We start from the raw sequence: 72089 nt of genomic DNA on the forward strand, positions 1-72089 counted from the left end.
ATCTTAGCAACAGCAGCAAGTATCAGCTAACCTTGTCCCATGGAGCCTTGCCAATGTGCACACTCACCCTGACCATGACCATCAGACAGACTGTGATGATGATAATGGGGTTCCTCTGCACCGAGCTGGCCCGTGTCGTCTATGCCCCGAAGACGACCGAGTCTAACCTGTGCAAACATCTTATCTCGTTATCGATGGCTGGGAAGTTCAGACACGGAAAGGACGAGGATGAGAACACAAACGCGTTTGAAGCATCCTACGGCACCTTGATAAAGCTGACTGGACCAGCCTTCGGCAACCCTGGTATGAGAGGCGTCAACTACCAAGATCTGGATTCTATGGAGTGGTTGCAAGCCCACGACAACCGTCTCCCTGATTACATCCACAGGTCTCTGAATAAGATAGGGGACACAAAAAAAGAGGTCCGAAGGATCATGAAGGAGAAGAACATGTCGTACAACAGGGTTGTGTTTATTGGCGAGATGGGCGCCATGAAATTTGCCACTGTCTTTGCAAACGAGGAATACATGATCCACGCGCCCATGATGGTCATGTCCAGCATGAGGGTATTCTCGAACAACAGCAACAACAACAGCTACGGCTCTGTCAAGCTGTGTAGACAGGGTAGCTACTACCCTGTCAAGGTGTTCAACAATAGGTGCATCGATACAACCCTGTACAGTTCCCAGGGAGGTGGAAACGTCAACTGTGGCAGGGAGAACAAAAGTACGATCGACGAAATGGTGGAGAGGATCAAGAGAGGGGTGTCCTGCGTGTTGCCCAGGATAGATGTAAACCGTATCAAGATGATGACGCCTGAGCTGAATGAAAAGGAGTTTGGCCTACTGGTGTCAGCTGTTAAGAATAACAACATCGAAGTGATTGGACAGGAGTCATGTTCCTACTCCTCTTCTGCGTCCTGTTCTACACCATCAGAAGGGAGCAGCCATGTTTCACCCGGCCACTGGCCCGGTATGAAACGACCTACAGAGGAACTCAGCGACGGGAGCCCCGAGAAGAAGAAGGCCAAGGTGGAAAACGAACTCACAATATATGACACGGAGGTGGACTTTGGCTTTGACGACTCTGACTGATGATTGCTTTTGCTGTACCTCACATATACAGAGTGACTCTTTGTATGTATTTTGTATACCCCATATGTGGTTTACTGCTTGTCTGTGTGTAGCCTATATGTGTAGAGCTTTGTAGTCTTGTAGTTATGAAATAAAACCTTTCAATGCAATAAAACTTTTAAACAGACACATTGTGTGATGGTAAAGTTCTTTATTACACATATACAACAACCAAGGGTGACGGCGGAACATGACACGAACCCGGCCTCTATGAATGTATGAAATGTATCATGTTTAGGTGCAACATTTCAACTAAAACCATCATCTGCCTGTATGCACAGCCGAGCGTGTGTAAGTCTTCTCTCACGGTGAAAATGAATCGATTCTCCATGCTGCCGATTGTACTGCCCAAGTCGACCTTGTGTACTCTCGGTACCCTCATTTTACTCCTGCAGTCGATTCTAGCGAACTCCTCCGTGGCTCTGTGGTAATCTGACTCACCACAGTGAGTGAGATCCAGCTCCCCGTGGTCAAGCCGAGCGCTGATTAGCGGATTGAGTATCCCACTGACTGTGATGAGTCTTTGAGAGTTGGAATTAGAGTTCTCCTGAGGACATGAGAGCTTGGTAAACTTGCAAATAAGAGTCTCACCCTTGTGCTGCGAGATCCTGGTTACATTGGGTGGGTCAAAGGAACACATTCCATATATGTTCATAAAGTCATAGGAGGATGAGGATGTGCTCATGTTTTCCACGTGCTCTCTCACCAGACCCTTTATATCTGACAGCGCTTTATTCCTCAGTTCACAGTAAAGCCGTCTGTACTCGTCATCAATAGGTCCCAGGGACACAGACTCTTTCCCTTCGCTATTCAATCTGGGCCTCTTTTCGACCGAAGGACCTTCGCGTCCAGACAGCCCTCTCTGGTCCCTCGAGTCCTCCCAAGAAGGTAGTTTCCCGTAGCACGCTTTAATGGCAGTTGCTACGAAAAAGAGTTCAGGGATTCCTTTGCATGACCCTACAGGCAAATGCCCCGGTCCGCACGTGGACATAATAAGGTACGATATCTTTATTGGGTACCTAATGGATGAGATTGAGTGTACTACCGTTACTGATGGCCAGCTCTCCAGTGAAGCCTTAATAGAGTGTCTGGTGAAGCACCGAGAGCTGATCTCAGGCCCTAACGTTTGGTCTCCTAGAACTCGAGCCTATGTTCACTTTGATCAGTACAGGCACGGAGAATTCGCAGTTCTAAAACCTAGCGGCTCGACGGTGGTTCAGCTACTGGAAAAGCTACTACCCGTGTACTGCAGGTTGTGCTTCTTGTCCGAGTGTCATGACCGAGCGAAGGCTGCGGCTCATGCTTTACTGGCTCGTCTGACAGTATCAAGGGACTTGAGGGGTGAGGTTGGTGAATTTGAAAACAGAACCCTGGTCTACCTGATAGATAGTCTCTCGGTGACACCTCCCTCGGAATGGGGAGAGGTCTGTCAGTCATCTGACGTATCAGCTGAGACCAAGATCGCAGTTGAGCTCCTCTGGTCACATTTGGTGCTAGTGTACGCTGGCAAACGCAAGCTCCTGCTGTGTAATCTTGAACTATTCTTCATCAGACCCCAAGACTCCCTTCATTTGTGTCCCAGCGAGCTTAGGGCTGCCCTATTTGTGCACGGTAAACATGACCCATTCTCTCAGAACAGGGAACGATGTCGTCGACAACGGCTGTCGTGCACAAGAAAGTGTCCCGTTCTTCCACCCTGCTCATACCCAAAGTGTAGATGGGGCACCCGTAGATCCAGAGCCACTGCTGTCAACCTCCTATACGAGTCTCGCGTGTCCCGCCTTTGCTGGCTGGGAGCCTTGTGGATCCTCGACATGGAGTGCAACAAAGGCACCCTTCACTGGCTTTACAAAGCAGAACCGAACAGACTGTAGTCCGAATGTCATAACTCGACCCGAGGCAATGTCCCACTACAGCTACGTAGCCTGTCCAGAGAGAACAAATGACACGCTCAGGACTGAAGGGAGCTGCCTGGTAGAGTTGGACAACAACGTGCTCCTCCACGTACTGCACGTAAACACGGTGGGCAATCAGAAGTTCAACGCGACCATTGTCTCCAAACATCTCAGAAGGTACGCTCAGATACAGTCCAACACCACTAAAACCAAGCTGCTGAGCAGACTGAGGTTCGTGTCAGACAAGAAGAGGCTCTGCTCCCAACACGGCTATAAAAACACCCGCATAGAGTTCTCGTCCAACCCCAGCCGCAGCGCCAACTACACCTCCAACGCCAAGTACCTGCTACAGCCCTACTTCAGAGGGGTGTTCGAGACCATAGCCTTATCCCAGGGAACCTGCATGGTGTCAACTAAGCCGTTCACGATTAGCAACGAGAACCTGACCTGCTACATATACGGAGTAGCCAACCCTTTAACCGTGGTGATCCTCATGAAGAACACAAAGAAGCATTTCCACACACCCTTCTTCTTCTCCTCAGTCAACGTGGCTGGTGAGGAAACCAGACATCAGCTATTCTCGTCCATGTCTATCAACTCGCAAAAGGTGAGGGACGTAGCCAAAGAACTCCCTACGGCACTGGCTAAAGTGGCAACGTTGGTCGAGATACACATCCATCTCAACAGGCTGTGCTGCGAGCTGGCTCAGGAGCGGCGCGGCATGCTGACATCTCAGGAAAAGATGTGTCTGGTTTACCTCACGGAGACATACTTCATAGAAGTGACAGACCGCAGTCACCCCAAATACTGGCCTGCATACAGAGAGGTGGTGAGAGGCGCATTCGTTGAAAGGTACCGTAGCAAGCTGTCTTCGTTTCAGGATAAGGTTCTAACAAATTACCATATGAAGAACCCCGAGTTTATCAACTTGGTCTCCTGGCTCCTCGACAATCCCAGTTCTCTGAATGACAAAATCATAGTCGCACACGAGGCGTACCTGAGAGAGGAGGGTAAAGTGAACGCTAGGGTGGAGCTGATCGCAGCCGTCGACGGTCACCTCACCCGAAACCCCAAATGCTGCCGACCTCGCGGACTCCCCAGCTTCAAGGACATTGATTTCACAAACCTGGGATACAGTCAACAGACCATACAACTCGCTTTAACTAAATCGCTCTGCACCTCAACAAAGCGCCCATTCTCTAAGGTCAGGAAAGTAATCGAGCCATCCACGACGAGCTAATAACAAGAGACACATACTTAACAAAGGACTTGTGAGATGTATAGAGTACAGGGCTCTCTCCGTCAGCAACATCATCCATGGCAAGTGACAACCCAAACGTAGGCTACCGGGTAGCGCCATCGGCTGCTTCTAGATCGTCCATTCTAAGGGTATGGCATATAGTGAACGCACACTTTGAATCCCTACTGACAAGAGCGGAAGGGTCTACCACCAAGAGCAGGGCTGAGATCAACATACAGTGTCAAGTGAAGGAGCTGCGAGACCTAATGGGAACGTGTAGCAGGCGCCTGAAGACCATAGAGTCATACATATCGGAACTGCAGAAACAGGACACCGGTGCCCAGAACAACTGCCAGCTGCGTCAAAGGACGTCCTCAGACCTGACAGGAGAATGGCATTTTCTGTACATGGAAGACAATAGTGTTTTCGGCTACATGCAGTTGGTTCCAGAAACGGTCTCGGTCACTAGCGAACCCGGTCACGGAAAAGTATCTACCTTTGTGAAGCGGGCCGAATTCACTATCCCAGCTGCAGTGATGAGAGAGGCGAATGAGACCCTGTGTCATGACGATGCCAGTCAAGCTGACCGCAGTTGCGAGTACGCACGGTGTCCCTGTTGTCAGATAACTTTCAAGTTTTCTGAATTCTGGAAGCACGCCTTGTTTGAGATAGCGGAGAGAGGTAACAGAGTGCCAGCCTGGCAATCCTTGGACAGATCAGATACGCCTAGGTGGATAGTGGACCGAGATGCTGGTTGGAGCAACCCTATTTACAGACCCAGAGGTTTACATAGTACTTGCGAGATCGGACAGAGTTTCGCTGAGCTAAACCTCAACCACTTCCTTTCCGATTCCGATTTCTCTCGAGCGCTCGACAGCACATTTGACTTTCTGGCTTTACAGTTGAGAACCTGAAACATGTTATCCTACTCATATCATCCTAGCGCTATGCTCTTTCCCGCACCTGCTCCTCCTCAACCTCCTATGCCTCAGCAGCAGCAGTCGACCGTTCACGATTCCGATGGTAGATTTCTGGAAACCATACGAGAAGATTTAGTGACCCTAGACTACCTGATTGGAGTTGCGTTGCTAGACAAAGAGTATGCTTTTGTGCAATACAGGCCCACAGAGAAACACAAACAGTGCGCAGGGCTAAGGATCGACCCTGTTCAGCAAATCAACACGTTCATTCAGGTGCTGCGAGACAGGTCCATACCAGTAGAGACATTGCTATATACGCTCATTCCGTCAGCTAAAAAGTCTTTCTGGATACGCGTGTCACTAGCAGACCTGACAGAGCTCAGCTTGGAACCTCTCTGGATGATAAAGGGGAAAGTTCACCTGTGTCCGAAACAGCAGTGGGTCACGATTACAATTGAGGACCAGTCGCTCCAGCCCTGTGTCCTTAGCCCTCAGTCTCAGCTGCTCTTGTCACACCACAACAGAAATGGAACGGAGCAATTACTAAGATTGGCCAATGAAGGTCTAACATGTCGGCATCAGGATGAGAGCCCGGATGAAGATTATGATGACCACATGTCAAATAGTGAGCAACACAAAACATGTGGCAAGGGCAAGGAGGACAGAGCTCCGGTTACACTAAAGCGCAAAGCGTGTAAAGGCAAGGAGGATACGATGACCGCCACCGTGATGTTACATAAGAAACGCAAACGAATGGTGGGCGGTTGTAAAGTGAGCACAGACTCTGAACCCGATGTGCGAGGCGAGACAAAAGACAAAGAACGATGCAGTACAACACATGTAGGACACAGAACCTTTAATCGTGGCATGCAAACCAGAATGAAATCAAGACAACATCAACAGGTGAAAAGAGGAATGAACACTATGTACAATAGAACAATGAGATCCCGTTTCCTCTACAATAATTCAAACCCAGTCACCCTGAACCAGGGCTCCCGAGATCAATCGCATCAATGTCCTTCGTCTGTCCCTCAAGTGCACACGGAGCAACAAGCCTCGGTGGCTAGCGGTATCACCCCGCACCACGGCACGTTCTATGTTGCAGCTTCCTCCCCTGATCACCTAGGGCACAAGAGTCCTGATGGGTCTATGAGTCATTGTGTCTCTGCTGCAGTGGAGCAGCGTCTCGGTGACCCCGACTCAGCTTCTGTTGTGATCCCTTCTGTGGACATCTTGCCAGTTGTAAACCAAAGGTCTCCTTTGCGATCTCAGCCGCTGGAGCCTCAAAGGAACCCGGCTGCTCAGCTACGTGGGACTGAGGAGCTAAGGAGTCGGCGCTGCTCGCTGATGTAGCCGAGAGCAACCCACTCATGCACTCGGCCGCAATATCCCCTTGGTCCTTTTCATCTTCACATTTCACATCGGAAGGCCTGAGACCCAGCTTGTTTGCCAAAAGTAACCCATACGCGGTCGGGTGCAGCGAGTCCCGGGTGAGCATAATGTCATTGACTGTGAGGGAAGAGTCTGGCTTTCTCCCAGATAGGCTGTCTGCGAATGTTACACCGGACGTGTTCAGGAGTGTCACCAGCATACAGTGGAGAACATGCACCGGTGACCCGGATTGTAGCTCTCTCACTGTATCCCTGCTGTTGTACTGGATTGTATTGTGTCTCCTGTTGAACTGACTGAATCCGGACAGAGCGCTCCTCCAGAAAGTGGTCCACATGCTCAAGGTCTCTTCCAAATGGGACACGCTGACAGAAGAGGGGTAGTTGCAAACGAGTTTAACGTCCGATCCGAGCTCTGTGACGGGCTCATTGGATTTAGTCTCATTGCCCTGGCTGATGGTATGTTCCAGCTGCCTTGTGACCCTCTCGGCCATCTGCAACAGCCCCGGGTCTTTACAATCACGCTTGAGCCGTTCCAATGCCAGGTGAGGGTGCCTGGTCACTTCACCCAGAAACTGCCTTACCAGCAGAACCTCTTTGCCTTCTGAGATCATTGACGCCATCATTTTACTGAGGCTGTGCGAGACGCTTGCGGACTTGTGCTCGGAAACCGTAGTCCCGACCCCGGATCTCAGAAACACATCTGGTAGATCGGTCGTGTTCAGACCAAACATGTCGAGCTGCTGGTCGCTGGCCAGGAAGCGGGACAGGTTGTCAAGTAACGGTTTGCCAAATGAGTTGCCCGCGGCTGAAATCCCTACACGCTGCTGCTCCCCACGCGATGAAAGCATCACGTCAGCCAGATGCGTCAAGGAGGACCGGTCTACGCTTGTGCTGGTATACATGTGTCTGCTGGAGGCCATTGTCAGCCCCTGTATGATCTTGTGAAAGAGAGTAGCCCAGCTCTTCACCGTTTGATGAGCGCTCTTGGCCAAAGAGGACAGATTGGAACCCCCTGACCAGCAACTATCCCACATTGAGATGTGTCTGTACAGGACCCCGTCCACCGTGGTCGTAACGAAGTCCGTCTCCGTGTCGTAGAAGGCCAGACAAGTCGAGGCCTTGCACTCGGGTATGACTGGGCACCGGCCGTGTTCGAAGGTCTTCATCACACCCCATAGGGCCACGGTTGCCATTTTTAGCTCTGTTTCCTTGATCGGATCTCGCTTGAGCGTGATGTCCCGTTTGACCCAATCTCTGATGATCTTACAAACCACGGAGACCTGTGTCTCAGGGACCGAATAGCTCATCAGCAGTTTCAGAGTGTCAGCAAGGTGGTCGAGCGGCACGTCCAACAACGAAGGCAAAGCCCTCTCGTGAGCCTCTCGTTCCTGTACGGCTTCGGCAGCGGCATCGGGGGGGCTGAGACCATCTTTTACAGTCCTGAAGCAAGGTGCTCTCTGCTTGCGTCTACCCTTGCCCATGTGCTCGCCTATGGCTACGCTACCAGGTCTACACTTGTTCTCGGTTCTCCTCGGTTTACTTCGAGTATAGGTATCATCATCATCATCATCATCATCATCATCATGCTTCCTGTACTTGTCCCTGTGGACTGCGGGGTGTGACGACACTAAGTTGGTTACGGTAGCTTTACCCGATAACCCCAGGCCAAGAGCTCTGAGTTTCTTCCAGGGCAAGAACATGCAGGGCACAAAGCCAGCCAATACAGTCCAGCGAATCATGTTCCTCAGGGTGGTCTTGATGTGTTCACACACGTGGTTGGAGGAGTAGTAGTTGATGAGGTATCGCACCAAGCAAGTAGAGCTCTCGTTGTTGCTGCCCAATACGTTGTAAAGCAGCAGCTCCACCGAGAGAGCCGGGCTGAACGTGTTGACAATCTCCTCTATTGCTATGGCCAGCTGTGGATCCTCACTTACGTAGGTCCATGAGTCCACGTCCCGATGGATAGGGATCAACCCGTAACGCTCGTAGTCTACGTTGTCAGACTGACCCCTTTCACGATGACTAAGCTCACGTGTTCTAAACACATCTAATCCGTAGGAGCTCCCTCTGTCTTTCAAAGCAGCTTCAGCAAGCTCCTTCTCGCAACGGAACATACGTTCCCTGGACACGCTCGCGGTGGCTCTCGTCATCTCCCTTCTCGGTCCTATCAAGCAGGGAGGGCATAGGTTCTGTACTGTCAAGCGTTTCATGTCTGGTTAACGATACCAACGTGCTTTCTCGTATACTTACAAAGTCCGTAGCTTATGAACCGAGCCTCCAGCATGTTCTGGATGCTGTTTAGAGCCTTATGTTGTCTGTGTAGCAACAGACAGAACCTGCTGGGTAACCTAAACCGAAGTGAGGGTTATTACCACTACTACCAGGACGATGACAGCGAAGACAGTGACGATGTCGACAGTGACGAGGACAGTGATACCAAGGTCCAGGCACGTGTGGTTAAGCTCTCCAATCTGAAACGCAAAGCCATCGACGTCACCACAGACGTGATTGTTGCTGAAAACCTTCTGAGACGACACGGTGACGATTCGAGTTTACTAATGTACCACGACAAGTGCACCGAAGAGATGTATAGAGCTCTCGGTAAGCTCCCAGGCACGTCACACGGAGCTCAGGTTAAGAGGCCTTATAAGTCGCAGCGCAAAGGTGTGCGTTACACTCGAGACATTGTCTAACCACAAAAACATCTTAACAATTGACTCTGTCTGTCTCTGAGGATGGTATTGAGATCAACTACAACTCTACTATAGCACAAACAAATTTACTGTCAGTCAATCGACTAGAACCCCAAGAGGTTGCCTGCATCATGAGTGTGGTAACCATGGACCCGAGCAGCTATACGCTGAAACCACTGGCGACCGTTGTGCGTTTGGTGAAAGCGCCAACCTTCCTGGTCTCGCCAAACAACACATTCGCTGAGTACATGACGGATAACATAGTCAGAGCCTCGGCCACCAACAGTTCCATCTCTGCTGATGCCACCGTTGTGATATCTCAGGCTCACATGGGAGTTACCCTGTTCAGACAACAGAGAGAAACGAGTCGCCTACTCGCTGGCTTTGTATACAAGATGCTGGTACCGGACGAAGTAGTTCCCACAGGTATGAGGTTCTGCAGGCGATACAGGATCACGGACCAACGCGAGGCTCAGCAGGGCACCTACGACACAATTAGCAACGGAGTGCAGACTAGAGAGTACAGCCAAGTGTTCCAACATCGGTCCAAGGTGGTCACGATGCAATTCGGAAGCCTCCTGAGCGTTACAGTGCCTTCGATGGCAATGGATCTGATCAGAAGAGAGTTAGACAGGGTCAGCACTTCCTGGGAGCTAACTAGAACCATTGAGGTGCTCAGATATTGCTCTGCTCAACCAACCTTGACAGACAGAATCGCGCAAAGGACAAAGACCTCCGGTCGTGCTGAGAAATTGGACTCTATCTTGGTGATGGCGGAGCTCATGTGCGGCATGATCAACATACAGCCCGACTCTTTCGTTTGCGCCCTGGAAAACGCTCGGAGGATACTGGGGAGCGATAAGGCCGAAGTCATGATCATGGGCGACACGCTGTTCCGCGTCATCTCCCAGAGAAGCTCCAATAGCATAATACAGTCTCAGATTGTCAGCGAGGACACCAAGATCACCCCCGAGTTCTCTGTGTACACCATGGCCAACGAGACCGGTAGAGCAGGGGTAGGCTACGAGTTCACCATGAAACAGGTCACCCAGCACGACATTGGTGACAAGGACCTACCCTTTACCAACGAATCGTGTTTCCAGGACAGCTCAATCGACATGAAGGTAAACTACATTCGAGTCGGAGGAGGCCCCACTGATAAGATACCCATCGTGCAGGTGGACGGAGTACAGATGGAACACGGTGCCAACAGAGACACGTCCACTGAACACAAGGCCTTCTGTAACTCAGAAGGTTTCAAATGGGAGTACTTCACGGTCGGCTGCATGGCGCCAGCTATGAATCAGATCAACCCATCACATGTGCTCTCTACCACAGAATCGGACGACATCAACTACAAGCAGCTTGCTCAGCGATCACCCTGCGCCTCATACCTCCACCAGTATGACGGAGCGGTGGCCTGTGTCACTCTTCGTAGCCTACACCCCGTGGGTAACCCGAAAGAGCTGTTCAGTGAAGCTCGTCGTATCAGACTGCAAACCGATGTCAACTCTTTGATGAGAGCCGATCCCAACTCCATTTCTGTAGAAAACCTGGCCAGCCTCGGGTACAGTAGAGACTGGTACAGTAAGATAGGAAACCCTGCGTCCATACTTGAGTTCGACACACGCAACATGGTGGTACCTCGCCCATCTGACAATTGTGACAGGAACAGACAAGTCGTGCCAGAGCGCTGGGTTGTTAGGCCTCGGGTGGCTCTGTTCAACTCTTCGCCGATGAACAGCATCGACGACGAAATTGCTCAGATCGGCAGCGAGTTACTCACTCACTTCGGAGATACAGAGCACGCCAAACATGTGCGAGATAACTTGTTATTCCTTGAACAGGCGCTCCATTACGGACAGGGTTTAGAGTCAACGATTACCTTGAGAAGGGCTATCCTGGCTGAAGAAGACGTTACCCATTTCCAAACTGCAGACTGGACCAAGGGAAGACTTTTCTGGTCTTGGTTAACCGACCCGATCTGCGCAGTTTACATACGGCAGGCCCTCGCTGGAAAGGAGACATTATTGACCATTACCCCTGAGGAACGTACCGTATTGTTACAAATTGAGGGATTGATGAACAGCCTAATCTCACTGTTTAAGGGCATAGTTGGGAGCAGGCGCAACTCTGTGATAGCCTCCATGCCTGTGTTCTTCACTGTAACTGGCAACAGGGATTATGGCTACCCAACTACCTTCACCTTGGATGATGTGGACTATTGTAATCTCATGTACTGGATCATCCTCCCAGTCCTAGGTGCTAGAGTGTACCGCCATGGGTCTAGTAGTGATACCGGTGTTGACACTGTCCTCACCGCTATCCTGTACAGAGAGCACGACCTCAATCTAACCAACGAGCTGAATCTGCCAAACGAGAGAGCTCTCACGGTGATGCGTTTGAATGGACACTGCGCTTTCTCCAAGGTAACACTACAGGAGGGCTGGTGTGATGTCAGTGAACAGTTTGAGCCTACCGCATTGACACACAAGCGGTGTACCGATGCCGGATTTAGCGATACGTCCCTGGTCACGTACATGTGGGCCATCAGACTGCAAAAGCTTGCGGGTATTAGCAACATCCTAGCCAAGGTGTTGATGGGGATGCATTACAGCACCTTGTTGACTCACAATGTCATAGTGGATCACTACGACACCAAGTACTACTCGGGCATGTCCTACCTACTGTTCAGGGGTGTTCGTTTCACGGGATGTGGTGTCTCCCTCATGCAACAGAAGTCCGCTCTATACACACTGGGCACGGAGATCGTCTGCAAACCCACGTCTCACAATACGCACCAGGTGCACACCGTCAACCAATACTGTGAGTCTGTCGTTATACCAGAGACCCTAGACTCTCCCGGGGTGTACATCCCCAACTTGTACATGAAGGACGTACGAGGAGGAGACGTGCACATAAACACGGGCGGTCCCTTCGACATGGTGGTCGCAGATGCATTCAACGGCTTTTGTCCAGAGTCAGACTGCTCGAGTGGTTACCGGAGACCTTACATTTTCACCACGGGCCGATCGGAAAGACTCAACGGCTCCGTTACTAGGGACACTATGATGCGAGCAGAAGCGTACACTTGTATGCCAACTCTACTCCAGCCTTTCAGTTCAGCTCTCAGGGTTAGAAAGAAGCACGCCAGCAGACACCGCAACCAAGAGGAGAGTAATCATAAGCTATTCTGCAACACACTTCACATGGTGGAGTTTGAGAAGGGTGTACTGGATCCCATTGGGGATCCCTTCAAGGATACCGTGGAGAGAGTGAACGGAGATAAGCGTACCACAGACATAATGCAGCCAATGCTCGGGGTGGCCTTCTGCGGTACTTACAGTATAGGGCTGACATCTGACAAGAAGCTCATGTGCTCCGGTGACGTGAACCGGGAAACACTGGTTGATAGGCTAGCTCCTAGAATTAGCGGAACGGGTATATTTGCCTGCAACCCCATCCCGACCACCTCCCTCTTAATCAACCCCATATTTAACAGGATATTCGAGAGCACCCGGTACTCTCGACGCCTCCAGTGTTGACCGGATCCTGGCAGTACCATGGAAAGCCACGGTCCATTGTGACAAGGATGCGCAGTAGTGGTCTTTCCCGCAACATAGCCCGGGGATTGTGCGCATTGGCCGATTTCGTACTGTCATGCGGAGTAAATTTCTTCACCTCTCTGTACATGGACCCCATGGAACAAGAGAATAAGCTAACCCTGATTAGGAAGAAAGAAGAGGCCGCTGTTGACAGATCAATAAACACTGTTTCGAGGTCCATAGCAAGCTTAGATGTCAACATAGCCCTGCTCAAAGAATCCATGACTTCAGCGATAGGGGAACAGAAGGAGTACAACAAGTTCAAGAAAGAACTGATTTCCACACAGATGGAGAGGGCAGACCTCCGTTATCTACTAGGAGCGCTCCGGGGAAGGCTGGATGTACGGAGGTTAATTGGTGCAGTAAAGACTCTCTCTGACAATGTGGGGCTGCAACTCAACGCCTCGGCCTACATCAACAGGCAGGTGTTAACCCTGGCTGTTCAAAGGGATCTGGACGATATGAGAGAACCAGTCACTAGAGTGAGCGTTCAGGATGCATACCGTGAATACAGTAGAACAAAAGCTATAACAGCAGGAGATGTAGTATAAGCACATGTTGTGACATTGTGACAGTTAAGAAAGACTTCCCTGTGCTGCCATGTTCAGTATACTTTGAATGTTTTGTACATAACCTGTTAGAAATATTAACCATTAAACGAACAAACATATCTGCCTATAGTACAATGTCTCTGTTCTACATGGATATGTCCAAGTGAGTCATCTTTCGTGTATACACAACCAACACATATGCATGTACAAACATATTTTATTTCAAGTGAATAGACATATTTTATTTCAAGTGAATAGACATATTTTATTTCAAGTGAATAGACATATTTTATTTCAAGTGAATAGACATATTTTATTTCAAGTGAATAGACATATTGTATTTCAAGTGAATAGACATATACAGGTCAGTGGTAAAAAGAATAGACAGAATAGGTTTAACATGGTATAGACATTAACCTATTGTAAAAAAAAATAGGTCCTCTATATATCACAAAATCTAGGAACCACATCAGATGTAATTTCATTAGTCAAGGGACCCTTGTCAACCAACACATAAAAGGTCATGTTTCACCACATGGCCACACATTTAGATTGCTTTAACAAAATGTAATATACCCACATATACAAAAAAAAGCATTGCTGTACATTAAAAGATATTGTTCCTCGGTGGTGGTACACACGTGAGTGAGATCAATGTCATTACAACCGCTGTTGTGGTAGGAGCTAAACTCCTCAACAATACCTATATAAGTATCTACGGAATTACCATCGGAGGGGCGTGTGATATGCAATATACCACATGTACAAACAGCATTGCTGTACTTTAAAGGAAACTATAAACCTCTGTGGTGGTAGACACGCGAGTGAGACCAATGTCATTACAACTGCTGTTGTGGTAGGAGCTAAACTCCTCAACAATATCTACATAATTACCTTCGGAAGTACCATCTGAGGGGCACGTGAACATGGTATTGGCATACCTGACATTGAAACTGTAATTTCGGTCATCTTTGGCCCTATGCTGGGAGAACTGAGGTGTTACCTTTTCCATCCCTAGGCGTGAAGCCAGGAAAGCTATGACATGGACCAAAGTAGGACCTTCACTAGGTTTACAATCTAACACCACGTTAAGCCGCCTGTTTGGTGGGGACCCGTACTGAGCTGTAAACCACCTACACAGATAGAATACCATTCGTCTAAACTCTATGCTTGAGGTATAGTTCTTCAGTGTGCTGTCAACCAGTGTGGATACCTTAGGCTGCCCTCTCCTGGGCATTGAAGTGTACCACATAGTTAAAATGATCTGTTTCTTCAGAACAAAACAGCACCAATGAAACTTGTAGGACCCTAGTGGCACATTGAACAATCTTGGCAAGGAGTCATCGGGCCCGATCATGTTCGCCGTTTTGGGAAGGGTCCGGGTTCCCACCACGACGTGATCCCAGAAACCAGGTATATGAGGGATGCAGACATATCTGCAGGCCACCTCTTCTGGCATTGCTTCGTTTACCCAGTACTTGAAGGACATGGTGTCCTTTACTGTGACAAGTTGGTTGAACACTGTGTGGAAAGACAACAGTGTCAGTTAAGCTACATTATAGGGCTAGTCATAGTAGTAGTATAAAAAGTTGACATAGAGAGATCTAGAAATAGTAATATACCTACCGGGTCTCAGGGTGTCCATGTCAGGTGATTGCTCCTTATTCATTAACAGCTGCACATGGACATTGACTTCATTGTCTGTTTTGAACACATCACCTTTGTTGAGTTCCAGATCCCAGGCTCCTAAATGCTCCAGAGCAGGGCAATTGGCAAGGGTGCTGGCTGTGGTGCTTACAGGGGCCCTTGTGGATGACATATTGTGTCGGCTACAACCACCATGTTCACTGTAACACAGTGTGCATAATACACAGCCACAAGCACATTGTATGGGCCTGTTCAGCTGAATCAAGTAGGTGTTACATATGACCGCTCGGTTGAAGGTCCTTGTACACGTGGAGCATATAATCAACTGTTTCATCAAAGGGGTTATCATCGCAATTGACAACACTTGATCTCCATCGCTGTCAAGGTTCTGTAGACTGGGATCAGGCACTAGTTCTTCATAGGTGACAGCTGCTTCAGATTGTGGTGGTGTGGGGAATAATGACCTTTGCGACTGTAAAGCTGTTACTGGCTTGAGCTTGTACACATCCAACCCATGTATATCAACAGTCGGCTGTGGAGTGTAAGGTACTTGAGATATTGGTTGTTCGGGATCTAGGACCACGGCATCCTCCTGCCGTGGTGTAGACACTTGGGGATCGTGGTCCTGATGTACCTCAACCAGATGGGGATCCAGCTGCAGTGCCGATTGTTGTTTAAATATATAATCACAACATGCCCTATCAAGAGCAAACATGGAGTTGCCTGGGTACCCTGGGTAGGGCATGTCACCAATACAGTCATCATTGACTGAGACATCTTTAGGTTGGGTTACCACATTACAAATGGAGCTTGATGAGTGTGGTATAATAGAGGAACTGGGGTCAGTTGTAGCAGAAACTATTACACCGGGACAAGGGTTAACGTTCCACTGTGGCCTACTGAAATGTGGCTCAGAATCATAGAAGTGAGACATGTCACACTCTGGAAAAGCGTTTACATATTCCACATCGCTCAGCATATCATCCAGAGCGCTCTCGTTCTCGGTAGCCCTGTAACAGAAGAAAGAAAGACATAAGACATAAGTCACATCTCTACCCAAAGCCAATAAATTCAATTTCCACAATAACACAACGTGTGTGATTCCAGGTAAACGTACGTACGTGACACATGTGATGATATCCAGGGCAGCATCAACCTCATCATCCGATCTATCACACCTGTATCCCTTTGCAATGCTATCCAGGGCAGATTCGGTCCCCTTTGAGTTAGCACACACGGACCTGGTTAGGTCCTCTGTGGCAGAGACTGCATCTTCAGCCCTATCTTGATACCCAGGCACAGCTAATAGAATTCCATTGTCAACTCTACATTCAGGCACATTGCAAGACATTTCACATGGTTCACCCAAACGTTGGGACCCTGGCTCAGCTGTAGACTGGGGGTTGGGTATAGTGTAGGCTGTCTCCGGTGTCTGAATCTCAGCAACAGTGTCTGTCTCCCGTGTCTGAATATCAGCAACAGACTCTGTCTCCGGTGTCTGAATTTCAGCAGCAGACCCTGTCTCCTGTGTCTGAATTTCATCAGCAGACCCTGTCTCCGGTGTCTGATTTTCAGCAACAGTGTCTGGCTCCGGTGTCTGAATTTCAGCAACAGTGTCTGTCTCCCGTGTCTGAATATCAGCAGAAGACTCTGTCTCCGGTGTCTGAATTTCAGCAGCAGACTCTGTCTCCAGTGTCTGAATGTCAGCAGCAGACTCTGTCTCCGGTGTCTGAATCTCAGCAACAGTGTCTAGCTCCGGGGTCTGAGTCTCACCAGTGTCTATCTCTGGTGTCTGAATCTCAGCAGCAGTGTCTGGTTGCTTGGGCTGGGTCTCAGCAGCAGTCTCTGGTTGCTCGGACTGGGTCTCAGCAGCAGAGTCTGGTTGCTTGGGCTGGGTCTCAGCAGCAGTCTCTGGTTGCTTGGACTGGGTCTCAGCAGCAGTCTCTGGTTGCTTGGACTGGGTCTCAGCAGAGGTAGCCTCGGATGGGGCCGACTCAGGCTCTGTGTCATCTGTTTTGGGGGGATTAGGTAGAGTGTATACAGCCCCAGAACACACATCATCCTCTGTATACTGATGCTCTGGGTCATTATATACAGATGGGTCTGAAACAGGGTCCTGTTTGAGTCCAGACACTTTGGTACTTTTTAGTTTGATAGGTACACTATGTTTAATTCGAGAGGATACCTTTTGTATGACATGTTTGGTTACAGAACTCTGACAGCCATCCTTGTCAGCATTGTGATTATGAATTGAGACACTGGAGGAACTTGAGCTGCTGGAGCTCCTGGAGCTACTTGAGCTGCTGCTGGAGCTCCTGGAGCTCCTGGAGCTGCTGCTGGAGCTGCTGCTGGAGCTCCTGGAGCTCCTGGAGCTTCTGGAGCTGTCATCGCCGCTATCTTCTGCAACTGTTTCTGTTGTTACTTTAGCCCTAGATCCACTGCTACAGTGGTCACTTTCAGCATCGCTGTCATCTGCAGTGGGTTCTATAGGTACGTTAGCCTCCTCATTGGTATCTGTGACATTGTTTAGAACCTCAGATGTGATATTGTCTACGGTGTCACTGTTGTGCTGTCTCCTGCTCAACATCCAGGTCCTCTTTCTGTAACTCCCCTTAAGGCTGGACTGAGAACCAGGTCGATTGTAGGACATGTCGAACGCTCTATTCTTAATATTGTCCAGATCCCCACGTTTCTGATATGGGCCAGTGGGCGATCTAGGCATGCTGTTGCGTTGTGAAGCACTCCCCTTGTCATATCTACCAATCCTTGCTCGTGTAACACTGTTACAGGAGACCTCGGGACACACCTTTTGAGCTTTAACGACTTTATTGGGTTCTTTGCTTTGCCTACTGTTGACAGAATTATCGTTCATGTCTCTGCCGTCCCTGGGAGGTTTGGGCCGACTGCCATCCCTGGGAGGTTTGGGCCGACTGCCGTCTCTGGTAGGGTTGGATCGGCTGCCGTCCCTGGGAGGATTGGGCCGGCTGCCGTCCCTGGGAGGTTTGGGCCGACCTCCGTCTCTGGTAGGGTTGGATCGGCTGCCGTCCCTGGGAGGATTGGACCGGCTGCCGTCCCTGGGAGGGTTGGACCGGCTGCCGTCCCTGGGAGGTTTGGACCGGCTGCCGTCCCTGGGAGGTTTGGACCGGCTGCGGTCCCTGAGAGGGTTGGACCGGCTGCCGTCCCTGGGAGGGTTGGACTGGCTGTTGTCATTGTCATGACGTCCGTGTATCTCACCAGTCTTGCGTTGTTTGTTGACAGGGTGACCGTTAAAAGGTTGCAGTATCCAGTCCGGAGGTATACGACGTTTCAGGGACCGACTGGCATCCCTGCGAGGGTTGGACCGGCTGCCGTAACTGGGAGGTTGGGCCCTGCTGCTGCCATTGTGATGACGTTCGTGCATCTCACCATTCTTGAGTTGTTTGTTGACAGAGAGTCCGTTACAGGGTTGCAGTATCCAGTCCGGAGGTATACGACGTTTCGCCTTTGCTGGAGTAGAAGCGTGACAACGGGATTGTGGCTGTCTGTTGTACTGTTTTGGAGGTCTATTGTAAACATTGGTCTTCCGTGACAGTCCTATGTCATGACTAACTTGTTGTAACCTCTGTTTGTCAGGCCTACATCTTACGTTAAAGGGTTGGGGGTGTCTAGGATAAACAGGTACATTGTGTGGAACCAAACGGTCTCTTTGGTATGTGTTGCGGTCCTCTGTATTACAAAGTCTGTCCTTAGCGGCTCTTTCATACCATCTTCTCTGTTGTATGTTGCGCAAGGGAGAGGGTGTTGATTCTCTTATTTCTGTATATTCTTCACCTCCTAGGCCCATATTGTGTTGCTGGTGATACCATTCACCTCTGTTATTGTATGTTGAATAAAGGTCATGTGACATTCAAATCAAATCAAATCAAATTTATTTATATAGCCCTTCGTACATCAGCTGATATCTCAAAGTGCTGTACAGAAACCCAGCCTAAAACCCCAAACAGCAAGCAATGCAGGTGGAGAAGCACAGTGGCTAGGAAAAACTCCCTAGAAAGGCCAATACCTAGGAAGAAACCTAGAGAGGAACCAGGCTATGTGGGGTGGCCAGTCCTCTTCTGGCTGTGCCGGGTGGAGATTATAACAGAACATGGTCAAGATGTTCAATGTTCATAAATGACCAGCATGGTCGAATAATAATAAGGCAGAACAGTTGAAACTAGAGCAGCAGCACAGTCAGGTGGAAGTTGAAACTGGAGCAGCAGCATGGCCAGGTAGACTGGGGACAGCAAGGAGTCATCATGTCAGGTAGTCCTGGGGCATGGTCCTAGGGCTCAGGTCAGTTGAAACTGGAACAACATTGTAACTTGTCTATTGTTTGTAATTGTTATTGTTTCCCAAAGTACTTGACACTAGCACTGAACCATCTTCTGGACCGTCTTCATGGTTCAGCTGCAAAAACAAACACTGGAGTTAGCACTGTCTGTGTAACTGATCTTTATATGTAGCTGAGGCTCCTCCTAGACCAGTCAAGGCTGTTTGAAGTAATCACCAAAATGTGTCATCAAATAAAACCAGATACTTTTCCTGTTTCACAACTGACTTAACGTTTTTGAGATGTCACACAGTGGGTTATGTATCCAACCGCTGCGGTTCTATGGGCTACCGATACCTCCAACCCCTGCTGAATCTTCCGTTCAAATGGTATCCAGATACCCTCAACTCTTCCAATAGCTGTTGGTATGCCCAACCACTGTTCACCTACAATACCAACCAGTGCTGGGTCTTCCAACCGCTGTTATCCTTAGGGTAGTTGAAATGTCACACTCTGGGTTATATATCCAACCACTGCTGTTCTATGGGCTACCGATACCTCCAACCCCTGCTGAATCTTCCATTCCCATGGTATCCAGACACCCTCAACTCTTCCAATAGCTGTTGGTATGCCCAACCACTGTTCACCTACAATACCAACCAGTGCTGGGTCTTCCAACCGCTGTTATCCTTAGGGTAGTTGAAATGTCACACTCTGGGTTATGTATCCAACCACTGCTGTTCTATGGGCTACCGATACCTCCAACCCCTGCTGAATCTTCCATTCCCATGGTATCCAGACACCCTCAACTCTTCCAATAGCTGTTGGTATGCCCAACCACTGTTCACCTACAATACCAACCCGTGCTGGGTCTTCCAACCGCTGTTATCCTTAGGGTAGTTGAAATGTCACACAGTGGGCTATGTATCCAACCACTGCTGAATCTTCCATTCCAATGGTATGCAGATAATCTCAAATCTTCCAATAGCTCTTGATATGTCCAACCACTGTTCCTAAAGAGTCTGATGGTGAATTCCAAACGGAGCTGACACCTCTGCTCACTGCTGAGCTGTCCAACTGCTCTTGTATGGATAAAGCTCAGACTGTCCAAGTGCAGATGACTCACCCATGTATTGTTTTCTCTACAGGGCTCAGGTGTCCACAAAACCTAGATAATTCAACCACTCTTATGTATAAGGGGCTCCAAAATATCCAAACTCGGCTGGATAGACCTATGAATGATATGTGTAGGGAGGGCTCAGACAACTGAACCAGTGTGGTATCCTCTAGTCATTGCAGAACCCTAGCACCACTGTTAGGGCTATGTGCCAAGATCTATGTGAGTGTGATGGAGAGATTAGCTATGTCAGTTACAGATTGTCTATTTGAGAGTCAAGGGTGGGAGGGTTGGTAACTGCTTGCAATTCCACCTATGGCTGTAGCCAACCTAGAGAAGGCAGAAACATAGTCACCTTATAAGGCATGTTGTTTAGCCAGCAGCCTTTCAGTCCGCATGCATACACCTAAAAGCAACTGGCCTGTGAGTATTGGAAAGAGCTTTGTCTACAAGTTACACATTTATATGAAGGTGAGTGATTATGTGGATTCTGCCAAATACATAGTGTCAGGTCTATTTGAAAGAGTATCAGTTATTGATTAAAGGGACCAACAAGGAATGACCTTTATTGTTAGTGGTAAAAAGTGGTTTATCCTAAAGGCTGTATTTCATTCTTCTGTCAGTTGTACTCTGTGTAGCCGTTTGCATGTGTCTATGTATATAGAAAGTGGCACAGTAAGCATTGTTGTCACATAGGTTTATTTTCCAGTATGTAATCAAAGCATAGCAGTGTTAGATATCAGCAGGTTGTAGCGTAATACAGATATGTTGCAATGACAGAGTTTAGAACTACTGCTGTTCAGTTTAGTAAACACAGTTTATAATGGCTAGATATCCTAGCTACCGAGACCAACTATGTAGCTGTTCAACTGGTATGCAAGGCTGTTCTGTTTGGCTTCCCGCAGTGTTTTGTAAATGGTATCCAGGTATCTGACCATGTCATGGTGCACATGTTCCTTGAGCACTTTTGCAAGGTCAGTTGCGTTTCTGATAAGCTCAGCCTTACTCTTTGGTAGGTTCAATGTCCATACAAATCTTTTCAAATTTCCTCTGTCTAGGTCAGACAGTATATTCAACACCTTCTCCATCACAGCACCTTTATGCGTATTGATAACCTTGCCATATGCAGCGAAGATCTGGGGTTGTAGTTGACTTGAGGGGTGAGTGTAGTCACTGCCTTTGACGGGGTTCACCAGGTCATTGCGATGGATTTTTCTGAGCAGGATGTTTAACACTGCCCGGGCTTCCGCTCCATAACGCAATGCGATACCTTCTGCTAACAGGGTTCTATCCGTCACATAATCCAGGTCCACAGCACTGCTGGTCTGTTGATGCGTGACGTCTATCTCGTTCATAAGAAACGTAATTGACTCAATATCATCACGGGTTAACTTGTTCAAAATCTTGCGTATCTCCTTAGGTGACATACCATTATCATCTCGGTTTGAGGATGATGCAGGGTAATTGTCCCATGTTGTCATGAAGGTATTACTAGTAATATCTCCCTTCATTCTGACAGTATCAATCAAGGTCCGGGCTTTATCGTGTGTGCCCGGTATAGACTGGATACGTTCTAACTCTTCATTGTTTATCATCCTTTGTGTAAAGAGAACATCTGCAATATGGTCCAACAACTTCATCTTGCCAGTGGCATCCTCTATGTAGCTTCGTCTTTTTCCGGTTAGGATATTCATGGTTTTCGGGGTAGTCCGTATGTGACACAGGAACAGCTTGTGAACTAGGCAACTACACTTTGGCTCTGCTACGCCTCAGCTTCTGTTAATAATATATCAAGCTTTCTTGTTTACAAGACTGACTGTGGTTGGGTGAGTTTTGCCCTGTTGTATATGTGGTGTACGGTTGGATAATCGAGCCCGCTTTGGACATCATGGGTAATGTTGCCACAATGAGTAATAGGGTGCTGACAAAGGCCAGTTGTATATACCAGCAAGGGTTGGATGACACAGAGGCTGTTCCATATCCAGAGCACCCAAGTGACGTAACATTGCTGTAATATACATTTCGGGTAGCTGCTTAGAGCTTGCTCTTAAGTGTACTTGGGTCAACACACTGTATATATATATATATATATATATATATATATATATATATATATATATATATATATATACACACTATCCTTTCATACCGTAATCCGAGATCCGTGCCAGGTACACCAGAGCACAGAGCACTGGGTTGTGTCAATGTATAGGTAAGAAGGTTATTTTACCAGTATTGTCTCTGTGTAGCAACTTAAGCATTTCTCTCCAATTGTAGTAGAAGGTAGGCTTGTAACTACCCACTGAGCCTTGAAAGTTGACAAGGTAACCTGGATAGGTATCTATGCGCACCTCTGATATACCAACATCAGGGGACAGTTTAACATTGAAGTAATAGACGGGACTGATCGGCTGTGGCTCTAGGTGTAGACGGTCGGAACTGACCATCTGTGAGACGACTGCCGACTGGTTGAAAAGGAGACAGAGGATACAGCAACAAGGTTTGATCTGTTCATACTCTCCGGGGTTTGCTCTGCTCAGCACAAAGTTGTTGTAAGACTCTGGTGAAATGAGTGAGGGTAGCGACTTGGGGGTGGTCGGAACGTTCACCAGCATACCCTTACACGAGGGTCCGTTTGCACACAAAGGCAGTGTATGATCATTTAGCATGCTCAACAACAGGGCTCTGTCGTACACGTTACGAGCCAGAGACCTGCCTGGTATAGCACGCTCTGCTAGTGAGGCTACAAGAGGACGTGGGTTGTTGGCAAGGAGTTGCATCACGGTCAGCACGGGAGTGCAGCTGCAGCACATTGGGTTCCGGTCACTGTCAGACCTGCAGGTGCAAACTTGAGGCGCGAAGCACTCGTGGAATAAGGTTCTGATATCCGACGTTGACAAGTGTCTACTCTGCGATACTTTGTCAAAAACACGCAGTCTTATCAGGTCCCTATAATCAGCAATCTTCTCCTCATCATATGCCACCATAGTGTGACTCTCAGTGTCCTCAATCGGAAGAGCGGAGCTGCACCATAGTTTACGGGTCTCACGTCCGGGGCAGGGATCTAAGCTCCGGGAACACTTTGAACAAGAGGTGCCCTGTTTCCTACATTCAGAGGAGCAGCTGGTGCACATCCAAACGCAGCACACTTTCTCCTTCAGACCTTGAAAGCAGGTGCAGACTGAGCAGATGAACCCTGGTAGGGTTGGACACGTTGTGAAGTGAGGGGTTGTCAAATACCACATCGGGTTGTTTCTGAAGCAGGTCGTGCATACCCTTACGTTACACTGACAACGGAGTTTAATGCCGGCCCTTTGCCTGTCTTTACTGCTTTTAACCAAGGACACTAGACAAACAAGACATTTAGCTCTGGACGCTTTGACATGCTCCTTATTGACGTTGCCAATGTTTCTATACTTTACTGTTGATACTCTCCTGTATAGGTTTGTTGCTTTTCGGACTGAGCTCACTAGTGTCTGTGTACGCTTCTTTCCGCAATCTCTCAGCAGGCCCTCTGGAACATCACCGGAGAATAGGGGGTTGTCTTCTATGGAGCCGGCAGGTCTGTGCTGTCCGCTGTACAAGGCGCTAACGCTGGATCCTGTCCCTGTGATAGGTGACATGATATATGTACCGGGAGCGGAAGGTGTACGGTTGAGTGATCTGACAGAAGACATGGTTAAGCCTTGCCAAGCTCACAAATACAACTTTAGAAACACAATGGAGCTGTTGCTTCGGTATGCGTCAAGGGACAGTCAGTGCTCTTGTGAGTCTTCCTCTTGTGTGTCCGTGGACCAGAGCAAGGACATGTCGGAAGGACGTAACATCTCTCCTTTTGTAGACAATGACCCAGCCAAAGCCCTCAGTAAAAGACCGAGGGGCGGAGGGAGAGGCGGGAACAAGGGGGGGTCCAGGTGCACCGCCAGAACCCTCTGGGCCTACGAAATTGACAACGTAGTGACGGCGTACAGGTGGCTGATGCAAAATCGAAGTTACAAGTACTCAAAGTGCTGTGACGCGGTGATTGTGTATCAGCTGAGGAAGTCTCAAAGTCTCCCTTCGGGTCTGTACGTGTACAGGACCCACCCGCCTCACTTTGGCTGCACAGTGGAGAGGCCCTTGACTGTTGTGGAACAGTTCAACTTTGTCAGTCAATCCGAGCCGTTCATAAGCCGGGAAGGCCTACCCAGTTCCATTACCATAGAGATGTTCCCAGGGCGTGACAACTTTAGCGCCCTTTACGTGATCAACCGCAACCTTGCCATGGCCGTACCCGAGTACGGTAACAGAATGTTCGGAGAGGCTAGAGCCCTGGGGATAATTGAGGGCTGTGCACCGATTACAGCTGTCGCATGCGAGCACCACGAGGTGGCGATGCGGACAGAACGAGTGTGTGTCATTGATCTACGGTGGAAGGGGTTCCACACTAAAACCGCTTGCATCAAGGCCATACCCAGAGTGAGAGGATTGCAAGCCGTAGTGTGGTCCAACCACAACTCCACATGCCAAGACATCGAGTGTAAGGTTCTCACGTGGATATTTGGCCTCTCCAATGAACTACCGAAAGAGGTGCAACTTATAGACTACAAACGTGAAGTGTACGGTGTAAGGTACATACTGATGGACATGGAAACGTTCCCAGGTGTTCTACCACAACCTCCGAGTAGCACAACCTCGTTTTTCATACACACGTACTTTGTGGGCGATTTTACATTGGCCAGAAACACAATCGGCATGGTGTCTGAAGGTAGAAGTAGAATAGGCTCCCCCTGTGAAAACGTCTCAGCGTTTGCATTTTGGTACGAGTTACCCACTTTGGGATACTGTCAACCCACGCCGTTTAGTTGCGGGGTTAGGTACGGGATCACCCCGTCACTAACAGAGGAGTTTAAGAGCTCCCTGCTAGAGTGGGCACTGTCGAAGGATGGAACTAGTTGCTTGGCTATTGCGGTGCAGCATACCCTATACTATCATGCCGGGGAGATGAAATACAAGATGATGTTATCCCACACAGTCATGGACAATGACACCACTCTGCACATGTTCAAACTTTGAACATTCCCATGTACCTACAAAATACCCTGACATACACACATCGTGGCATAAACAGACACACGAGCCACAATATTATATGATATTTACATAACTGTAGGTAGTGTAGGACATGTCAGAGTCCTTTGCAATTTGTGTTCTAACAACAAGGTCTATCATTGGTGTTAAACCCATAATCCCTATCTGCTATTGTTTGTAGTATCCATAATGGATTGCCAGGATGAGGTGGTGAAGTGGAAAACTATAGCGGCAGCTCTTCACCAGGGAGCTCTCGACCACTGTGAACCATTCCAAACTACAGGCGAGGCTATCGGCTACTTGAACTGCCACGGGGGTAAGCAGCAGCAGGCTTCGTGTTCCCCAACCATATCACGTCAACATCATGACTTCTACTACCATCCCGACAATGTACCGGGCCCTGTGGGGCTAAGTAGGTTTTTCTCTGACAAGTTAGGGGATCCTTGCTTACTGTGCAAAAACATTTTGGTGACCGTAGATGCACAACGGCTAAAGTATAACTTAGTCAATACAAATAAAATGCTTTCCCGAGGCTGGACTCCTGGGGAGGACTTGACCCTAAGTCACTTGGAGCACCTGGCTGTTATGCATACCCCTTACTTTGTACTGTTGTTTTTGGACCTTGTGCGCAACAAACGCTACCTGTTCCATGACACCGCTTTTGCTAGACACAGTATCGCTAGCTATGTGTTCAATCACCTCAAAGAAGAAACGAGTACTATGGTCTTCGAACAAGATGCCGATTCATTCAGGTTTTTGAAGCTATGGTGGAAATTTCAAGACAGACGAAGTACCAGGAAACTTAACATGTCTATGCCTTCGTATCTCGAGTTGCACACAGGGATGGCTACATGGAACCCAAGGAATGACCATTTTCTAAACAGAAAACCTGAACCTCTATACACATTCCTGGCGAAGCACTGTCTATGCCACGAGATATTGGAGAGATACCCAAACACCTTATCCAACACTTTAGATCTGTCACCCAGAACAGCTACACTGACTGAGGGACAGGTGTCTACGCACTGTTTGACTCTTCCAATCCCCAGGGTGCACATTGAAGACATTCTACATTCGGCTGTAAGGGTGTGCCGCGCGAAGCCGAATCACTCTGTGCTTAATGACTCTGACTCTGGCCTCCTCCTAAGTGTTCATGCGGAACCCATGCAATGTAGCACCCTACTGGAACCCAGGCTTGATTGTCTACTATTGGAAGATGTGGGGCATGCCACTGCTGCGATATTGCATATCGTGACAACTCTCCAGTTCGAATGGCAGCCCTTGAGCTCTTGGATGGCAAGCGTGAAAGGCAAAAACCTAGACAATGGGCTTGCGTTTATCATCCGCAAGGTCTGCCTAGGAGTAATGGGCTCTCTTAGAGACATGTGTCAGCTAGACAAGAGGCCTCCTAGAAAACTTTATACCGGACCGGAGGGTAGAGAGCCGAAACTGGCTGCAGTGTTCCTTGTCCACAAGCAGACCGGAGACGTGCTATCGTTGTTGCCATTCGTCTCCTTGCCCAGGATGTATAGGTCTTCGAACCACACCAAGGATGAGGACACCTTCCGCATGGCGTGTGCTAGCTTGGCATTGGCTATGTTGTACGCTCACGTCGACTGTGACCAGGTTGTACAGAACAAACAGCAGGAGCTGAAGAAGTACTGGGGCTCGGGAGGGTCATTGTCAAACGCCAAAGAACCAGTGCTCGCAGGACAGTACCTGGTCTCGGCTACAGAGGAGAGACACGGCTGGAGAGAGTGGGCCTTGTCCATTGTGAACATCTGTGATTTCTGCAGGACCGGTCTGGTGAATGACCATACATGGTCTAAACTTGAACCACATGAAGCGGGATTGAGAGACATGAGCAACGTCGATATTCCTCATGTATGGTTAGGGGAAAAATCAAGATCTCACAAAGCTCTAAAGGATAGGCTGATAGCTCTGGGCCTAAGAGAACCCCTTTATGTCAGCGTTATAGAATTGCTGAGGGAAGATGAAGCTGTCCTTGTCAGAGAGTTAAACAAGACCTTTACTACGCCTAAACCAGAGGCCTGCCTGGGATTATGTAGTATGTTGTCCACTGGCAACCCAAGCCCGGTTTGGAACCGTTTGTCATGTAATGACTCTGCTGTGAGCTCCTACGACTGCTCTTACAGTGCTGCAGGAGGCGGACGCAAGGATAAGCGCTCTAACAGCAGGGTTATATCTGGCCTTGCACAAAAGATGCCTCACATTGAGGACTCAGATAATGCTGTAAACCACATACAAATGCTAAGCAGAGAGGTCATCCGGGAACCTGCTGGCTCCTCAAGGTCCCCCGCTCTTCCAACATCTGCCAAAGGGACAGAAGCCATGTACCTTGACGCCTACAATGTCAGACAGTCCGATTGTAATGTAGAGAAGGAGCCTCTGCCAGAGATCTCGACAGACCTACACTTGACTGCAGACACTAGAAGCGAGAATGTGTACTACGAGCAACTGATCCAAGGAGAAACATCTACACACCAGAGTACAAGTGATGACATCGGGGCATTCCTTCTGGAACACCCTCACAGCCTTGCTTCTGAGAGGTTCATCAGTTCAAGGATACAGTCTGACACGGGCTCCCGTTATAGCAACAGGAACCACTTCCACAACAGCACCAATCCTGATTACAGTGCTGGTGATTTAGATGTTGCTTCCTTGCTGTTTGATTGTTTCAGAGGGCAGTATAGTTCTAATCCTCACATACTCAAGAGGACTATACATAACGGATTACGGGCTGCGACCATAGACAATGCCAGTGGACTGACTCTGTCACAGTATCAGGGGCAAAAGCCGCAGATTCCGTGTGATGAGAACGTAGCCCGTGTGTCTCAAAAACCTGCTCCAGGTATGGTACATGTATACCAACAACCTGCGGTACCCCAGATGAATCAGCAGATGAATCAGCAGATGACCCATCAGGGGGAACAGTATATTTACTATGCCAAACCTGGCCCGTCTCGGCTAAAGAAACCTATGGTGGTGGGAGATAGTCTGCAAGTGAATGTTGACAGAGGGCTAACCGATAAAGATCATGTGCATCCGGACATGGACACAGGTTTTGAAGTCGTAGGTGGCCAAATGGATGACTTCATGAAATTGAACTCAAGGTGGAAATCGATTGGGTTTAACAAAGCCACCCTGATGACCATGGGAATTCCACAATACCAGCAGATGGTCTATGTCACATGTGCCGGTATGGAAGAAGCAAGGTCGAAGGATAAAGTGATTAACCTGGCCCCGAAGCATGTCAGCCCCATAACTAATCCTTGTGTAGATCTGACACATCCACCACAGCGCAATGGTTGGGTGACACCGAAAGATCTGCCCCCGGTGGTAGGACAGTTACGCAGTGATCCCAAGTGTCATAAAATAAACTGGAAGCTTGGTGTTGAATCCATTACACCACGCTATAGTAACCTGAGCTTTCCTGTCAACATGAGTTACAGCAGCACGATTCCCCGTAGTACACTGAGCTGTGAGACTCAGATTCAAACGTACCAAACGGTGAATGTAGCGACCCCTCCGAATAAGGGATTTAAACATGTCGAGCTGATTATCAGCGACTACCCAACTCTGACTAAGGATGCTTGCCGCAAACTACTGATGGTTAGAAGTTCAGACACCTTGTACCTGGGAGCAGTCTGTACCATCCAAAACGTAACCGGTCTGTTGGTACACAGGGTGTTTGCCGATGGGAAACTTCTACAAGATATCTTGGATATGCACACCTCTCTCCAGGTGCACCCCTTCGTGAGCAGGACATTCGCCCTGCATATGATGACAGTCCCCTTTACTGACCACTCAGGGGTAGGGGTGTTTGTTGGAGAGGCAGTCGGAGAGTGGAACCTAGGGTGTGTGAATGGAACGAACATTATGACCGAGACGGAAAAGTTCATCCTTGCTTACTATGTACTACAATGCCTCCTACGAGTACAGATCCTAACTCTCCGGGTTCTGGGCTTCACCATGAAGTCTATACAACCTGCGAGGATATGGCGAGGGAGTACTGGATTCAGAGTGGACTTTATTGGGTGCCTAGTCGACACTATATACGTGTGGCAAAATCGGGATCCAATGGGGGGAGACACAGAAGGTTTAGCTACCATTCACAGGACAATGGACCAGCTGGGATTGCTTCACTTTCTACCAGGTAATGTGAAGAATATTTTGGTTGAAAGCTACACAAGTCTCTTTCACACAGAAGGCAGGCAAAAGGGGAAAAGACGGGACATGCCTATTCCAGTCCAGAGGCAGTTTAACCCTGATACTGAGAACCTACTGTATACTGTGTACAACCTGTGTGCATTCACAACCGAGGCGATGTCCGTAGCTAGTACTTGGGAGACAATACTAGGCTCTGGCAAGTACGAAGATATGGACCTACACACTGTGGGAGCAAACGTTCAACCCTACGGGCCGTTCTACATACAGATTCACAACCAGTGTTTCAAATGGAACAAGGTTACTATAGTGGAGCCCGTTCTCGAAAGGGTTCCAGCACTGGCTGTGGTATCACATGTGTTTAAGGGTAACACTCACGTGCCAGAAGGTCGCATAGCTAAAGCTCTACAGCCCAAGAAAATGTTATCCGTGGCTTGCCTAGGTGCCCCGAACCAAGCTTCTAGAGTCTCACACGGCCCATTGCCTGCAGTCTCACAAGGACCATTGCCTGCATTCTCACACGGCCCATTGCCTGCAGTCTCACGAGGACCATTGGCTGCAGTCTCACAAGGACCATTGCCTGCAGTCTCACACGGCCCATTGGCTGCAGTCTCACGAGGACCATTGGCTGCAGTCTCACGAGGACCATTGCCTGCAGTCTCACACGGCCCAATGCCTGCAGTCTCACGAGGACCATTGCCTGCATTCTCACACGGCCCATTGCCTGCAGTCTCACGAGGACCATTGGCTGCAGTCTCACAAGGACCATTGCCTGCAGTCTCACACGGCCCATTGGCTGCAGTCTCACGAGGACCATTGGCTGCAGTCTCACGAGGACCATTGCCTGCAGTCTCACACGGCCCAATGCCTGCAGTCTCACGAGGACCATTGCCTGCAGTCTCACACGGCCCAATGCCTGCAGTCTCACGAGGACCATTGGCTGCAGTCTCACAAGGACCATTGGCTGCAGTCTCACAAGGACCTTTCCCTGTTGCTGTGAATGTACCTTGTAAGGACAACCAAGAGCTTCATGGTGCACAGGAAAGCAGTCCTAGACTAGTGTTAGAAGAACACAGCGTGTATTATAATGTATACTGAGATGTATAGAGAGTAGCTTATGGTTTCAATGTGTGTTCCTTGTGATTATTTCAAACTGTCTGTGCGTTATGATACTTCAATTGTAATCCCCTGTTTATGATATGTACATTAAAGATGGAATACCATAGTAGAGTGTGTCTCAGTGGTTGTTTATTTCACATGGATCTCATATCATTCAAACACAATAGGTAGCAAGACATCATCATATATAACCTCTAGCATCTAATAAAGATGTGAGGCTTAAACATGTACCACAGGTTCATAATGATGGCCTTTGATAAGGAAATGAGCACACCCTAGCTCATAAATGGGGTAGGAGTGTTCTGTAATCACGACTGGGAGCTTTTTGTGTGCCATGAGCATGAAGGTAACTTCATCGACGCTCAACCACCTATCCCGCTGCATGAGGTAATCAGTCAGACGCTGGTGGCTGGTACAGTTATTCAAATTTAGGTACAGTGCGATTCCGGAGACATTCTTATTCCTTATCATATATTCTGAGGTTTCACTGACCATCATTTTGCGAACATCGCAGTACCCCTTTCCATTGTCATTGTCTCTGAATAAACCCACTAGCGCAGCTACAGTGTGGAATCCACAGTAGTTATCGGATGGCACTTTGACAACCTTAAGGTTGTTCAGCCGGACGTAGGCTCCTAATGTACCTTTGTGATAGCAGTGAGATGTAGACGTCTCATGGGGTATCAACATGGCTAGGGGCAGGTCTTTGCCCATCACGTGCCAGACTCCCTTATTGTAGCAGATGGAACCGGGAGCCCACATGCCATGATAGTGTTGGTTTGTGATATAATAATTGAAGCCGTTGACGTTTACCTCTACGTTGACTCCAAACAGGCCTCCTACAATTGCCGTGATGGGTATAAATAGGGACTCTTCATGGCACGGGCTATTGTACATTTTATATATGTCATTGCAGACTCCAAGAGACTTGACTGTTTCGACACCGAAACTTTTCACTGCTAGGTGTACCATCACGGCCAGAGATTCGGGAGTGTATGGTTCCTCAGGTGCAGTAGTGTCAGTCAAGATTGGCCCCCCTGATGTTGTCACTGGGCCACTCTTCGAGTACATGAAGAGGGCCCACAGTGCCTCTATGAGTGTATGATGAGACATGAGACATTTGCTCAAGTCCACGCTGCCCTCGGTCTTCGCATACACAGTGGAAGCTATGTTTCCCATGCAAGGCGTTTTCATTACGCTTGCTGAAACAGATGACTTGGTGTCTAACCCGTGTCTCAACTGTGTCATGGTTAGGAATCTGTGGCCTTTGTGAAACCCCAAATTATCTACATTCTCCACCAGTAGCCCTTTGCATAACCGACGATGTTGTATGACATCGTCTTGTTCAGTTAGCTCAAGCGCCTCATCTTCTCTAGATTGAGCGTGAAGGTCTGATGAAAGGGAGATATTTAGCTCAGAGGCCCAGGTGCCACCTGAGGTCTGAGCTTCTTCAAGTTGATCTAGATTGCAATAGATCTCCTCCTCGTCGTCCTTGATTGCCATGCTTAGAGCACATTCGAAGCCTGACTGATCCTGGCCCTCATTACAAACCCAAAGCGAGTTGCACCACGGGTCAAAATCGATTTCAGGTCCTTGAAGGGACTGCGCGATCGGTCTAGCATGACACCTAGTTAAGCTACCCTTGATGCTACTGTGAAACCCGTGGGCCAGAGTGCCAAGGTACGTGAAGGGTGGCTCTTGTTGTTCTAGGTAGGAGCCGTCCCCGTGCTCCTTGACGAACCACCTGTCTCGGCTCTCTATTGCGCTCTTGACACTGTTCGGAATTAAGTTAAGAATCCTAGCGTAGGGCAGCTGCACTAGCAGTTCCGGAACGTATAGCTCTGCAACGCGTAGTAAGGTGCCTGTGTCGAGCAGGTCGTAGAACACAATCCTTAGAGCCTGTACGATTTCTCTAACGTCAAGGACGTTGCAATTGTACGATCCATTCGACATGCGCTCAAGGTTCAGAGATAGGCATAGGTGTTTGTCAGCATCTGAGCCGGTTCGGGACAATCGATTCTTCAACGTGGGTTGCATATGCAACGCCCCAATGTACACCAGCACGTACCAGGCTGCGAAGTACAACAACCCAGCTGAGGTAACTGTGAGGTCCGAGCCTGTGGTGTCGTCATCCTTGGACAACTCAAACACGCGTGCCCCGCAAGCTGCAAATGTTAAAGCTATGGTAGAGCTCACGAGTCGATCAGGCGCGCTGTCACCCTCTGCCGCAAAACAAGGTAGCAACCCTTTGTGCAACAGCTTGATGGTTAGGTCCTTTTCTGATTCACTTATCAGCCTGAGACCGAGTAGAGTGTTGACTGGGCCCAAAAGGTGCTTTGTGTAATGCTCATAGCTGACCTTGACATGGCCCCCGGTGCTCATGGGTATGAAACGTTCTAAGATATCTGCCCTTATGTATCTCCAGCCTCGCGCTAGCAGCTCGAGAGTGTACACGGGGCTGGGTGACACAGGGAGGGCCAGGGCTCTGAAAAGCTGATAACACGCCCTGGTAGAGTTGACAAAGACGGGCCATATTCTAGCTGAGAACCTTACAGTGTTAGGAGTCCTCAACGTGAGATCGTCCAGAGCTGATGCGGCCACTCTAGGGAAGCACAGCAATAGGGCTCGTGCTATCACGTCTACCTCTTGGGCTCTGGCTTCCATATTATCTTGGGCCTTGGATAGTACGTCCACAGCTGTGCAGATGTTGACGTCGTCCTCGCTTCTAATCGGGTACACAACAGTCTCTCGCTTAGGGGAGAACCTGTCGTTTTGAATAATGAACTGTAACAGCTCTTGGTTGGGACAGGGGACACCGTTGTCGCAACTGACCTGGGGGAGCTTGCATTTGTTTGTTTTGGGTCCACCTGGCAGGTGATCATTGGCGAACATCACAAGGAGAGCCTCTAGGTCAGACGATGCCGCCTTCTCTTTGTAGTCCTGGTACCTTGCTGAGTGTATCACGGTGCACTCTGTCCACGCTTCTAGCAAGTCATCGACATGACACCTCTTAGGCATAGGCATAGGCATGTGGATGTGATACAGGAGCCAGCACAGTTGAATCACAGCTTCGTTTCGCACCAGCCAGTCCCGCTGTCGAGACGCCTCCACAGCGGCACACTCCATGAGAAACACACACGATGCCAGGAGCCGACTCTTACATTGGACACAGGTGAGTTTGCTAATGCGATCTTCAGAGCTGCGCACTGCCTGCACAGCGGACCAAGGAGTGTAGCCGCACCATCTCATCTTGTCCAAGATGAACGTTACCAGTCTGTAACTGTCCACAATGTTGGGGTCGATCGGACATGTTCCATGGTGCGCAAATACCAGTGACCCGGTCTTGTTCTTCATGATACTGTTCAAATCATAAAACTCCTGGGCCCATCCTAGCTTCAGCTCGTTGTTGTTATCGGTTAATTCCTTGCGCTCTTCAATCCAATCTGAACGAAGGATTTCATGAAGCACCGGAGCCAGCATGGCATCACAGACAAAGGGTCCGAATAACTCTATGCCTTCGTTCATGTTGTTTTTGCTCAACAGCCACTTGTTTGCCAGATACAGTAGCCCATCGTCGTTTTTGTGTTCAAGGACTATTCTGTTCAGTTCTGGCATATGTGTGCAGATCAGACCCGCGAGCCTCAACCTCAGTACCGAGTGGATACATGTGTCCTTTGCAGATAACCATGTGCCGTTCGGCGACACATCCTGCATATGTATCGCACCTTGTGTGCATATAACCGTGCTATTGTTTACATAGAATATGGGAGTCTCAGAGTTTTCAAATGATGTACATTTGACCCGAGCTGCCTGGTCGGTAGCTTCCAAAACCTCCACGTAAGGTACCATGCGCCCTGTCCGCGCCACTTGGAAGGTTACTTCGAGGCTATTGTGTATGCCCGTACATCGTATTGACTCTGCTTGACTCCAATAATCGGAACAGTGTAGACATGACTCGTAGTCGACATCGTCCCCATCTCGGGTATCTTCTCCTCTGCTGTAGAGCAGGTAATCACAATCTGAATCCATGTTTTACGAGCCCTATCCTGGATTCAAGTGCTAGATTAGTACCTACACACGCCGCTCCAACATTGCAGGGCTGGTCACTGCAAAGCTTTCATCTCGACGTACCGGCACCGAGATATCGAGTCTCTGAGCTCTGATTGAACCTGACCAACCTGCAGCTCGAGAGAGCCCTGGTTCCTGATCATCTTTCTCACTTGGGAGACAAGCATAGACCTCTCGTAAAGCAAAGTCTTCACAGAGATCTCACCGGCTCCGACCAGGTCCTCCAGCACCGTGAGGTCGCAGCGGATGTCAAAGTGTAGGTCGGTCATGCACGAGTCCCAACTCCAAGTTGCTGAACTGCTGTCTAAACGACTGCGAATGTCCTGTATCGAGGCGTCAACGAGCCCTTTACGTTTCTCAAAATCCCTAGGCGCTGTCGAGAGGTTGTAATCTATATTCTTTAGCGCCCGGGCGCAAGCTTCTCCCACGACCCTTGGGTTGATAGACCCCACCTTGTGTAGCATGCGAGCCACGTAGGCCTTTGCCTCAGACCAAGGCTCCCCGTGGCTTAAACCAGGCCTGTCCTGAGTCAGGTTGATAAACTCCATCACCGTGATGTCCTTTGACACCTTGGAACACATCTCTCTCCACACCTCTATGTATCGAACGTACAGATTGGTGTAGCGTTGGAGGATCATCCTGAGCGTCTCGCTGTCGGTATAGCACGTGTTGAGGGCTTCGTGAACGGCAACAACGTCACTGTTGCACTTACCATCTTGAAGACCAGGCTCTGTTTTGAGAACATCTATAGCTTGTCTCTTTGCAGCCAGGCGAACCATCTCCTGTACGAGGTTGTTACGCCCCAGTGCAGCCTGCACCATGTAGTGGAGATGATCGTCGCTCGAATCGACTCTAAGCTCTGGGTACCTTTCTAGGACCTTCTTGAAGCCTATCATAAGCTCAGACACTGTCTTGGTATAGCTGGCGAGGGTCCGTCTGTAGTTCTCAGCTGCTGCCTTACAGTGGGAGTCATAGGCTTCGCATCGCATGCATCTACGTTTGGAACCGGTCGATCGAACACCACGTCCTCCTCCGTGCGGCTTTTCTCTATCTAGGTCTCCCGAGGTCCACTTTGTAACTCTCCACGACGGAATGGGAATCTGCCCCACTCCGGGAGTGTCCTCGTCATTGTGGTGGTCATAGTAGTAATCGTGGTCGTTGCCCTGGTCGGAGCAGGCTATTGACATACTCTCTTCGCTGTCGCTATTTCCAAAACTTATAACTCTAAGCGGGTTCCTAGGTACATCATCAAGGGAATATTCTGAACTCATACTGACGTCGTGGAACACATGCTCCTTCTCACTCTCATGTTCATATGTCACAGAGCCTTGTTCCATTGATTTCACCGTGTCTTCCTTTACAGAGTCCAGGGAACAGGTCGACAGAGCTGAGTCCGGCCTCGCAAAGGACATCGCCTCGGCCCTGAATACATTTTCGTACTTTGAGAAGATATCTTTAACCACTCTGGTCAAGGTGTCTCTCAAGGGGAGAGAATGATCAAAGGTGTCAGCCCTCTTCCAGAGCGAAAGGGTTCCCTTCACGCTGGCCATTGCATTGATACAAGTGTACCCGGTAGTGCTGGATACAACTCTATCGTTGCTATGAGGCCCAACAAGTGTAGTGGGAGATCTCTTGTTCGTATGTGTGATAAGTACATCTTCTACATCTACACCTGTCTCAAATGGCGAAAGATACGACTCACGGAAGATGAACTATCGTGCTTGTTCGGCTCCCACAGTGATATATTCGCCCAGTTAGATCCTAAATGGATATGTAGGTTCATGATGAGGTGCAGGATCTTGTACGAAGGGGAACTCAAGAGGTCTCTTGATTTGTCACCCCTAGGTATATCCAATAACGTGTACAGGGTGCGGACCGGTCATTGTACATTCACAACGGTTGACAGCAGAGGATATGTCGTCCAAATCGAGAATTACACAGACCTCCGTCTCCCCAGGAAACTGTCGGTTGGCGAGACTGCATTTGCAGTCTTTGAGGAGACCCTATCCGTGTTCTCAGACGTGGCGTTTAGGATACAAGATGGCAAAGTGCCAGCACTTCCTTCCCTGGTGATCTGTCGACGCTCAGACTCACAAGGTACCGTGGCAAGCTTGTGTTCAAACTGGCAGACTCGTTACATGGTCAAGGAGCGTGACATCCGAGGCCTGAAGGTGGTATCGGGCCACATCTATACGACAGATGGTGTATCTCTGTACAGCTTGGTCTCCTCGTGGAAGACTGATATATGTCTGATCTTTGACGAAGGCTGCCGAGAGCAGATAGTCCGAACACTGTGCGCTCTGGCTATAGGGGACAGCATGTTGGGCATCCAGTTCAGACTTAAATGTGTACTGCCTGATCAAGGCAAATGCTTTGATCTGAGAGACCTGGACCCTCTAGAGTCTGGCTCGGTTCTACCAGAAAGCTGTATCCCCCGGGAGATTAAACTAGAGCCTCTCACAGATCAACACTCGAGCCCCTTTAGCAACTATATTCACGAGGGCTTAGCGTCTTTGAGAGACATGACCAGACTCCCCTCAGGGTTCTCTATTCTTGCAGAGAACCAGGACGTTGTGGTGTTGAGACACCTATTGAGAGACGCTGTGGTGATCGTACCCAAGAATATGGCCAGCATGACAAAGGGAGACCGAGGGACGGTTCAGTTAAGGACAAGTAACCTGTTGGCTCCGAGCGGCTATATAACGGAATGGTTCCCGTGTGATCGCTGTCTGTTTAGAGTTGAGAGGGGTATCCCGGGCGTGCCTCCTGTCGTGATACACTGCAGCATTTGCCGGGGAGAAGAAGACGGTCACCTAGGAAAAGACCGTTTCAAAAGCGAGGTGCCAACGCTACACGTCATAAGGCACTCAGCCTATGAAAGGGTCCTACCGAGAGAGTTTAGGTCAAGCAGTCACATCTTCAATCAATCCGTATGCCTGTTGCCTGGAACAATGGACATAGTCGCACCATGGGTGTTACGTTTTGCGGGCTGTGTCGCCATCATGTACGCGTTCAATGTCTTCAGGCAACTAAGTGTCTCCACATCAGAGCTCGCTAGCAGCCCGGTTCAGCTTTCGTTCATGTCCACCCTGAGCCTGGGAGAGGCTCAGACTCTGCTTTTGTGCTACCTGTGTCTGAAAGAATCCTTTGTTGCCTCGGATAAGAGCTGTTTCAGGTTGACGGTGAAATCACTTTCAATTTTATCAGAACTCAGAAAGATCGTGTCTGCCAACCCAAGAGTCCACTCCGATCTTGTGGACTTGGAACTTTCGGGTGGAGAGGAGGTAATGTGCGAGGAGCTGGAAGGTGAGATATTGCGAATCCAAAATGGTTTAGCTTGCAAAGATAGCAAGGATGACAGCAACTGGGATAGCAACGGGGAGGAAAGCGAGCAAAGAAATGACAGCGAGGACTCCAGCCAGGGAGAGACCGAAGATGACGATTGGGAGGACAGTCAGGGAGATGAGGATGAGGAAAGCAAAGACACAGGTGAGGAGGAAAATAACTACGACTGTGAGGAAGACAGCGAGTGCTGTAGCTCTGATGGTGAAACCCAGGATGATACGGACGATGAAGATCGAGTCATAGCAAACATATCCACAGCCATCGCCACCATTCCGAGGACCGGACAGAGAACGGGACATTTGGTCCTGTTTGGGCGCGGGCAAGGTTGCAAAGCAAGTTTCAAGTGGATCACGATCGGGATACGGACTCTGGGGCTGTTTAACCTCAGAATATTGAGGGCTTGCGGTGTCTTCAACGCCAAGCACGGAAACAGCAGAGCTATGTTGAAGATCCCGAACACGAACGGCGTTGTACCCCAACCCAGCTGGGCAGGGGAACCTACATTGCTTACCGATGACTTCTGTGTCATTGTACCAGAGAAAAGACCCAGCTCCCTGCAAACGCAGTTACTCAATAACAACGACTGCTTCTTTCAACTTAATTACTCTCCCAAGACCGGCAGGGTGAAAATCGATTCGGGTTCCTTTGCCGATGGGGGTATAGTCATGGAGATGTCGAGGATTGAGCAGGCCATATGCAGCGAGGACGCGAGAGGCTACGAGGAACATAAACTCTTTCGTCTCTTCAAGACCTGTCGCAGGAAGGTACAACAGTGCCTGTTTGACGTGGCCGTCGACAATCCCGATATTGGGGACCCTGGCTGTAAACAGCCTCTGTACAAAAGATCTTGGCTTAGGTTGCAAAGGCAGAAGCTGGGCTCCTCTGTGGCCCTGTCCACCATAGGAGATGGAGAGTTCTTCCCTTCTATCGAGATAGCGAAAGAAAACGATTTGGACGAGAGTGACGAAGATATGCTCTCCTACCCCCTGTCGGAATACAATCTCAACCTCACAGTCAAGTGTTACCCGAATCACTACTCCATGGTTAGGGCAGACAGGGCTCCAGGTGAATGCGGCTCCGTTTACGAGGCGTGCTTAGACGAGGCAGTGCTACTGGGACACTGCGCCAGGGTCTCTGTCACACGGGGTGCCAAGAGGAACTTTGATGTGAGCGCCTGTCTGACCTGGTTCTACAGATCAGTTCACCCGTGCGTGCCGGACATGGCCGTAGGAGACGTGATGCTTGACTACGAGTTCACCGTGCATGGCAGGGGCGAGCTGTCTCCGGTCTACGCTCTCCTGAGTCATTTGGCGGAAAGCTGCAGGGTAAACTGCTTCCCCATGTGCAAGTTGATCACCCTCACTAGACACAGAGGATCATCGGTGTGGGCTAGGGGCACAGACGAGCCGTTCCACACGCAAAGGCTGAGGGCAAACACTATCGGGGCCTTCTTGTGCGCTCAGGATCATAGGCTAGCGCCTCTGCTGTCGAGGTGTTGCAACCCCTCACCCGTACAGGCCTCCGAATTCTGGGAAGGGTGCGAGCTGTTGCCTCGCGGAGATGAAGAACAGCTCCTCTTGCGAGCCTACTCCAGTACGCTGGGTCCCGTGTTTGAGTTTGAGAAGGTAGAGTGTTTCCCGAGTAAGGTCAGGACCAGTCTGGGTGATTGGTCGTTCATGCGGTTAGCGAGCAGGTCCTACGGTGTCAACCGATACCCTGGCACCACGGTGGTAGACGGTTACACTATAGCGTTCGCGTCCGAGTCCCCGCTGTTTTACCTGAGGGCCGAGGGCCCGTTGGTGCAGAAGCTGGAGTCCGTGGCAGTAGTCGTAGAGAGCAGCTCTCTGTACAGAACAGAAGTGTTGAAGAAAGAGGACCCCGAGTGGCCAGGCCCCGATCCGATAGACTCCCGAGAACGCATCAAGTGTAAAAATAAGAGCTCCGTAGTCAATGACATGTTCATGCGAAGCGGAGGCCGGGACCCCTTAGAGGGGTACGAGGCGAACCAGAGGTCTTGGAAAAAACTGATAGCTACTCAGTGGACGTTCCACAAGGCCCCTGGTGAGGCGTCGCAGGATCAGGACTGGGAGCAGGAATACCCTCTCTCCGAGAACCTGAACGCGATAGGGAGCCTGTGTTCTCACGTAGCTACTGTAAAGTGGCTGTGTGACTCTCCTCCTGCCAGTGTTAATTTGGGGCTGAATAGTTCTCCATGCAAACGGGTGATAGGAATGCCCCCAGTGCTCGGCCGTGTGGAGATTGACTCTAGGACGGCTCGAATCCGAGACCCCGCTGCGTGGAAAGGATTCGACGACCTGTGCTCCCGGGTGCTGACGTGCCCTACCGAAAAGGTCTGGACGAGAGGTATTTCTAAGGTGGTGAACAAAGGACTCGCTATGTTCAGACGTGACGCTCTGGTGCCCATCTCCAACCTAATCGTGATAGTCGAGCCCGGAGAGTGGTACGCGGCCCCGTGTCACGATTGCAATGGCCACGGTGATGGCACCAAGCGGGACAGTCCGGCTGCTGACGTGAGTCTGATTTACCACAAAGAGGTATGCTCAGCTTCAGAGTTTGTCGAGGCCCTAGCGTGTAGAATGCTCTCGGGAGAGATTCACGAAGAGCTCGAGATACAATGCCTAAGACGCGGGGTCTACAATTACCTGCAGCGGGCACTGGCCTGGTTTGCGGGTGCAACGGGACCGTTCAGATCCCGAGCTGTGACTGTCTTCACGCCCGAGACTGACTCCAGTACACAATGGTGGACTCACACGTTACCCCCAGGTTTAGACGTTCTGAAAACAAGTAGCACTGGGTATCTCATCTCCTGTAAAAAGCCTTGCTGCAGTAGGGAGGACGTGACCGCTCTGCTCGCAAAGTCTAAAGGGGTTATTCGTGTCAACTCATCCGGGAATCTGGTGTTGCATTCAACCCCAGGGACATTGAAAGTGTCTGCGATGCAAGGGGAAGCAGGCGTGCACGCTGTCATCAAGACACCCCTGGACAGCGTGAAATGTGGGGAGAGTGACTGTTCAGAGGTACACGTTCGTTGCAACCGTTCACTTAGGGAGTTCTGTAAGCTGCGATGTCTACCAAAGGGAATTCGAGGCCCTGAAACCTGGAAGAAACCCTTACCATGGTCAAAGACGGACCCGGGTTCATTTTGCGCCAAGGTGTCCGAGTTAAAGTACAGATGGGAGTCTGGGCGGGCGGACTTCACGGAGGCACCAGCTCGAGACTCTGCGGGTTGTTTTTGGTATGGCAAGCAGCTGCGAGAATGGAAGAGGTGTTCTGATGGGAAACTGATACCTAGGAGAGAGAGGTTTTGGTACCTGATCGACTACAAGGAGTCCTTTGCTAGACGTAAGGAAGGTGAATTCGTAAGCTACGATGAAAGTGAACCAGAGGTTTCCGACAGCAACAACGAGTCCTCGGATGGGGACCCTGAGGAGGAAAGCGGATCCGAGGGGGTTGATGATCGCGACGAGAGCGGATCGGAAGAAAGTGTAGAAGATGAAGACGAGGAAAGCGCAGCCGGACAAGCAGGCGAGGAAAGCGGATCCCAAGTGGTTGATGATCACGACGAGAGCGGATCGGACGAAAGTGTAGAAGATGAAGGCGAGGAAAGCGGATCCCAAGTGGTTGATGATCACGACGAGAGCGGATCGGACGAAAGTGTAGAAGATGAAGACGAGGAAAGCGGATCCCGAGTGGTTGATGATCACGACGAGAGCGGATCGGAAGAAAGTGTAGAAGATGAAGACGACAAAGACGATGCCCAATACGACAAAGAAGACCAAGACGAAGTAGCAGGCGATGGGACCCCGTGGCCCATTATGGTGAACTGTGAGTGGCGTGAGAGGGGAGTTTCATGTTTCCTGGTACTCAATTCATGTCTGGAAATTGAGTTCGTCCCCAGGCTCCCTGGTGACGGAGGACATGTGTTCTTCAAACCCGTTCACAACGAGGACTACAGGACCAGGGCGCAATTGGACAACAAGGGCAGGCTAGTGAAGTTTTACAAACCTCACAAGTTCTTCTCCGTGATGTACGATGTTTACACCGTACTTGTGTACGGGTGTGGACTGAGACCCGTGTTTGTACATGGCGAGTCGGACACCGCTGGGTCTAATGTTCTTAACATGGTAATGGCAACGCTTTGCCTAGCCGACAGAGTCTCCACGGCTGTATATCCTATAAAGCCAAGGATTGCCATTGTGGTACACGAGGGGAGAGAGGAAATTCTTAAACTAGCTCGGGAGATCAGTCGCTGCATTGTCGTTACCACGGGCTGTAGGAAGAGAGTGGGCGCACTATCCTACGCGTTCAGGGAGTTGCGGCCCAACCTAGAAAGAGAGGCCAGCTTGCCTTGGGCAGGACACGAAAGGCCTAGCTGTCACTACCCATTGCCAGAGAAGTTTATCTGTGACGCTGGAATATCTGCATTTGTGCAACTTACGACACTTTGGCCCTCTGTTTCCAAGAGAAGCGACGTGAACCACCCAGCGTGCTCACAAGACCCCAGATGGATAGGACTCATGTTGTGTCTAGCGGAGTGGGAGGGTCAGAGACAGATCGCAGATACTGTAGCCCCGGGAGCGCTAGAGGCTCTGATGTCGAGCATCAGGAAGGGCAGAGAATGACAGTGATCAAGCTGTACGATTTGGCGTGCAGAGCGAGGTTACTGGGAGAGATTGACTCACAACTGGAGCAATTCCTAGAATCGTTTGAGGAGCCTAAGCGGTCGTCATCGACCCCGGAAGACCCTTGTGACAAACAGGTGAACGAGTACACAGTGTGGCTCACGTGCCGAGGCGTAGAGAAGGGAGAAACCATAGTCGGTACCCCAAATCAACCACTGACAATGTCAGAGGCAGTAAGTATGTACGCGAAGCTGGGCAGAGATGTCATGACGTGCTCTCACGAAGAGTCTCTCAACACCTTGGATTCGCTGCAGGACTTCCTTTCGCTAATGCTCCGGTACCCAATGGTGCCGCAGCTGGCTATGGACACCAAGGAGTGTCCCGAGTGTTTATTTGAAACGGACATCACCGTCGATACCTGGGAAGAAGTCAGGAGGAAGATTATGTGCTACCACTTCACGCTCAGGCACGAGCAGTTCATGTTCGGACAGAAAGACATCCCCGTAGAAGCCGCGGACTCGTGCCAACTCCGGATCGACGACAGCGACGAAATGGTGCGAGCCGGACCTTGTGGTAGCGTTTTCCTAACCGATGCCACCAAGGATGATCGATGTGCCGGTGAAAGTCTGAAACCCATCAAGTTCCTAGAGCAGTTGGAGTCCCTGAAGAGACGTGATGAAATAACCAAGCAGAAGACTTTGGGTAAAGACATATTCCACCAACTCCAATCACATAGCCACACACTGGAGGAGCTAGAGGCCCCTAGATATCTGAGCTCCTATCCCCTGCGTTGCCTCTACCAATTTTACGGATCTCTGAATAGGAGTCGGGAGAGAGCCCAGTTCCTGTCTGGGCAGTACCCCGAAGCGGAGCTGGACAGCCTCAGGGCTCTGTTGAAAGTCGAAGATCTGAGAATGAACCTAAGGTCAACAGCTTCCACAGGCACCAACGATAAGCTGCTCTCTTACATGTGCATGGCGATGATAGGTCCAGTCCGTAGATACAACTTGAGATATAACTGCACGGCTGAGAGAGTGGTGTTATTCAAGCACTTGATAGCATCGGGCTTCCCTATACAGACTGCCTCAGGTCTGGTGAAGAATATAGCCGTGTCCAAGAGAGTGTCTATGATCGCCTTACCCTTGGACAAGGGGGTAGAGCTACAGTTGCACAAAACCGTACAAGCTACCACCTATAACAGAAAGATAGCTTCTCTCATATGGTTATTCTCCCACATCACTGCCTACTGTACACTTCGACAGCTGGATCATGGATACGTACGAATGGGAGACTCACCAAAGGACATGGCCTGTGAAGGCATCTACGTCTTTGACCAAGATCATGTTGGCTTCAGATTGTCCCGAGAGCCTGAGCTCACAGATACAACACATTCCGTGTGTCCAGGAGCGGCAGCCTCGGCATACATGCCCTTCTCACGAGTTTTGGAACTGCTTGCACTGCGGGATAGCGTTCAGGAGAGACTTCGCCGATAGAGTCATCAGAGCCGGCCCCGAGCACTCGTACGACGCACTGGTGCAGTTTGGTGACGCTCCCATAACCAGCATTGTCAACTTACAGTGGAAGCGCGAGGCACTGGAAAAGTACAACTCGGAGCGCTCAAAATGCTCTGCTGACAAATACGAAACATTACTCTGTGATTACATGGCAAAGAGACAGAGTCGGCAGAGTCGGCAGGCTGTGCGCCCTAAGCAACAACGTAAGAGTAATGCTACAATTACTTGGAAAAGACCCGTCTGCATGCAAAAGAAGAAGAAAAGGTCTGGTAAATCGCCGGGTGAAAGACAACCCCATGAATCACCTGTACCACTTTGACATGGACACCAGACTCACGTGAACCTGTGTTGTGTATATCTATGCAGCAATATCTGAATAAAGTACAATGACTGTATATGAATCAATGGCTTCCATTCATTTCCCTTTACTAAGTTCCCTCATATGAATTAAACAACCAAGTAGACATAGTGTAATGGGTGTGAAAACACTTTTATTGTACAGTGACATAGAATAACACAGGACCTTGTGAACACCACAGCATTGACAACATATACACAGAGCAAAGGTGGCCTGCATTGCCACTGCTATTGCCGCTTTAAACGCATCACCTTCCCATCCACTCTGCCCTCGTGTGTTTCGTAATATCCAGCCGAGCAAGGTATCCTCCTTTTCCCCATGAGTCGCTTAGGCTTGATTTCGTGTAGCGAGGAGACCTTTCCCGTCTCAGGCTCATTTGTAACCTCACATTGTTCAAGTCGATCCCTGCAGTCTCCGGGAGTCTGGATGTGAGCCATAGCACCGTCTCTGTCAGAGTAGCTAGCTTCCGCCATGTACTTGTCCAAGGTTACAGTGACCACAATCGGCAGCCCCCTGTCGAGATGGCTGTTGGACAGCACCCTGTTTACAAACTCGGGCTGGTTGACGTGCAGATGGATATGAGTCGAGAGTGTAGACCACTGGTTGTGTCTGGTACGAGTCTTGTCAAAGCACATAATCACCAACGTCCTGTTGTTAAATATGTCACACAGTACACGATGCTTTAAATATGGGAAAAAACATAACGCCAACATTACCACCATGGTATAAAAGTCAGCTCTCTTTGCGTGTTTGTCGTTGTACCTGCACGTTACTCTCTTCATGAAACGCTTGATCATGTCTCTGCGCGAGTTGAACAGGGTAGATATGGACACTGCCGTCTTCAACACGGCCTCCTTTACAACCGAAGACATCTCTAGCGAGCAAGGCAGCTCGGGCTTGGTCTTAAGCTCTATCACCTCAGCCAGCTCGAATATCTTTGCCATCCATGGCAAGGACGGGGTACCTGCCGAAGTGTTCACACCCTGACTCTTGTCGATGATATCATATTGACTACGGAATCCTTCGGACAACGCTGTTGAGAACAACGCGACTATGACAGACAGGCTGGCTTTCACTATTATATGATTACCGTCCCCCTCTGAGCAGCATACCCCCTTCGCTGGTTGGTATTCTTTCGCACCATAACCCATTTCGACAGGATCCCCTTTATCGGGTATGTAGTACGGACCTCTGAACTCCAACTCAGGTTTGTGAAACACGAGCAGAGCCGCAACGGGACATGAAGCTCCAAAGGACCCAGTCTGATACCGGGTTCGAGTTACCATGGTTTGTATCAAGGAGCAACTGGAACCTGAGCACACGTGTCTGCTGCAGTGTGTTCTGCACACGTACCCCTGAATGTGATCTCTGAAAGAGCATTCATTCTCAACACAGTAGGACACCCATTGGGGATCCTCTATTAACTCTATGTGTGAGTGGTTCATCCCGGGTCCGCTAGCTATCGGGCTCCGCTGCTTTCCTTATTGTCTTGCTGTTGCTCTTCTTGTTCTTCTGTCTATCCACTTCATCTCCGCTGCTTTCCTTATCGTCTTGCTCTTGTTCTTGTTCTTCTGTCTGTCCACTTCCTCTAATAGCACCTTCCTCTCCACTCTCTTTCTTGAGAATATGAACCGTACAATCACCGGTGTTATTATCTTGAATGACAACAGTGTAGCTTAACCACTCCCATCTCTCCATATGTTGTCTCTTCCCAGGCTAGCAGAGGACAGAGCGCCGATCTCATTCTGGTGGACGAAGTGGGCTTTGTTAATTCTAAGGTGCTACTGGCTGTGCTGCCGAACATTGCATTCAGAGGGCGAAAGCAAGTGCACATCACAAGTCATGTCAACAACACTCCCTGGCTGAACAAAGTGGCGGATATCCGCGGGGATGACGGGGAGCCCGCGTACCACGTCGTGTCGCAGAGCTTCAAGTGTAGGTTTCACGAAAGGGAACCGGGACCGACTTGCTTCTGCCTCGGAGTGTACTGTCCACAACACATATCCGTAGACAACCATCTGAAGGAGCTGATGAACATGGTCACGCCGAAAGGATTCGAGAGCGAAGTCACTGGTAGCAGCAGCACTTCGTCCACGGATACCAAGACGGACAACACCACTCCCTTCGAGCCCTCGGTCATAAACAAGTTCCTGTCAAATAACAGTGTCACCCTGGAATATATGAGTCGTGCGTCTGTGGTCAGAGCGTACCTGTGTCTCGACCCAACATTCGGAGGAGGCTCTAAATCCTGTGCCGGTGTGTGCTGTGCTGTGGAGTTGACAAGCGGAAAGCTAGTGGTGAGTTGTCACGTCGTCAGCCGAATCAAAGACCGATACCAGAAGGTCTCTAAACATGTATCCGTAATCTAAGTTCTTGTGTTCCCCACCACGAAACGATGTGTTTGGAGGCGGACTCAGGTCTAACAGGGTGCAAATGTAAGCTCTTATACGAGCCTCGTCCTGGATCGTCAACGTTGTCTCGGTGTCTGGTACGAAGCACGAGATCAGTTCCACGGCCTGACCCCAGGTGCCGCATGTGCATTTGGAGTCTGAGAGTTTCACCATCCACCCGGTCACCGCTAGAGATATGATGGTGTGAAGAGATCCTCTTTCCCTTAGGCTCTCCTTGATAACAGCCAAGTACTTAAGGGGTCCGCTGCGAATTGATTCGGCTGAAGCGAACGCCGCAAGCGCCATATCGCCGTACCCCTTCCAGTGACAGCTCGAGATGCACTCGTGTATGAACTGCTCCGGGACCTGGTTGCCTATGGCAAGTGTTATAGTCCTCGACAACTCGCTGGGCACATCGAAGGAAGCACATTGTAGGTGTTTACCGAGTCCGCCTTTGGTGTAAACTGAGATTAAGGTGTCGATCATGAGTATCCTAGCAGGTGAGAACGATACCATCTGACTGTATAGGTTTTTGAGCTGGCCGTGATCCATGTTAGAGTAGAAGATAATGTTGCGCTGGAAGGAGGTGAACACTATCATGAACTCGTACTGTGAAAGGAGGTAATCCCATGGAGCCGTCATCAATGCTGCCACGGCCTCACGAGCAGCTGTGCAAGCTGGACACAACATAGCGGCTAGAGTCTTTCTTGACCTTTCTCTTCAGCAATAGCTCTATCAATAACAATGTGTTTATAACTGACATCTCTAATGTACTATCTCTATCCTTTTCTCTCAGGTTATGGCCCTGGAGGAACTGGAGATACGCGATTTGGATCAGGTTACTCGTGTGTACGCCGCTCTTCTAAGTGCTCACATCAGACTACTGAAAGTTGTGATGCCCAGAGTAATGTGGAAGGAAGTACCTGTTATCGTGGTATTTGAACAAAACACCTACGTCAACGCACTGGTCGATGTCAAACATCTAATCGAGAACACCCTAGTACGCTCGGGGTTCAAGGTCCTGTTCTACAGCAAGTGGTCACATATCAACAACAAGTACATGCTAGGGAAGCATGTTGGTGCCAAGACCAAACTCGCCATGGTTCTCAGTACGGTGTTTGCGATCAATAGAGAAACCCTGTATTACTGTGACACAGTAATGTCCCTGGGATGGGCAGTGTTATCCGAGGCCACTAAAAACACTAGGACGATCGAGTCGTCCATGGGAACATCGAAGGGTGCTGGCTCCAGCAACAAGATGGGCTCCAACATGGACGTATTCATGTATAGGCGCTCGCGAAAGGGAGTTAATGTCGCCACAGATATAATGGCTGGTGTGTTGGAGACACGTGACATCATAGCCCTACCTAGGGATAGGCTCACTGACAAGGCGCACGCCGAGCAGGGGAAAATGCTACTGGGGAAATTGAGAGAAGAAATGGCAATGGTAACCATCGCAGAGTCAGCGAAAGGTAGCATTGTGACAACCGGTGGCAAGAAGTCTGTACAGGGAGAGTACACCAGAGATGATATGCTTTCAGCGTTCTTACTTCTATGCCACACCAGAGACGAGATATACAGTGGTGAAACGTCTATCAGCCTAGGTGGTGAGGTTTATTACAAGTAGCAAGTATCTATAACAATCAACATGCAAAGTGATTCAATAAACAAACAATGCACACGTGTACAAATGATATGGAGAGTGTCTTTATTAGTAGCAATCTGAGGTTACAGTGCTTCAATAAACAATTCTCAATGTGTAAAACTGATATGGAGAGTGTCTTTATTATTAGCAATCTGAGGTTATAATGTATAAGAACAAAGTTTTGCAAACAATGGTGTTATTCTTTTTCAAAAACAACTCCTGTCGCTCTTCCTTCGATCTTGATGTATCCACCAGGGTTATACCAAACACCACCGTCACCTTCGTCGTAGAAGTCTAGGCCATAACCACGTCGGTATGCAACCTCATCCTCGTGGTAGTATCTGAGAGCGGGATCAATGTCTGGATCTGACCAATAACACTCTTCCTCTTCTTCCATGAAGGGACCCTCATCCCTAGTGTCAGTGTCGTCCTCGTACGACTCCTCGTAATCAGTGTCATCCTCGTCAGTATCCCGGTCACCTTTGGTGTAGATTCGAAGCTGTTCATCCGCATAATCCATGTCAATGATGTACTTTAGGAAAGGGTTGCAATGGCCTGGGTTGTCACACAACTGCAATGTGTGGTGTCTGGTCGTGGTCGTGCTGTGACTTGGTATAGTGAGAGGGGTAGACTTATTTTCAGTTCGTGAGGAGGTAAGGGTAGTAGTGCTCCCGGTTGTGGAGCCGCTGGTCGGGGTGTGGGTTAGAGCTGAGACTGGGGCTGTGGTATAGTCCATTACAGCTGCAGGTAGCAGAGTCCTGTATCAGGCACGGCTGGTGTGCGCGACTCAGCACCTCTCGAGTGGCTTTCTCTCGAGTGGCTTTCAGTTAAACGCTTTAACAGAAGGGTGAGAAGGGTTAACCAAATGATTAGGATCTAGTGTGTTATGAGTTGAGTCTGCTCTTAAATATGATATAGACCAAAGGAAACTGTTCAGTACAGGTCTGCTTCCCTGATCCAACGGCCTTTTATCTAAACCTTTTTGGTGAGACATCCATCCTTTTCTCAAATCCTACCCATGGTTGGAGGAATGAGCACTCTGTTTGGATTAACCCTGTGTCTTGTCACATGGATGATTCCGATCATGTTGGTTTAATATGTCTATGTCCACCTAGCGCTACTCTAACCCCCAACGTTCCGCAGCGGACCTCATCTGGCCGTTGTCCTTTCTGACATCAGACCTGGGCTGGTTCATGCCCTTTGTAACATCAGACCTCAGCCGTATATCCGATCTACTTTCTGAGCTCAGCTGCTGTTTGCTTTGAGATGGTTTAGCGCACCTTGCTTCGGGGCTCTGATCCCGTACATGGTTAGCTCTCACAGAGTTTCCGCAGCAATTGTCCCCGAGCTCTTGCTGATTAGTGGCATATACCGTATCAGCTGGCACAGCTGGAGTGCGATAAGCAAAATCAGGGCTTGTGGAGCGTGCGGTGACAGGATTGTGCTCCTGCGTCCATGGTCTATTTTTCCTCTCTCCTTGTTGTTGCTGCTGTACTTGCTCTACCTGCTCATCTTGCAGCCTCCGAACATGTGGCCCCAGCCACATCTGGGTGAGATTTTGTACAAGTTGTGTATGGTCACATATGAACCTCTCAGTGACACCCATGGCACGTAGCGCGTTCACCGGCAAAGCTGTAAAAACTAGAAACTTCATCCCCAGGAACTTGGAAGTGTCATCCGTATGACCGTGCCTATCTAGGAACGCTTTTACACGGGTGTCAATCTTCTCCATATCGAGTCCTTCCCTTGTGTGATCTATAACAGAGAGTTGTACTGGTCCTTATCGGTTTGCTTGTAGTTAATAATAGAAAAAAAGCGGGTTGTGTAACACATTCACTGCACATTCACTGTACCTGTTGAACACCCAGCACCAAGGTCGCCAGGCTACTAGAAGCTAAGCTCACTGATGTGTTCTGCTTTGACTAGCATGGCCTCGTTTCAACCCATCTTGAAGCCTTATCTCAGTGATGTAGTCTGCGAGAGCATCGTCCATGTCAAACTCCTCTGCGTACAATCTATCCTGGTCATCATAGTCATACCCAGTAGCACCGTGTCGATCCACGTCGCTGTTGTATCGATCGTGTTCGAGTGGACTGTGGAGTCTAGTGTCCCCGACTCCGTACCCGAATCGACTGGTGTGTCTAGTGTCCCTGACTCCAGACAAGGCATTTATGATATCGACAGAGCCAGCATAGCTAATGAGAATCCTCTTGATCATTTCGCTGTGCTTTGTAGCGAACCCAACACCAAAGGCATTAGTTTCCCGTGATGACATGAGCAGAAACTTTTCAAAAGACATGTCCAGGTTAGCAGGCGTGTGCCCTATCCAAGCTTGAACCAGTTGTTTCACGTTGACATCCCTTATCGACCCAGCGTATTGCCCAGTGCCTTGCTCCCCTACACTGTTAACCCTGCTCGCCATTATTGTTCCCAACTCCTTGTCTAGACCTTGGAGGTACATTTGGGAGCAGATGCTAGTTAATACCTGAGTCCTATTGAGAGTTACCGAACCCGTTACAGTCTTTCGAACCGTGTGAATCAATGTGTTCCATCTAACAGTGGCAGCGAAGAGCTGCCTACTTCCCCAAATGCGGTTCTGACAGACCGAAGGTGGTAGACGAAAGATAAGGTGAGAGTCACATAAGCGAGCACCAGAGCTGACTGGATGAAATTAGTATTGTTGGGATGTAGAGAACAACCCTGGGCACGTCCTCACGTTCTACACTCAGTAACAGACCTAACGTTGTATCAGTTGTCCGATTCGGAGCTATGGTGACATTACAATAACTGTTATTAAACAAACGCACAGGTCGGACTTGTGCTGCTACAATGCTACAATGACCAGGCTATTGATATTCATTGCTGTATTTGTACAGGCTACCTTGGTATCAATGTACCCACGGTGCTTGTTGATGATGAGCTATTAGAAAGTACAGATCGTAACCTGGAAGGTATTCTCAAGACCGTGGAGACTATCCTAGCAGAAGCCCATGCGAACATGCAACATATGGACAAGGCAGACATGTGCGATTATATATTACAGCAAGATGATAACAGGTTGATGCTCCTAGCTGAAGAGGCCGTGAAAGCCTTGGACGCTCTGAGTGAAGAGGCTCTAGCAGCGTACAATGATAATGATGTCCATCATGCTGAGAAGGACCACCACACTACACCGGTGTCGGACTAGGCATAGGAGAAGACAAAATACAATACCCGGGCATGACAAAGACTTTGGATTTATCACGATAACAAGCTGATGCTCCTAGCTGAAGAGGCCGTGAAAGCCATGGAATAGTGATCGCTCACCCCTTTTGGCATTAGCTATTGTATCATAATGAAATGTCCTAATCAATCTGTCATATAAAATTGTGTTGAAAATAAAGCACACCAGGTAGCAAATGTATTACGGTTCTGTCTTTATTCTGCACACATACACACACACAGGTACAAACATTATTGTACACATAATACATGGTCTGTAAAATTAAACAATGTGGTCTCTATCAAGTGGAGGCAATGATGTGGCTACTGAAATGGGTTTGCTCGTCTAATTCTCCCAATTGCTCCAAAATCAACCTTAGCCTTGGTAACAGTGTTTGGATTGACATCATAGCTCTCGTCCTGGTAGAAGTCAACCTCATAGCACTCTGAGTCCCCATCCTTGTTTGTACCTTCAGCCTGCTCATAGTCATGCTGTACCGGGTTCACGTGTTCTTTTTCAACCTGAGGAGCAATGTCCTGGATCAGACGCACCTTACGACTTCTGTGGAAACTGGGCCGTGTGCAACGGTCAGAGAGTTTCACGTCTAGGGAACTGTACACGCTGTCTAGGCTGCCATGACTATGTGATCTCGGATCCTTTGATTCCACCCTCATAGAGCTGGGTTCCTCCTTGACACCGGTCGCAGTGTTCCGGTAGTATTGCAGCTTCTGGGTTCTGTAGATCGGAGGGGGTCTGGTCGGATCGGACTGTTTTACGGTCCCTATTACATTGTACACGCTGTCTAGCCTCTCCTGCTGCAGTGTCAAACCCTTTGCAGCCTGGGACTCGTTCATGGTGTCACTGGTCTTTGATCCAGAATAATCTTCCTCCAGCTCCATGTTTCTGATCATCTCGTAGTCGTCGATGCTGTCGTCCCATTGCTCTACAAGCTCTGATATACTATTGTACCGCACCTCTACACCTTCCAGGGTGTCCATGATGTATGCGCTGTAGTCGTCGTTCGGAAGGATGTTGTAGCGAACAGTCTTATCTTGGTGCCTCACCAGCACCTCAAACCTGTCCTGTTCCGTATTGTCAGGCCTTATGAAAATGTAATACCCTACAGGTTTGTCACGCATCTCTGCAATAGCGTCGCTCACATTCTGCTTGGTGACAAACCTCAGTGAGAGCATCTGTGCAGCCCAAGCGTCAGCCAGGTCTTTCTTTCCAGCTGCGTAGTTAGGTAACTTTCGCCTGATGCCTCCCCTGGACCGGTTGGGAAACATTATTGTGCTTGGTTCAGCGCTGACTGTCCTGATTTCAATCTGCCCCAGTGTTGACATTCTATTTGCTAGTTAATATACCATTTTGTCTTAGCTAGTCAGCTTTCTAATATGAGTACTCTCCACATGCCCAGATAAAGGACTCTCAATTGACTCTGGCCTGAAGTAACTCATCCGACCGGGAACCTTTTCCGGCTACATCTCCTGCGTCGACAGGCTTTTCCAACCGCGCTTTGTGTCCCAGTTGCTCCTTGTTCACGGCATAGCCAGAAAGAGAGCCAATCTAATGACAATCCTTGTAATCCAGTTCCTTCTGAGGTTCAGCGACAACTCAACCTCGGAACAGTCCTGTTGCACCAACCACTCAGCACCCAAACGCACAACTCTCTCCCTCAGTTCGTTACAAGCGGACGTGTCCTTCATGAAGCTGAAATAGGCAGAGTAGAGAGGCTGCAGCTGCAGGAGTAACTCCCCACCACTCCTTATCTCTTTTGAGTCAATTTTCTTATCTGCCACCCACATTAACTTTATTGAAAGGTTCTTTTCACCGTCAGTGTAAATCGGGAGAGGGTACTTCGTGTATAGGTTGTAGAAGTTGCCTTTGCTTAGACGGGCTGCCTCTCCGCATATTCCGATAAGGTTACCGTGAGCCAACCCCGAGGCCCTCATCAATTGTCCACACAGCTCTGGGTTGGTAGTCCACAGTGACAATGCCACTCGCAGGTTCTGCAGTCTTAGGCAGCGGAACTTGATATCTTCAGAGAGTCTATCCACGTAGACCAGTCGGCCATCAGTGGTCAACCAGAATGCTTTGATGTCCTGCTGGAAAGCGATCTTGTCACAACACACCTGACTGCACAGCTCCGGTTCATCATCTGTCATCAGAGTGCGGTTAACCCAGAGCAGTTCTCTATCGGTTAACGGTTCCGGTCTGGTAAACAAACGCTTTGCTGTGTGGCAGGGCACACCCGAGAAAAGCCAACAGTATCTGAAGTGAATTTTCATCGGTAACACAAACTCCAGTACGGTCCATTTCGAGGGATTAGATTGCTCCTTACCAGTGTGACACATGGACATGTTGTCCGTGATGCATTCACTGGGGCACAGTATGACATTATCAGATTCACCTGAGCTCCAGCTAAGCTCTGGGTGTAACGCATCAACAGGGTTGCGATCGCGACACCGAGCGCTGTCCTCAAACCCCAGCGAGACCTCGTGGTTACTCAGTGAGTTGGTGAGCGACCCCATTGATAACGCTAGGTCTGCCCCTATCGGGGTTGCTGTCGACTGCGTGAGAGCCAGGCTCTCCAAGGCCGACATCAACAGAGAAAGGGAGCGGATGAATACCGATAGAATGACCGAGTACAATCGACTGATAAAAGACCGATTTGCACAAGCTGCGCTAATAAAGGAGCTCGGGGTGGAGCGTGCTAAAGCGAGGATGCTCGAGTTACAGCTGTACGGCGCATCGGTGAACGACAAGTCAAACTCCGTGATGTACCGGTTTGAACGTATGATAGATAGGGTGTTTGAATATTTCCAAGTCAAAGGAATGCGTATGGAACCGTTTCAGATAGAACTCTTCAGGGGTGTGGTGTTGGGTGTTACCAGTAGTCAATTTGGAGACTCTCTCTTCAAGTATAAACACCCTCTGCTTGAGAAACTTTGCCTAGCCCCTTTGGGCTCAGAGAACTATGATCACGTCAACCCTGCCCTAGGTCACCTTTACCAGGTGGAGAGAGAGTTCTCTCGCTATGCCAACCCTTACACACTTTGCCTAGCCCCGAGACAGTGTGGAAAAAGTTTAATGATGAGGCTGTTACTAGCGGCTGTTCTCCTACACCTCGATATCAACATCATGGTTCAGGCACAGAATAAACACATGTGCAACACCTTGAGAGTTGGGGTGGAGAGCGCCATGGAAGAACTCCAGCACCTGCAGTCTTTTCAACACACAGAGAAACCAGTGACCGTTTGTGGTAACCCAGAGAATAGGATCTACAGATTCGACCCCGGTTACAAGGGCTCTTCCTTTGCTCACTTCTTGGCATCCAGTAATGATGTGAGTATAACCGTAGATATCTCTCAACAGGCAAAGGGTGTCTATCATATTATGTACTATTCTACCCTTTCCTATTCTACCCTTTCCTATTCTACCCTTTCCTATTCTACCCTTTCCTACTCTGTTCTGTCCTAACTGAGTCTGGACCAATATGGTAAGTTTGATGTGAAAAACTATCCCAACCTTGACCAACAATGAATCCCGAGACCCACACGAGGCACCGATGTGGCCTGAATTGACCTAGGTGGGGGCCATGGGCTCCGGGTTTCTACCTCGCACTTGAAAATCTTCAAGCTTTGACAAAGTTAAATAATATCCAAGGGAGATGTTCACCCTAGCCCAGTCACTGACAGACTGAGCACATTCTGGGTATGGGACTATGAACGGGAGGAGGTGCTACCATAGAAATCCAATCATGTATAATGTTTACAAACAAGACTCTGGAGACGATGGGGCCCGAATTTGCCTGTTTTGGAGGGCCTCGGGGCTCCTGTGTCCACTTGGCACTTGGAAAAAGTTGACGGCTCATGTTTAAATTTGAGACCACTTACATCTGTCCAACCGTCACGAGGAGCCGATGGGGCCAGAATTTCCCTGTTTTGGAGGGCCGCGGGGCTCCAGTGTAAACTTGGCACTTGGAAAAAGTTGACGGCTCATGTTTAAAATCGAGACCAATTCTATCTGTCCAGCCGTGGCTCATGTTTCCCACCCGAATTCAAATGTCCAACCATAACCAACTTTATCTATCCAACCGTGGCTCGTGTTTCCCACCCGAGTTCAAATGTCCAACCGAGAGAAATTCTATCTATCCAACCGTGTCTCATATTTCCAACGGGGCAATATCTCATGTTTCCCACCCGAGTTCAAATGTCCAACCGAGAGAAATTCTATCTATCCAACCGTGTCTCATATTTCCAACGGGGCAATATCTCATGTTTCCCACCCGAGTTCAAATGTCCAACCGAGAGAAATTCTATCTATCCAACCGTGTCTCATATTTCCAACGGGGCAATATCTCATGTTTCCCTCCCGAGTTCAAATGTCCAACCGAGAGAAATTCTATCTATCCAACCGTGTCTCATACTTCCAACGGGACAATATCTCATGTTTCCCTCCCGAGTTCAAATGTCCAACCGAGAGAAATTCTATCTATCCAACCGTGTCTCATACTTCCAACGGGGCAATATCTCATGTTTCCCTCCCGAGTTCAAATGTCCAACCGAGAGAAATTCTATCTATCCAACCGTGGCTCATGTTTCTAACGGGGCCATGGCTCCTGTTTCCCTCCCCAGTTCAAATGTCCAACCGAGACCGATTCTATCTATCCAACCGTGGCTCATGTTTCTAACGTGGCCATGGTTCATGTTTCCCACCCCAGTTCAAATGTCCAACCGAGACCGATTCTATCTATCCAACCGTGTCTCATGTTTCTAACCGGAGCATTATTATGTTGTCTATGTGTATGTGATAGTCAGCCCACGGGTGGATATTGTAGCCTATGTTAGAGAGGCTTGGTTGGCTATTACCTTTGTATAAATGTGATCAACAGAGCTTAATCACTATACACTTAACACTCTGTTAGATCCTTAGGATCCCATAGCAGTAGAGATTGTCAACACACAGTGGACTAGAACCATGTCTCACACAAGTATAAGTTATGAATGTGATCAGGCCAAGCGGACTGTCTATGATGGCTCAGTGTCCATGGATGTATTAGTCGACAACGCGAACAACAAGGAGGGTTCGGTTGTGTCACATTTGTACGAGAATATGAAAATTGAAGGGGATTTCACAAATGTAATCCATCCAAACCTGCACAGAACACAACGCTACCAGTCTACCCCAGATGACCAGATGGAATCATCCAAAGACGATGTTGTCATTTCCAGAGATGGAACCAGTGTTCGTTTCGGGGACTATGAAGATGTAACATCAAAGGGCAGAGTGCTCATTTCCAGGGGAACCTTGGCTAAATTTGACAAAGATATCGGAGAGGGCCTGGGTTTACACTATGACACAGAGGCTAATGGCGCCCTGGTTGTTTATACCGATAAAGATGACCCTGCCGTTAGCTCACACGGTGTACTGGTCATGGCACCTAATTTTATACTGGCCCAAGAGAAAGAAGACGCAGAAGAGCTGACTATGAACAGAATAGGTTATACCAAGATCGAACCTGATGTCAACGGGGGTATACGCAACATACATGTCAAGGGGTCCATGATCATTGATCACTACATTCGCTTGAACAAATGCATGTCAGTCTACCCCGGGGGCTGGTTCTTTGGGGAACACTCGGGCGAGTGGTTCCAGCCACCGAAAGAGATGGTGATCCCTGAGAAGCAACCAGACCTGGCAATAGTTGAACGTGCCGATTTGGTTATCTCAAGGGGAGACGCATCGGTTGTGTTGCGCTCAGGCGGAGGAGTTGTCGCGTCCGGGACTGTGGCAGTGTTACTGATGCCAGTTAGTTACGGATCATCAGGAGATAGGCATGATATCCACACCAAGATCGTTGTCGTGTTTCAATGACTTTCTGATCTGAATACAGATCACCTGTGACCACATGTGAGCTTTACAGACAGAAAGTATATAATAACAATGTATTGGTCTGATTGTATAGACAGACCATTGTGTAAAGTGAAATAAATAGCATGTAATAAAGATGTTTAATGAAATAAGAGTTTTGGAAATCAGTGTTGTCATCTTTGTTACCTCTCCCACCATCCTACTTTCATATCATAAAAGACACAATCACAAGGACACAGTCTTTAGGACATTTATTCAAGCATAGATAGGCAAAGAGACAAAGTGATATCAAGTACATACACAGCTTTACAAGGGTCTTGGTGTCTATAACATTTTATACCGCCTCCTTGTAAGGTTAGTTAAAGCACCTGCACCACCACCTGCACCACCACCTGCACCACCACCACCACCACCACCACCAAATAAAAACATGTACCCCATCCCAAATGATAGCGCCGTGGACCACGTCATGAGAATAGCTACAGATGTCCATAGGGCCGCATCGCTGGCAAATCCTGAAAGCCAACCTCCGAACGTTACCCTGCTAGCCGTAATCTCATCATACCTCTTGTCAAACTCTTGTAGGTTTCTTGTTATATTATCCAGGTCGTCTCTCACGTCCATGAGCTTTACGCTGGTGTTTATGGCACGCAGCAACTCAAGCTCTGACATTTCTGGAATGCTGTCTTTCACTAACTCTGAGAAAGACATGGGTCCGTCCGATATGTGCGGCCTTGAGAAGGGTTTTAGCGGAGGAGACTCGATCTCTATGGAAGCAGAACCCTCCATCCAAGTGACTTTCTTATCCTGGTAACAAATACCTCGGTGACAAGGGGAGCATACTGTTTTACATTCACCTGGTTCCTTAACGCATCTCACGTACCTCTCGTGAAGCTCGGGTTTGTGACAGTACTTGCCATAACATTCGGACGGTTCGTAATACTTGCCATCTATCAACCATACTTTGTAGTCTGGCCAGCAAGGGACTCCGTCCGTGCTCATCTTGGGCATGGGTATGATTCCTCTTACTACGGTCTTCTTAACTGTCCCCGGAATAGAGTGTGCTATGAAAAGCTTTCTGTCCTTGTACAGGGCTGTGCCGACCGTGGGAAACTCGGACAGGCCTGGGTGCTCCTGCATGATTGCCATGCCACTAGGGCAACTGCCTGAGCGCTTCGATGCTATCTGCCTCAGACAATTTTCCACTCCTCTGGTCATGAACTTGGTGTGCATGGCGGCCTGCATCATCTGATGGGTGACGCTCTGCATTTGAGCATACCACATTTGATAACTGGCAATGACTGAGAACTTGATGTTGGTGTCACGCAAACCGGCCTCCGTGTTCCTCATCATTGCATCCCTCATCAAGGCAAAGTTGCTGTTGACGATGTCGTTATTCTTCTGTATCTTCTTCTCCTGGTCCTCGATCCTACCATTGACTAGGGCTATGTTGGAGTCGAGCTTGTTGCTCACTTCCACTAAGGTATTCGACACGAAAACGTATGAGTTCTTAAGTGTGTCCATTTGCTCCTCCAATTTGTCCACCCGATTGGAAACGTGCCACGCGAGCCCCAAGGCTGAGGCTCCTGTCACGATCCCAAGAAACCTCTTGCGCCTAGCAGGGCCTCCCTGCGGTTTGTCAAGCCAGGGGAAGGGAGCGTTGTCAGGCAGCTCGTACATCCTAGCCTTCCTCTCCTGTACAGCTAGCTCCTCGAGTCCTTCCCTCATCAGCTCTCCGGCCCTGCGAGCGTCGTTGATGATCTCGTGCGCCGAGTTGCAGAGCCTCCCGTAGTCCTTCCTGCAACTGTTGTCTCCGCCGCATATGGCAATCAGACAGGGTCGTAGGGAGCTCACGTCGTAATTTACACAACTCACATTCAGGTTGATATAGTCTATGCCCGGGGTGAAGTTGGAGACAAAGTACAGAGCTTGTACGGGTTTCACTATCACACTATGTTTGGGTTCAACCACAGGTTTGTCGACAGTATAACCGTCGTCCACCCACACTAAGTTCATACTGTGTGTGATGTCCCCCGTGTTGTATGCGGTGCACACCTTGTTCACAGGAGGCACATACTCGACAACGCGTACCGAATCTAGGATGCCTACCATATAGTGGTTAGGATCTGTCGTGGGGATGAATGTGTTGATGTTCACTGCGACCTGAGGAGGTGTCGTTGAGATAGCGGCCTTGTTGCTGGGTTCTCCCGGTGTGCACGACTCGAGCTTGTACAAATCGGCTATGTAGATTTTATCGTAGCTCGTGCTGTAGAGCTCCCTGTGGGGCTCCTTGAATATACCCAAAGCCCCGTGAGCGGCTATGAGCCCAGGACACACAATCGTGGTACTCAAACCTATGTTGTAATGGGGGTCGAGACAGTTCTTTGAACCAGAGGCCGGGTCCTTGTATTGGTTTTCCGGGATGTGGATGCTGACGTCGTTCAACTTCATCACCCCTGAGTTGTTGACATCAGAAGCGGAGCGCTTGCTTCTGTCGCTAGACTTTGCTTGGACAGTAGATATGCCTGCCGCTATCTGTTGCCTCTTCCAGTCCCTGAGCCTGTGTACTGCCGATGTGATACCCAGTATCCCTGGGGTGTCGGATCGAATCCCTCGTTTGAAATCGGAATCAATCGGGGATATCACAAACTGGTTTACACCGAACGCGACCGCTACCAGCTCGGGAAACCGCTTGAGCATCTCGAATGAAGTAGTGGTCACGGTGATGTTCACCATCAGGTTCCTAGCCCACAGTGTTGCACTGGACCCAGAGCAGCACTTGGTGCTTAGGTTCTCTTCACAGTTTAACACAGTGTTCGTTTCCATGTCAGCCAAAGATAGATTGCCCGTTATCTCGGTCTGCTGAGAATTTTCCAGCGACCTAATCTTCAGTCCCCCTGTAAGAGACAGTGTGAAGATTACCTTGTTGGCCCTGACTTTTTGCCTTAGAATACTCAAGATGTATGACATAACCCCCTTCGAGGTGTCCTCTCCGCTCCCGTGCGCCCACATGTTCTGACAGTGGCCAGGTTTATTCATGTCAACCAACCCCTGGGGTGTGATGAAAGCATCGAACGAGCCCAGCTGCAAGAGGTCTATGGTGCTCAACAGCTTGTGGGATCTGGGCAGCCTGAGGAATAGTTTCACCGTCCCCTCTTTGATGAGGGCTGATGCGAGATCTGCTGCAACCCTGGTAAAATCAGAGCCTTGCCATTGTACCTCCTGGCACTCAGCCATACCCCAGTCAGTAGCGTCCAGCATGACAGCGGCTGAGTGCGTGGACACTCGTACCTTGGATAGCGTTTCTGCTACGGTACTCACGACCTGGGGAAGATCTGGGCTTGTGGATGCTATGGGAATGAGGCACTCGTCAAATATAACCTTCATGATTACATGGCTCGCTTCTGCCACTGTGTAGAACCTGGGTACGTTGACCTCTACCGATAGATAGTTTGACCTGTAAATGGCTCGGTTCAGAGAGAGAATGGTGGCATCACAGGAGGAGGGTGTGATAAAGTCCCTGATCTCTGTATCAGTGGGGATGTATTCGGAGTCACGATGCCTTAGACTCATGACTGTCGAGAGCTCACATATGGCAATGGGTGCCGATGCGTCACTATCTGCGTTGGTTATGCCCAGTCCAGGTGCTCTGGAATTGGCTATGCAGAACCTGTTGCCTTTGGAACGAAAACAATTGTCCCCCAGTTGCGAATAACATGTACCTATCGACTCGGAGTCCCCGAGGCCTATGTAGGTGAGAACACACGCGTAAGGTGAGTTCCGGATAGTAAGGACCTCATCTGTCTCTGGCCATATTCTGCTTGCATCGGGGGCGTGTAGCGTCCTCCTCAACAGCTTGTAAGCGGAGCACTGAGGATCGGGCCCGCAGTCAGCCATGGGGTCCTCGCCGAAGTAATAGTCTCTGTTAGCAGGTGTGGCGTGGAGTAGAATTGAAACTTTGTTCAAAGGGGTGTCCACAAAAATGCGGTCTGAACAATTGAACCCTCCCGGGACCACTAGACAGGAGGTCCTGTCCAACCTCTTAACATAAGCGCCAAGTATGGAGCCTTCGGCTTGATGTCTTTCGAGATCAACCACCGACTCCCGTAAGCGTCTCCAGTGGGCGTAGATCATCCCCGGGCAGTAGTGTGTGCATCTGTCACTAGTTCTTGTGTAGTTGTTTACGGTTAAAGCAAAGCCGCTCTGGCTCCTACCCTGACACCAGCCAGTCTCTCTGCTGCATGAGCTGGCCGTGATCCAAACGTAAGGAGCATATCCGTAAGGATCATTGTTGTTGACAGGGGCGCAGATGAGGTGTGGGAGCCATGAGAGTGAGATCACTATCAGGAGCCTCATGGTGCTATTTGGGGTTTTCGGTGAAGGGCTCCAGACAGAATAAATTGAAAAATCTTTCTGGTGCATAAACTACATTAGGATAACACAGTCAGTCACACCATGATATGGTAAGGTTATATATAGTACCTTATTATTGCTGAAAGGGTTATAACAGAGGATTGGGCGCTGGAACCCTGTCATTGTCGCTGTGCTTGTATTTCATCAAGGCTTGACATGTAGACGCAAGACCAATGAACTGCTTAACGGCATCATTGTGAACCTTAGCCACGTCGTGGTCCGGAACGAAAAGCGGTCTACCCATGTGAGTGGTGATTCGGTTCATGATGCGTAGAGAAGCTGCATTGGCTAGCGAGTACGATTTGCTGATCAGGTCCACGGACATGTTCTGTATCACATCTATGATATTGTCATGCCTCATGCTGTGGCCTAGATGAATGTTGACTTGTTGCTCTGTGAACCTGTGGTTGTAAGAGTCGAGGTAGCCTTTCACCTCATGGCACTTCAGCACTTTGATGGAGTCCAAGGTGTTCTTGTCTAATTCGCACACGGGACAACCGATACCCTCATTCTCGTACTGTACTTCGACTATGGTGGGATGCTCGCTAGCATTGAGGTTCATATACAGCATAGGGTATTGTTTCTGTAAGAAGCGGTCATTCTCGCTGAGCTTGTACAGCTCCTGATCCTGTTGCTCCACGGGCTCAGGGAACATGTGGAATATAGCGTCCGCTGCCATATTGGAAGAATATCCTCTCTTGGATGCAGCTCTTGTGTCAGGGGAACCGTCGCTCGTGGTCCCATCCTCTGAGGACTCTGAATATACATCGCGGGGCATGTTAGGGTTACTAATAGAAATGGATGCTCGCATCTCACCCGGGGTAGCCTGATGGTGACTGTAGCAGGCAGTTGTTCGCCTCTTAGTCTGAGGTTGTGAGTTCGCGTCATCCCGGTCAGTTCTAACCCTTACCCTCTTATTCCATTGTCCTGTCTCTGGGAGGCTGACTCGGCCACCCTCAGTCGATGATGGAAGCTGCTGAGAATAACACCCAGAAGGAGACGAAGAACAAGAAGGTGAAGAGGAAGCCCGTTCTGCCATCTTCCGCTGTTGGTAAAAACGGAGACTTATACCTGGCTGTGGCTGGAGTTATTGAAAGTGATAAATGTACTGTGGCAGGAGGGCTTATAGGTTCGTGTTGCAGCTTACTGTGGGATGGCCACTGCTTATTCCGTGTCAGTACCAAACACGTAATTGTCATAGTAAACAGTGCACATTGTAAATGGTGTAAAGGCGCTTTGTCTACACCTGTTAAAGAGAGCGATGTTGACGAAGGCAGGACTAGAGCCTACTTACGTGGCATGTTCCAAATGTCCTTGTCGGACTCTATGAGGCTATCGGAACTGATATTCGAGCTGACGCGTACCCAAACCAAGAGCGAAAGGCACAGTTTCCCTGTAACCTGTACACCTCCCTATTGCACAGTTGAGACCGTGACACACATCTCTAGTCTCGCGCTCCGGAAACTTGTCGAGTTTGACAAGGACTTTGTCTGGGGAGACAATCTCATCTTCAACACCAAGGTGGACCATTGTCATTCGGGTTCGCACTAACCGATAGGTGACAGAAGCCTAGATATTCTCCTCTTCTGCAATGTCCCCCAGCGAGATAAGACCCTTGGTGAGCCAGGGGTCTAGGGTAGGCCCTGTGTTCTGCCAGAAAGACATGTGCGCGTTTGTGAAAGTGTCAACCCAGGACAAGAAGAGAGCTGTGGTAAACATTACCAGCATGACCCTAGTTGACTATACAGATAGAAGCGAGTACCCCGAAGGGCCTCTGCATTCCGACCCGTCTCTATTTGTGCCGATCTTCTGCACAGATTGCTACGGCACCAACGATGCCGATTACACAGAGGCCAAGGCTACTATTGTTTCTAGTCAGAGTGACAAGTTCCTAGTTGGGGTGTGTAGCGTGTATGGAGTGTCTCAGGGTGAGAATTACCCAGAGTCGAGGAAAGATTTCATTGTGAGCAATGACATGGCTTACTCTGGAGCGTGTCAGCCTCAACCCGGAAAGGCTGTATTTCTACACAAGGTCAAAAAGGACATTGGACGCGTTAAGTGTTACTGGCACGTGCACAGTAGGTCAGTTGACAAAACCTACTTGTACTGCTGTGTGGCGTGCGATGACACAGAGTACACCAATTGCATACTGAATCCCGAGATAAGTATCGCCTTCAGCTTAGGCACAGTGGGAGATAACAAGAGTGGCCCCATAACGGAAGAGTGTAGTTTAGTCTCTGTGCCCATGAGACCGGGTTGCTTTTGCACCATGGTGACAGGTCAACATCTGGCCCAGACAATGACCAGGATGGGATTCTCCACACTGAAGGACTCGGCCCTCGACGCGGGCATCGACGCAAAGGATATGGCACCGGTTGTATGTGGGCCGACCGTAACGCCCTCAGAGGCATTGGACGAGAGCTCACAGGGCCAGAGTATCACAGAGACAGTTATCTCCCTAAGGAAGGCCGTGCTACACCAAGCGGCGGAGGTGCGAGCGCTGAAGGATCTATTAGAGGCCATCAAGGTTCAGAATACCGTACTAACTCAGAGACTGACATGTCCTGACGATCCGGACACATTGTTCACGATGCAAGGAGCAAATGATTTCACCCAACGCACTGGGGTGAAAACAAAACTCTGCGCTGGTATTAAACCTACTGACGAAGATACTAACAGGGGAGTGACATACCCTACAGGAGATACGCCGTCGCCTGATCACAAACAGATGGAAGATAAAATGGCCGTTACTCAGACCCAAATAGATAATCTGATCAAGCTTTTGCAGCAGCAGCCGAATCTACCTCAGCCGCAGCCGGCTCTGCCTCAGCATCAACAATATCAGCAGTCGCAAGCACAACTACAAGCTCTCCAGAGTTTCATGCATTTGGTCCCCGCACTTCAGAATATTACCCAACCTCAAGCCCAACATCTGTGGAATCCTCACCAGCAGCAGACGGGGCAAGGGTTCTTCAGGGGGGAGACTATGTACAACCCGAGCAGTTCACCTAATCTTGGTGGGAAATCTGTTCAGTACGGGACTCTGACCGAGGAGCAAAGGAGGAAGATAGCCATGGAGTACAACAAGGAAGAATCCGAGAGACAGGCAGTCTCCCAGAAAGAGCAAGAGAAGATGATAGATTCGATAAAGTCCAGCATAAGAGACGTCATTGTAGAACAGCAGCGCAGTTCGGTGTCACAGGAGGCCGCATCTAACCAGTCCAGTATGGATACATTGCAGAGTTTGGCGAGAGACACTCCGTATAAACGTGCGCGCAAACAAGCCAAGGATGATGAACACGATCCTGGTGATGTCTCTAAATTGATGAAGGAACTACGCGAACTTACGAAGCAGATCTCAAAGCGTGGCAATATCGGCTCAAGTGAGGAGAGCTGTGACCTGGTCACCATGGACACGGAAGAGATGGCGACTGCAACAACCTCGTCAGACAACAGTCAACAGTCTCAGCCACCAGCACATCAGGCGACTATGGCAGTGATGAACAAACAACAAGCCGGGTACTCAGTACCCTCTGGTGGAAGAGGAGGCCCTAACAATTCCACCTCAGTGGCTGATTCAGTGGCTGATTTCATCTCGGCTGTTGTCACAAAGATATAGAATATATGTCCATATTGCATTAGCCGGACAGTGTACAGTACCATATTGTGAGCATACTTGTTTGTACATTCTTTGAAATGGTTTCTATTATACGTGTTGATGTATCCCATATCCGAAATAAAGTCTTGCAAAACATACTTGGGTGTAAAGTGTTATGTTTCCTTTTATAAACTTGTCATGTTAGTCGATCTATTGGGAATGGGTTACGATGATAAACTGTTTACACGGCAGTAAGCAAGCCACTAACGACACACGTTCCAACAGTGTACAACAATCTCACACTCAACCTTCGAGACTATACCGTATCCTACTATGACCATGCAGAGGTCCATCTGTTTCATGCTCAACAAACAACCTCTGACAGCGGCCCCGCACCAGCCAATGTCCCCACGGAGGCAGTTGGTGACTGATGACAGCAGCAATAACCAGGTGCTGGTATCGGGGCTGAACGGCTATAAGGGTGAATGGAACAACCTAGCCCTGGGTAATCTTGACTTCAATCACGTACCCTCTCAACTGATCGCTTCGACTACCAAACACCGTCCTGGAGTCGGAGACGTGTGTGTCAGATTAATGCCCATCGTCTGTCAAGCCGAAGAATACTCTTCTATCGTGGACCTGTACAACACCTACATTGCAAAAGGGAGCTCACTGATAGCCAGACGGTGTATAAACAGCTACACAGGCACCGAGGAACTATACATCCCCACAATCCCCATCCACACATTTGTCTCAGAGTGGAACAAGTCGCTCCAACAGTTCCACGATATGATCAGGAGCGACGGCTTGGGTGACCGACAGACCCAACGCCAGCGTCGAATCACCCTGGTGTCCAACGTGACAGAGATCGCGCTCAAGAACGTACCGATTGTAAGTGACCATTTATGGTTCGTACTACACTCTATCGTGTCAAAGCCGTCAATGGTCAGGCGAGTCCTGCAGCTGGTGGGCTCCATTGCATCCACATCGGGTACGGTGTACCACACAGGCGAGGTGGAAAACACCACGGTTCCCGGGGAGGACGCTATGCACGCTGGGAAACTATACCTAATAGCGAAATCCGTACCCTCCACGGGAAACAATGTTACAGTTTTAGGAGACGAAGCCGGTGCGACACTAGGTCTCGTCTGGGTCCCGGACGAAGACGCACTGCAAGACCACCTGCGAAACAGCCAAAACTGCTACTACGTACATATAGGTAACAGGACTGGGAACACCTTCAGGTGCAAAGGATTCTGTGAGTGGCGATATTATAACCACAGCGTGTTCAATAGGATGACTACAATCGGACAGGAAACAGTCTCCAAGTTCGAAAGCACCACGCTGTCGGGTAACACGGGCGACTCGGCTAGAGTGCTAAAGCAAGCTTAGCGTCCCAAATACTGATTTGTGTCAACACACATTAAACACATAGATTCAATACCTTACGGTGTGTCTCATCCGCTCTAACCTACCATATACAATGTTACCCAGAACCTTTTTACCTGATCATGACGTGATCATGTTCGCCTCTCTGAACAGGACTATGATGACAACAAACGTTCATCCCCTCTACCTACCTCCCATCGTATGCTGGCTCAATCGGACCTGTGTGAAGGTGCAGCGTGTCAAGCAAATAGTTGCCAACATAGTCAAGGCTATCTCAACCCTGCTGGTTGCTGCTACTATTTGTTTACACATTATGAGATTGTTGACCTTTTTTGCATGGGGTGTACTCGGAAGCCTGTGGTCTCTCATGGTGTGCGTCACCTTGATGAGCGGTTCCATTCTTTCCGTTCTGTGCTCGGAGAGACGAAACTGTGGCAGTGACACCAGCGTCATCGTGGACCCAATGGCTGGTGTAGACGTCTCCCATAAAGTGGTCATGTCAATATTCTTGTTAGCCACCTACATTTACACCTGGCTATACTACGAAGTCTGCGGTGGTACCGAGGTCGTTGTCTCGTGGATTGAATGCGCAGACAGACGAGGGCCCTCTCTGTTCCCAATTCTAAAATGGACAGCGTTAGTGTTTGTCTGGATTAACACAATTGGCTTCATCAGACTAGTTCGATCCAATTGAACTCATGTCACCCTACCAAGGGACTCGGTTATACTTTGTCTCATTTTCCATAGTCTACCTGTCCTACGACCTGGCACTTGGGGATCTGGTGCCAATCAACTCAATGTGGCTAGCTGGGTACAAGTTGATCTTCTTGGCTGCTGCTGTGAAATCGCTCACATCTCACGTATGCCTTAAACTGGACACCATAATCGAGAGGACCAGGCAGTTGCAGTGCTCGGCTGTCTCGACCACGAGCAAAGGTGAGGCACTGGCTTTGCACAGGGAGGAGAGACTGTCTAAGGTCGACAGCCCCGAGGTGCTCTACAGCAAGCGAGAGTTTGGACATGGCGGGCAGATACCTTTTCACCCTTATGACCAATACAACCCACCTCCGGTCTTCTGGTGCACTCTCATGGCATTGTTGCTCCTCTACAACACGGCCCATCTGGCTATTGTCCCCATGTCGTACACATCGCCCCTATTCTGTGGTGCGCCCGCTTACGTGCTCTACTGGGCAGCTATGAGAGCGACCACGTTGATGTTAGGGTGAAGAGGGTTTCTCTTGTATTAAGTAAAGGCGCAACCAGTCTCAGTACGTGGCATAGGACATGGTGTAGCGCCATGATCAACACGGATCTAGAGAGAGAGCCCAAAGTCAGGACAATATCAAGAGACTCTGGTTCACTGGATAAACGTCTGGATCAGTGTATTACTGTACTCCTATGCATACTGGTATTATTGAACATTGGCCTGTGGTTTGCTAGACTCTGTTTCCATACCAGCGCCATAGTTGTGTAACAAGGGAGACGACTCAAGATCTGAACTGCGAATGGATCGTCTTCAGGAGGAAAACTGGTGGATAACCATTTTGAAAGACAAGACCGTTGAACCGCACAATATCAGTAGCCATCTGCGATGCGAGCAATGGTGGACAGCAATTGCATGTGGGAAGGAAGAGAGTTCTCCTGCAGCTGAGTCTGCCACCAAAAGCCTGGCAGTCAACCACCATAGCCCTAACAACTCAATCGTGGCTGGCCAGGCTGTGAGAAACGACCTGACTGTGAGCAACGAGCTGGCTGTGAGCTCCGGGGCTGCCAGTGACTCTAACGCAGCCTGTGTAGCCAACAGACTCAACCATTCCCTAGACACATTTAGCTTGGGTCAGATGCTCTCTGCTAAAGTTGAACATGATAACCACTCTAGACGCCACAACATCCAGGACAAGGATATCCTGCTGAAGGGTATCAAAAAGTGTAAGAAGCTGTCCTTCGAGAACCCAGATCGCAACCTGAAAAGGAAATCACCTAACCATTCGATGTGATGTTAGTTTAGATGCTGAGGTTACACTGTATGATTTGTATCTTTTGTGAAACAAATAAAAGTATGTCACACAGGTACATGGTTAAAGCCACTTTATTTGTCAACCGTTATTATGATGCAAAACACAACATGTTATACAAGTGACTGCCTAGGCACAAGGTCACAATGGTAATACAAGATAGAGTGCAACTGTCTACTACACAAAGTCAAACTACAGTGTCTATATCTAGGTTCCAATGGAGTCCTTCACAAAAGCCATCTGTTCATGTTCAGCTGGGCCATGAATCTGTCACCGGTCTTGATTTCGCTGGAATTATAACCATTGCAGGCTCGCACCACCTGTCCCCCTGCGAATCCTTGCACACTTTCCACGATGTTCATCGCATGCATGACCACGGTCCTAAGAAACCGTTTCACAATGTCATTCTCTACAATGCTGCTAATGATAACAGCGTCAAAGTCCTCGTTGACAGCTGCGGCGGCGCTGGTTCTCATCACATCAGACACTTCATGGTAGTCAGCCCCGTTTGCCACCAGTGTCATCATTGACAGTATACTCTGGGGTGTGTAAGGTGAAACAAGTTGGAATATGTCTAACTCCTGATCGTGCTTAATAGCCTGTATCACCTCCTCCACGGGTCTCCTCCTGCCTCACAATTCACTCTTCTGGTAGCCAGCAGTCCTCCCCATATGCCCTTGTTCACGGACATATTGTAACCTAGATCTAGGTTCACCTCACGTTGAGCCGCCACGTCCTCTCGGTTAGGGAGCTGCACTGTGAAACGGTCTCCCTGCTTCATGGACTGTTGTCCTGTGTTGATGAGCTCCACTTCGTACAGGTGCGGTGTATTCAGGAACGGTCTATTTGCAATGGAGCTGCTGGTGGCACATACAGCCACCTCTTTTAGGGTTCCGAGTAAGTCTGCGCTCAGCCCGTGTAGCGTGGGCACGTACGAATCCGCATCTTTCACAAAGTGGAACAGGCCACCGGGTAGGTAGTTCTTAGCCGACTCGTATTTATAACAGCCGTAGGGTATGTCTGTGGTCGCGGTCCTATGTTCACTGAGATTGTGTGTGTATGTACGAATAGGGTTGTGCACTCTGGTGGACGACATAGTCGATGTCTAAGTCGACGACGTGGATCTTGTGTCCCGTGGGATATTTCAGACTATGCGCTATCACAGCAATATGCTTTTCAGCTGCAGAATATGAATCTCTCTGCTCGAGATGGATCTGGACAGGTTGGAGAGTACGGTACGTTGGGTTGCTTGAGCACGAGCGACACTGCTGTCAGTACTTCCAAGAGAATAGGTGCTGCTTCACTGTTGAGCCTGAGCAGCCTGATCGTAAGCATGTTAAGATTTGAATCCGAAAGCACACCGAACGTTTGGGAAAACCAAGGACACCACCTTAGAATGATGTAAGTATTGAGATCGTCCTGTGCACTTGCTTGGGGTGGTATGAGACTGTTGTCCAGCTCACACATGGACCGTTCCTTGTTGATCAACAGCTGTACTCGATTAGGCTTCATATTGTACTCTTTAGTGAGTTCACTTAGAGACTTTGATGACGTGAGGCATATCAACTCTTCCAGTGTTAGCTTGTGCAGCAGAGTAGCCCAGCTCATCTCCTTGCCTCCTGTACTACTGTTGTAGTTGTAATGTCAACGGTGACAGATGAAATGAACCCTCCTCACCCAAGGCTCTTTGTGTATGGGACGGGTGGTTATTGCATAGGTGTGTCAAGATGAATAGTTCATCTCCACCCTCTTGCGGTAAGCCACCAGTTTGTCATTGTAAAAGTCTACAGTGCCTATATTCTCTGCGAAGTTGCAGTTAGTCATTTGTATAGCCTCTCTTTTCACCACCCTAGTGAGCACAACGTACACCGAGGGCTTTATCGGCGACATGGAGAAATGCCTTGGTGGGTGGTAGAGCACTTGCCCGTGCACGGTGCAGCCTTGGCAGTCGTACGTGTTCATCGCCAACATACAGGCCAGCGGGTGCGTGGTCACTGTCCAGTTCATGTGATTCCAATTGGAAGGCGCGACCCTGTACAGGGTTCCCGTCAGACCCCCTCTCACGTAGAACTCGTTGAACTGGCCTTCCGGCTTGAAACGAATGCCTTCCACTACACCCTCCGTGTCTGACATGGAAGGCAATTGCGGGTCCCCCCCTGTTTGCTGCCTGCCCAGCAAGGCAGATGATGGTCTTATCTTTCTTTTGGCAACTTGTATACCGTTGAAGTCCATGTGCCAGATCATGCGCACCTTGCAACCTACCCAGAGCTTGTCCACCTTCAGATAGTCTCTTTCCATGGGGAGGACCCCTTTGCGGTATTTGGGCACGGAAAAGAGCTTGGGCAGCGTCTGGGCAGCTTGCTTCAGCACATCGTACCAAGCGTTCGGTCCTTTGTAGGACGTCCGGGTCCGAGTGACGCTGAGAAACTTGTCCCCCACACGGGCATTGTCTTTCGCCTTGTTCATGTATCTCGTCGTGTATGCCATCTGCTGTTCATCCTGGTGGAAGATCCGCAGCTTGTCTGGTTCGTATTCGGGATCCATAAGGTCTAGCTCGCTGACAGACACCCGGCTCCTGAAAATGCGACGCGATTCTTCCGTGACCGTGTTGAACTGAAGGTACGTCAACGCCTCGGCGTAACCGGGGTCCTTGAACTGCCGCCTGTTGACAAAGAGCGGAGTCGAAGACGAGAGGAGCCCTTCGAACCGCTCCGTTTGCCAAATGCGCAGATTAGATCCCACAGGCTGCAATTGCGAGACGCTGCCCGAGAAGAC

At 49.3% G+C, this 72089-nt stretch overlaps 1 protein-coding gene across 1 annotated transcript; it reads left to right on the forward strand.

Moving 5' to 3' along the window:
- The first annotated feature begins 20882 nt into the window (after positions 1 to 20882).
- Positions 20883 to 48872, forward strand: LOC109878481 (uncharacterized). Its single transcript, XM_020470699.1, has 2 exons — positions 20883 to 20954; positions 47975 to 48872. The coding sequence occupies exons 1-2, from the start codon at positions 20949 to 20951 to the stop codon at positions 48803 to 48805; spliced, it is 837 nt and encodes a 278-aa protein (XP_020326288.1). The 5' UTR covers positions 20883 to 20948; the 3' UTR covers positions 48806 to 48872.
- The last annotated feature ends 23217 nt before the right edge of the window (positions 48873 to 72089 follow it).

The sequence above is a fragment of the Oncorhynchus kisutch genome, linkage group LG30, assembly GCF_002021735.2.
Source record: "Oncorhynchus kisutch isolate 150728-3 linkage group LG30, Okis_V2, whole genome shotgun sequence".
Classification (NCBI taxonomy): Eukaryota; Metazoa; Chordata; class Actinopteri; order Salmoniformes; family Salmonidae; genus Oncorhynchus; species Oncorhynchus kisutch.